The 72,089-nt window shown below is 36.1% G+C and overlaps 4 protein-coding genes across 5 annotated transcripts; all 4 read right to left on the bottom strand.

The window, feature by feature from the left end:
* Nucleotides 1–22,178: 22,178 nt before the first annotated feature.
* Nucleotides 22,179–34,684, bottom strand: LOC141826729 (type II inositol polyphosphate 5-phosphatase 15-like). Of its 2 annotated transcripts, none has more exons than XM_074714019.1 (11): nucleotides 33,707–34,684; nucleotides 31,292–31,544; nucleotides 30,389–31,199; nucleotides 29,437–29,561; nucleotides 29,200–29,284; nucleotides 24,927–25,089; nucleotides 24,779–24,816; nucleotides 24,416–24,683; nucleotides 23,927–24,050; nucleotides 23,453–23,813; nucleotides 22,179–22,853 (listed from the first exon to the last, which is right to left on the bottom strand). In XM_074714019.1, exons 1-11 carry the CDS (start codon nucleotides 34,545–34,547, stop codon nucleotides 22,503–22,505), a joined length of 3,420 nt encoding a protein of 1,139 aa, XP_074570120.1. In that variant the 5' UTR covers nucleotides 34,548–34,684; the 3' UTR covers nucleotides 22,179–22,502. The 2 variants fall into 2 exon arrangements, with proteins under 2 accessions (XP_074570120.1, XP_074570119.1); XM_074714018.1 differs by having other exon boundaries at nucleotides 23,927–24,068.
* A 660-nt stretch (nucleotides 34,685–35,344) lies between these two features.
* On the bottom strand, nucleotides 35,345–37,105 carry LOC141825998 (uncharacterized). Its single transcript, XM_074713258.1, has 4 exons — nucleotides 36,836–37,105; nucleotides 36,572–36,692; nucleotides 35,678–35,933; nucleotides 35,345–35,562 (listed from the first exon to the last, which is right to left on the bottom strand). Exons 1-4 carry the CDS (start codon nucleotides 36,997–36,999, stop codon nucleotides 35,441–35,443), a joined length of 663 nt encoding a protein of 220 aa, XP_074569359.1. The 5' UTR covers nucleotides 37,000–37,105; the 3' UTR covers nucleotides 35,345–35,440.
* Nucleotides 37,106–37,177: 72 nt separating this feature from the next.
* LOC141826307 (replication protein A 70 kDa DNA-binding subunit B-like) lies at nucleotides 37,178–39,270 on the bottom strand. Its single transcript, XM_074713550.1, has 4 exons — nucleotides 38,039–39,270; nucleotides 37,578–37,851; nucleotides 37,406–37,502; nucleotides 37,178–37,256 (listed from the first exon to the last, which is right to left on the bottom strand). Exons 1-4 carry the CDS (start codon nucleotides 38,177–38,179, stop codon nucleotides 37,178–37,180), a joined length of 591 nt encoding a protein of 196 aa, XP_074569651.1. The 5' UTR covers nucleotides 38,180–39,270.
* On the bottom strand, nucleotides 39,258–41,906 carry LOC141826308 (uncharacterized). The gene is made up of 3 exons (XM_074713551.1): nucleotides 41,849–41,906; nucleotides 39,372–41,745; nucleotides 39,258–39,291 (listed from the first exon to the last, which is right to left on the bottom strand). Exons 1-3 carry the CDS (start codon nucleotides 41,904–41,906, stop codon nucleotides 39,258–39,260), a joined length of 2,466 nt encoding a protein of 821 aa, XP_074569652.1.
* Nucleotides 41,907–72,089: the final 30,183 nt, after the last annotated feature.

Below are 72,089 nucleotides of genomic sequence, written 5' to 3' on the forward strand. Positions count from 1 at the left end.
CTTAAACAAATTTTCAAATTTATTTTTTTAACTTAAATAAATTTTTAAAAAATTAATTTTTTACTTAAATAAATTTTTAAAATTAATTTTTCACTCAAATAAAATTTCAAATTAATTTTTTTAAACAAATTTTCAATTTTTTTAGTTAAACAAAATTTCAAATTAAATTTGTTTTACTTAAACAAAATTTTAAATTAATTTTTTACTTAAATAAAATTATTTTAAATTATTTTTTTTAAACAAATTTTTTAAATTAAATTTTTATTCAAATAAAATTTCAAATTAAATCCTAAGTTCAGTTAATCAAAATCTAAATTTTAATTTAAATTAATTAAAATTTAAAATTAATCGAAATTAACCTTAAGAAGGCAATTCAGACGACTCAAGTCGACTGGAATCAATATTTCTGTCGACCTAAATAAATCCTAAAATCAATTATAGATTTTTTCGTGAAAACATCGTTTTCTGACTCAAGTCGACTTGAATAAACCTCCAGTCGACTTGCACCTCCATATTTAGTCAATCGGAATTTCTATTTCAGTCGATCGAAATGCCTTTATAAAAGAACACCACTTGCCCACACGGTAAAACACACTTTTCACCTTTCTACCTGCTTTTTCTACCTTTCTCGCAACGCGAAAAGCTTCTTAGGTCGTCAGTCTTTTGCTATATTATGAAAATGTCTAGGTAACCTCCTAAAATTTTTTAAATTAGTTAATTTCTAGTTTTCTTTTATTAAAATGTCAATTTTTTTATGTTTTAGACGGTTAAAAAGAGGATGTGAGGCTGGGATTTCTAGGACCCCTAGTACTGATCTTAGATTTCCCACAGATGAGTATAGACGTAGGTTTGAGGAGTTAGCATATATTCCACTGCATTCTAGATATCTTGATAGAGCATTTTTTACACGATCTTACATTCCTTCAGTAGAGGTTATAGACCATTACCACTTGCATTGACTGGTTTATTGTACGACTCCGGTTAACACGACTTTGTATGCCAAATTGTGTAATAATCTAGTCTAGGTAGACGACCTGACCTTCTCTACTCGAGTTGGAGAAAGGGATATTACCATTACATCATTCATTATTAATACATTCGTAGGATTCCGCCCCTTTCAATGCAGTTTTTTGTGCTATCCACCTAGGGATCTACTCTTTGGAGATCCCTACTCCCATATCACCTTAGATATCATGCATACATACTTCTATCAAGAGGATCGAGCTTCTGGTACAATTCTGTTTCCTTCTAGCAGACTTAGGATACAGGACTATGTCCTGTATAGAGTGTTGGGATCGTCCCGATGCAATGCGCGTGCTTACACGTTTCACAGACGTACACAGCGGAAATAAAAAAATAATTAAACTAATTATTATCATAACATACGTATGCATAATAAGAAATAACATGTACACGGTATGACAGGAATTTAAATTTTTTGAATAATAAATTATTTTAAACGCGTACCTCGCGGATGCCGTTTGAGCAGTGTTGGCATCAATCGAGCGGTCTTCGTCGAAGTCCTGCCTCTACTGGTGATCCACGCCAAGCTTCTGTCCGTACGGCTTCGGAAGCCACGAGTCGTGTTATCGTCTTCGGTACTAGTCGATGATCGATGACGATCGAATCGAGAGAAGTTTTATTTCGGAAATCATGCAACAACGTTTGTCGCGATCGATTTCCAGGGCTTTCTAACTATCACCAAGAATTGTATTTTCGATGTAGTTTTCAGTGGTCAACCGTTGACTGCCGATAACAAACAAAAGACCAAAAACTCTTTCCAATTATGATGGAATAATCTCCGAAAACTTCATAAGCTTCCGAGAAGATGATGAGGTTGCTCGCCAGCGGTTGGACAACGATCGGTTTTCTTCTCCGTTGATCAAAAACAATCAAGTGTGAAAACCAACAGTCCAATCACCTCTGTTCTCATGTGGTCAACCACCTTTGGACACAGTCAAAACCCAATCACAACATAAACCCAATGCTAATCTCCATCTCTGTCTCACACGGCAGAAACAGGAGAAACATAGGGTTCGGGTTTGGTTTGGATGAAGAACAATTTCTTTCCCCATCCCTCGCAGTCGAAAACAGAAGAAGCGCTTGATTCCGACGATCACCTACGCGAAGATGCAACGATGCTCGGGTTTCTTTGGCCGGCGACGCCATTCCGAAAGGGCAGAGGCCGGTGGACGCCCAACCCTCTACTTCCGGCTGACGAAGCTTGCGAAGAGAAACAGCTCCCAAGAAGCCATGGATGGTTACCGTCGCGATAGGGTTGCGCTACCCACGTCACCAGGTCTAGCTCCCTTGTTCTCATGCGGTCGGCACTTAGGTGAAACTGCGGCCGGCGATTGTTGTGATTCTTCTCTGCGGTTGGCATGAATAGCAAAACGCCGAACAGGGGAGAAAAGCAACGCGGGGAGAAGATCTCGCGGAGGAGGAGCTCGCAGCGCGGCGGGCGGCGACACTCGCACGGGCGGCGACACTTGGCGGGCGGGCGAGCAGCGCGGAGGAGGAAGAAGAAGCAGAGAGAATTAGATTTTGGCGGCGTCTTCAACCGGGAAGATGAATAGGGGCCACCTTCAAAATCTGAATCATGATTCTATGTTTTAAAGAGGATGCTACAGACTACAGTACCACATTAGCGAATATGTTTAAACCGACTTAAACCCGATTAGGGTTTTTGGCTGAACCAGATTCTAACCCCAAACACTGTAGCAAACTGGATTGACCTTTGGTTCGCTTAGTTCACTAACCAAACGAACTTCGATTTGATACAAACTAATTTTGTTTGATTCGTCTTCACAAGACGAAATTTCTCATCGCATCCCTTTTGCTAGAATCTCTTCCATCGTGAACCAAACCAAGTTGGTTCAATATTAATTCAAAATCGAAACATTTGGTTCACTAACCAAACAAACTCTGATTTAAACGAAATTAATTTTATTCGTTTCGTCTTCGTAAGACGGATTCCATCATATTGTCCTTGGTCTGGTCCAACCAGATTTTATTTTTCTCGTTCTGAGAATCCAATTCTTAAACTCATTTTAAGTCCTTCGGAGAACTTGTAGTGCGTGTGACTCAATAGGTTCTCGGTTATGTTGGCCGTTCATAATTAACCATTAATTACAGAACGATCATGAGTGACACCTAGTAGTATATCATGATCACCAATTGATCGAAAAATCAACGATTGATTCCAGAACAATTCTAAACCTTTCAGCAGCTACACTGAATCGTGTCTCGTTCCTTTTACTGTCTTATACTCGCTTGGTTCAGGACATGATCTATGTGTCGATATTCACTAGGCTGACTACGTCACATCTAGCCCAAGCTGCTTTCTTGTCCTATGAATTCAAGTTATTTGTACATATGTCCAAGAGTACCGTACTCTTAACATGTATACTTTGGCGAAAGACAAGCGGCTGCAAGGTATACGTCTCTTTTTTCAAGGAGCGGTGAATCATCTGTGGGCTATTCAAACACTTTCGGTCACTTTGACTTATACCCAATCATCTCGGGTCCACACTTCCTCGGATGTACTTACTTAAGATGTCAAAATATAAGCTTCCATGACCAAGGTGACTTGAATATCGCAAGTCAAAGGAAACTCACACTATTGTACTGAGATCTTCATTGACATATATATATATATATATTTGTTAGATTTGAAAGGTGTCCTAAGGCAATCGTCTTACGGTTATACTATTTATTGGATAAATAGCAATTCACTGTTTGAGTATACATTTCATATGTGTTAGATTGGATCTTAAACTCAAATATTGAATGCCCGCAATATGATTTATAGCGTGAGAGAATTTGTGATTGGATCACAACTAGTGAGCATCTCTACATGTGTAATTATGAATGTATTGGAATTATCCATAGTCGAGGAATTGATGAGCACGAACGTCATCGATTCTGTCGAGACTAGCACGTTTTGAACTCCTTGGTTAGTTAAGCAGTTGATCTCACTGCTGTCAACATTAGATGTTGAGAGTTAAACGTGGATGCTGTTTAAAGGTAACTAGTTCATTGGAGTAACCTGCTTTGAGACTTCATATGGTTCGATATCGTATGTCAATGAAGATCTCAGTGCAGCTTAAGTGCGAGTTTCCTTTGACTTACGGTATTCAAGTCATCTTGGTCATGAAGACTTATACTTTGATATCTTAAGCAAACATCTTCGAGGAGGTGTAGACCCGAGATGATTGGGTATAAGTTAAAGTGTCCGAAGGTGTTTGAATAGCCCATAGAGGATTCACCGCTCCTTGGAAAAGGAGACGTATACCTTGCGGGCGCTTGTCAGGATTGTTACTAGAAGTCTTAGGTCAAAGCATTACATGTTAAGAGTTCGGTACTCTTGGATACGTGTACGAGTAACTTGAATCCACAGGACAAGAAAGTAGCTTGAGCTAAGTGTGACGTAGTCAGCCTAGTGGGGACCGACACATAGACCATGTCCTGAACCAAGCGGATATAAGACAGTGAAAGGAACGAGTCATGATTCAGTGTAGCTGTTGAAGGGTTTAGAAGATGTTCTGAAATCAATTGTTGATTTTTCGGTCAATTGGGAATCATGATGTACTACTAGGTACCACTCATAATCGTTTCGTAATTAATGGTCAATTACGGACGATCAATATAACCGAGAACCTATTGGGTCACACGCACAACAAATTCCTCGAAGGACTTAAAATGAGTTTAAGAATTGGATTCTCAAAACGAGAGAAATAAAGTCTGGTTGGACCAGACCAAGGACAATATGATGGAATCCGTCTTACGAAGACGAAACGAACGAAATTAATTTCGTTTTAATTAGAGTTTGTTTGGTTAGTGAACCAAATGTTTCGATTTTGAACCAATATTGAACCAACTTGGTTTGGTTCACCATGGAAGAGATTCTGGCAAAAGGGATGCAATGAGAAATTTCATCTTGTATATAACCAACATAGATAAAATATGACATCTCTAAATGAAAACATACAATCACGAATGTAAATCCAGAAAGTCTGATACTCACAACAAGTTTATAAGTCCACAACTACAACCATATCGAATGCAACTAAAATCAGTATAAACCAAGACATACTAAAACTCTCTGAAGTGAGATGGATACAGTCGGTCGGATCTCCAAACTCTAAGTAAAATTCTCCTAGCCACTTCCTGGGGAGAAAACAAAGCAACCCCAAGGTCTGGGTAGTGAGCATTAGATACTCAGTGGATACAAAATAGAAGTGCATGTAAAGGTAAATCAGCAGAAATAATAAAAGTGTACAGTCCAGAATGAATATGTATAGAATCAGTAAATAATAATCAACAGGTGATGGAAATCAGCAGATAACATGAATTATGATAATAGAAATCATGTAAATGTAATCATGTATGTAATGTCACACAGTGCAACAATCATAGCAAGTAAATGCAACAACCATAACTATATGAATAAAATAAACTATGTATAACCTACCAACAAATGCATGTAAATATGCGACAAACATCGCAATCAAATCCAAGTCACTGTCTGTACTCGCTACCCCTAATCACCCCCTAGGGAAGTGAACTAAGGCGTCAAACAGGACATATTGCACATGCTCCAACAACTATCCACTGTTGGTGCAATCTTTGCCCCAAGTGCATTGAGTTTCAATGTTTGGCTAAACCATGTTTAAAGTTAGGCAATACTTGTGATCTAACATGTGTGATGCAAGTTTGCAAGTCTTGCAGGCAAAAAAGTCCAAAGGAAAGTCCAAGTGGTCTTGGCAAAGGAAAAGTCCAAGTGGGAAGTCTTGGCAAAGGAAAAGTCCAAGTGGGAAGTCTTGGCAAAGGAAAAGTCCAAGTGGGAAGTCTTGGCAAAAGTCCAAGTGGGTAGTCTTGGCAAGGAAAAGTCCAAGTGGGTAGTCTTGGCAAGGACTTGACATGACGAAGCTGATGGAAGCATCTCAAGCTAGTGCAAGGATGATGGAGCATCCAGGGAAGGCATGAGGCTATGGGAGGTGTTTGAAGGCCGAGGTCTAGGTCAAGAGAAGCTGAAATGGGATTTTTCAGCTTCACCAGTCGACTGGCCCTGCCAGCAGTCGACTGCTCATAAATCAGACGCACACAGAAAAATCAGTCGAGCCAGAGGAAGACAGGAGTCGACTGGGCAGTCGACTGGTGTTATGGTGAGTCGACTGATGCCAGTCGACTGGTCTTGGAACAGTCGACTGCTATTTGAACGTTGCAGAAAATTGGCAAGCATTTAATGCGCTTTAATGCGAGATTTTGTTGCCGATTGAAGGCATCAGTCGACTGGCCCTGCCAGCAGTCGACTGATGTTGAAGAATTATAAAAGAAGCCTGCTCGAGATCAACTCAAGAATTCTGCTATTCTTTTATTCTTTGTGCTTCTTTTGAGAACGTGTTTGTTCTCTATTCTTTGCTTTCTTCCTCTCCTCCTAAACATTATTTCATATCATTTTGAGGAGATCGAAAAGAGTTGTAAAGGTTTCTCCGCCTTCGAGGTTTTCGAGAAGGAGAAGATTCATAGTGCATCGGGTGTGTGCGTGCGTGTGGATCCTTGGATTAGTCACCTCTGCGGAGGTGGATACCAAGTAAACAAACCGGGTTAGCGTTGATCTATTGTTTTCTCTTTTATATTTTGCTTCCGCTAACACTCTTGCAGAGAAACAATCAAGAAGAATCGAAAAACGCTATTCACCCCCCCTCTAGCGAACCAACCGATCCTAACAAGTGGTATCAGAGCCGGTTACGTTTCGGAGGATCTAACAATCAACCGGAGCAACTCATGGCGTTCCAAGAGGGTTATAGCACCGCACGACCACCATTCTTCGACGGAAACGATTTCGCATACTGGAAAGGTAGAATGGAATTTTATTTAATGAATGACTTTGAAAACTGGATTATTGTTGTAGAAGGCTTCGAAAAACCTAAGGATGCAACTGGAACAACCCTACCTATCAAGAACTGGTCAAAGGACATATGTAAGAAGGCGCAAGCGAATGCGAAAGCCATAACGACCTTGCAGTGCGGACTCTCTAAAGAGCAATTGAGCAAGGTTGGTCCTTTCGACTCGGCCAAAGAATTATGGGAAAAGCTCATTGAACTGAATGAAGGATCAAGCGAATCTCGACGAGCCAAGAAGGATCTCTTGGTAAGCCAACTACAATCCTTTTCAATGAGATCTAATGAAAATGTAAGTCAGATGCATGGGAGGTTCAAGGAGATCGTAAACGGTCTCCATGTAATCGGTGAAAAGATCGATAACCGCGATCTTGTAAGGTATGTGTTACAAGCCTTTCCCCGAACTACTTTATGGGCATCTATGGTTGATGCGTATAAAGTATCAAGGGATCTATCCGCTGTTAAGCTTGATGAATTATTCTGTGAATTTCAACTACATGAGCAAGCTAATATGGCAACAAAAGAGAAAGGTATAGCCTTGATTGCAGATAAAAAGAAGAAGAAGAAAAAGGAGGAGGAGTCTTCATCCGAATCTGAGCAGGAATCCTCTGATAGCGACGAAGAGATGTCAATCAGAGAAGCAGCGCACTATATTAAACAGTTGACTGGGAAGTCGAGAGGGTTCACTAAGAGAGATGCCAAAAGGATGATCAAATCACATCAAGGTAAATCAAAAAGGGTCAATTCTAATTCTAACGTAATTTGCTATGAATGCAATAAAAAGGGACACGTCAAGACAAACTGTCCAAAGTGGAAGAAGAAAGAAATGAAGAAAGAGGATAAAAAGAAGAAGGAAGTCATGGTGGCCCAAGCCACATGGGATGATACATCAAGTAGTGACTCTTCAGATGATGAAGAGACATGTCACATCACAAGGCACATGGCGCTCATGGCACGTGGAAGGGACCGGGAGACTTCAAGTGACGAGGAATCAAGTAGCGACGAATCGTCATCAAGTGGTAATGAATCCTCCTCAAGTGAGGATGAGGTAATGGATAGAAAGAAACAAAAGTTTATTTTTCGTACTATGGCTTATCTTAGAAATGCTTTAATTGAATCAAAATCTAAGGTTAAGGCATTAAGGGAGGAACTTAGAACTATTAGGAACAATGCATGTGAACTTAGTAAATTCAATGAAATTAGTGAAGAAAATGTGAAACTGAAAGAGGAAACTGTTAACTTAAAGAAATGTTTAGAGAAGTTCACATTAGGGTCCAAGAACCTTGACTTGATCTTAAATAGCCAAAGGGCAGTATATAACAAGGCGGGACTAGGATATAAACCCAAGGAGTTTGCCTACATTTCTCTAGTGGGAAGACAAGGGTCATTCAACAAACCAATCACCAAGGGTAAAATAAGACAAGCATGGGTACCCAAGAAATATTTAGAAAATGTGAGTGAATCAAACTTTTGGATACCAAAGAAGGATGTATTTCATGTTATTTAGGTAAGAACTCATGTTTACCAAACCAAATATGCTAATGAAAGTATCAAAAATATTGGTTTGGAAAATACTATAGAACAAATGAGAACTTAGATAGTAGAGAATTTGATATGAATTTTGATTGGTTATGAACTTAGCATTGCATGATCCCATATCAAACTATTATACCTCACAAGACACTAGGATGACTTTGATTGTGTTTGTGTTTGCTTGAATGGTAATTGGATATTTAAAATGTTTGGAAAACATATAACAAATGCAATCACAATGCTAGACAGTCACAAACCTATAGGAATCACAACAATGCATCATAGTGATACTTAACAATGCACACTTAAGCACATTCTTGAAGTTTGTGCCAATCCATGAAACTATGAAGAATTTTCATGAAACATAATTTTTCCCTGATAGATATCACTAAAACAAATGTGCTCGCAAAATTTCAGATTTTTCTGAATTTTGTGGAATTTCTATGGAATTAATGAAATTCGACTGATAAGAACATGTTCAGAATATCAGTCGACTGATAACTCCATCAGTCGACTGATCAGTCGACTCAGGACCAAAATGACTCGACTGATCTTTCTGTGAGTTTCAGAATTTAAGGGCAGTCGACTGCTAGACCGATCAGTCGACTCGACCAATCTTTCTGTAAGATTTGAAATTTCGATGGCAGTCGACTGAACCACCAGTCACAGTCGACTCACAGCACTCGACCAATCTTTCTGTGATGTTCAAAATATGAGAACAGTCGACTGTTATTACATCAGTCGACTGACATCAGTCGACTCACTTATCATCAGTCGACTGATGAGCGAAAAACCTTATATACGCGCCCGACAGCAGGCGACTGAAAACCTAGTTTTCAGTCGCCGGCGCCGTCGTTTCTCCTTCTCCAGCCCTCCTCCGGCCATTTCAAAGCTTCCAAACTCTTCCTAAGCCTAAACCTAGGTCTCCACTACATTTTCCTCACTCATTTCAAACCCTAGGGTTTCCTATTTCTCAATGGAGCAACAAAGGAGGTATATTCCTTTTCCAACATTCATTTCCTCTCAAAATCCATGATTTTACTCCTAAACTAACTTGTTTCTATCTTGTTTATGTGTTTTTATCATTGCATTCATTGCATGCATCATATACATGTCATATACTTCATTTGGTGCATATAGTGGACCTAGAATAAAACGTGCCGTAGCCAAACGTCCTAGGAGTGAAGGGCCTTCTCGTAGGAACCCTACACCACCTAGGGAACCTACACCTCCTCCTGCACCCATAGTACCACGATTCCATTCGGCCGAAGCCGAAAATCTTTTCTCTACTCTTGACTTCCAAATCATGGGGTGTCGCTATTTAAACACTGCCTATTTCACTGCAAGGACCCCACAACTCATGGAACTGATAACCTTTCTACAACCTAGGAATTCTTATGTCTTGCACCCATGACATCAACCTTGACCTTTGCAAAGAATTCTATGTTAATCTTCGACAAGTAGGAGGGGACAACCATAGGTACGAGTCTACTGTGGGGGGAACCATCATTGAGTTCAACCCAGACATTCTTCAAGCCTTTCTTCAATGTCGTCAATCTCAAAATCCTTTTGTAACTTATCCCAATCCACATGGTATCATTTCTGGATCCTTCCGTCATATTTCTGCTGATACCATACATCGATTTTACTTTGGTACTCCTAGACCCCCACTACAAAATATTTTTGATCATTCTGGTATGTCTGCAATCCATTATGTCTGGTATCGCATCATTCTAGATTGCATTCTACCTATAGTCACTCGAGGGCGATCTGTTATTCGCTGGCCACATCTCATTATGATGTACGCCCTCGAGCATCACCTTGACATCGATATAGCTTTGAACGTCTTTGCTTCCATCATATACTATTCTGCTCCTAGTCAAGGAAAGCTATATATGCCCTTTTGCCACATTCTGACTGCATTCTTTGCATCTAAGGGCATAGATGTCACTAAGGGTCAAATCAAGAAACTTAGAAAGGCATATGATTGTATAGGGTCCCTCCAGCTTAAGCTAGCAAAGATAGAGTATCATGATGGTGCCATGAGATGGGCACAAGACATACAGGACCCTGTTGCACCTGCTGACCCTGCTGCTCCTGCTGTTGCTGCTGAGGAGGGTGCACCTGATGCTCCAGAGGGAGCTGCAGCACCTGATGTCCCTGCTCCTGCTCCAGCTCCTGCTCCAGCACCATCTGAGGATCGCCTCACACGCATGGAGCAGAGACTTGGAGAGTTTTATGGAGAGTTCCTGTCATTCAGACAGGACATTCGTGTGGAGCTCCAGACCATGAGGCAGGACTTGACTACAGGTCAAGGTCAGATCCTTGACTTGTTGCGAGGACTGCAGGCTCCTCAGGCTCCACCACCTCCTCCTCCTCCAGCAGCTGACGAGTAGATGATAGGATTTTTTTGTGATGTCAAGATGTGTTTTATGTCTTATCACATGTATCTTGAACATCTAGTTTTTTTTGATTGTTATGTATGTTATGATGTTTGAACTTGGATGTTTTGTGCTAAACTATGACTTGTTTGTAATTATTGTTTGAAATCTTTACCTTGATTAAAATGTTTAATATTTATGAATTAATGCTATCTATATTCTCTTGATTTTGATTATCAGTGTTAATGCATAAATTTCAATTTTATTATGGGGGAGAAAAGGTTGAAATATTTATAAATGAAGATGCAAAATTTCAAATCTTAAGGGGGAGAAAAGGTTGAAATATTTAGAAGAAGTTCAAATTTCAACTTTAAAGGGGGAGCTTAAGTTTTTTTTTCTAAGAAGTTGTAATTTTGAGTGATTAAAGGAGAAGTAGATTTTGAATTATTGAAAAGAAAAGAGTTGTGATGTCAAACCTTAAGGGGGAGTTTAATTTACTCAAGGAGTTGTGATTTGAAACCTTAAGGGGGAGCTTATGTGTTTTTAAAATTTCATGGAGTTATGATTAAGGGGGAGCATTTGATTTAAAAAGTGTTTGAAAGAAGTACATGATGTTTAGGGGGAGCCTTGTGGTTAAATCCTAAACTAACATAATCAAACACATTTTAAAATCCCTCAGGAATTTAAAGATAGTCTCCAAATCAGAAAATTCAAATTCATTAGAAAAGTTGATACAAACTTGGACATATATTGACTTTATTCAATCACTTTTGGATTTTGTATCAAACTACCATATTTGAGACCAAAATTTTTCAAAAATATTTTTCTCAAATATGGTTAGTCATAAGTAATGTACGTGTGAAATTTCATGAATTTTTGAAACTCGTACAATTACTTATGCATTTTTCAAATTCGTCTCTGATAACTGAAATACAGTTTATCAGTCGACTGTTTCAGACTGCAGTCGACTGCTGAGTCGACTGATATACTATGAGTCGACTGATACTTCTGTTTTCAGCATATTTTGAGAATTTAAGTTATTTTTTCCCTCCGAAACGATTGTTGGTGCAATATTAAAGGGGGATAAACATTTTTAAGGAGAATTTTACCCTACTTAGTCTATGGAATACTTTTTGATCTTTGACAAAAAGGGGGAGAAATATGAATGTTTAAGTTAAGGAGAAAAATGAAGTTTTTCATGCCTATTCATATTTAATCATGCTCAATCATGCTATTCATGTTATCATATTTTATGATACTCTCTGTTAATACTCTGATATCATGTGATTCATGCTTTATTTATCATGTTTTCAATCACATGCTATGCTTTACATGATTTAAAGACCTAACTTAAACAAGGTTTTGCCAAACATCAAAAAGGGGGAGATTGTTGGTGCAATCTTTGCCCCAAGTGCATTGAGTTTCAATGTTTGGCTAAACCATGTTTAAAGTTAGGCAATACTTGTGATCTAACATGTGTGATGCAAGTTTGCAGTCTTGGGAAAGTCCAAGCGTAGTCTTGGCAAAGAAAAGTCCAAGTGGGTAGTCTTGGCAAAGGAAAAGTCCAAGTGGGAAGTCTTGGCAAGGAAAAGTCCAAGTGGGAAGTCTTGGCAAGGAAAAGTCCAAGTGGGAAGTCTTGGCAAGGAAAAGTCCAAGTGAAAAGGTAGTCTTGGCAAGGAAAAGTCCAAGTGGGTAGTCTTGGCAAAGACTTGACATGACGAAGCTGATGGAAGCATCTCAAGCTAGTGCAAGGATGATGGAGCATCCAGGGAAGGCATGAGGCTGTGGGAGATGTTTGAAGGCCGAGGTCTAGGTCAAGAGAAGCTGAAATGTGATTTTTCAGCTTCACCAGTCGACTGGCCCTGCCAGCAGTCGACTGCTCATAAATCAGACGCACACAGAAAAATCAGTCGAGCCAGAGGAAGACAGGAGTCGACTGGGCAGTCGACTGGTGTTATGGTGAGTCGACTGTTGCCAGTCGACTGGTCTTGGACAGTCGACTGCTATTTGAACGTTGCAGAAAATTGGCAAGCATTTAATGCACTTTAATGCGAGATTTTGTTGCCGATTGAAGGCATCAGTCGACTGGCCCTGCCAGCAGTCGACTGATGTTGCAGAGTTATAAAAGAAGCCTGCTCGAGATCAACTCAAGAATCTTCTGCTATTTTTTTATTCTTTGCGCTTCTTTTGAGAACGTGTTTGTTCTCTATTCTCTGCTTTCTTCCTCTCCTCCTAAACATTATTTCATATCATTTTGAGGAGATCGAAAGAGTTGTAAAGGTTTCTCCGCCTTCGAGGTTTTCGAGAAGGAGAAGATTCATAGTGCATCGGGTGTGTGCGTGCGTGTGGATCCTTGGATTAGTCACCTCTGCGGAGGTGGATACCAAGTAAACAAACCGGGTTAGCGTTGATCTCTTGTTTTCTCTTTTATATTTTTGCTTCCGCTACATCTCTGTGCAGAGAAACAATCAAGAAAAATCGAGAAACGCTATTCACCCCCCCTCTAGCGAACCAACCGATCCTAACATTCAATATCCTAACAGTTACAACCAACAAAATCAGATCATCCATATAGATCTACCAAAACTACAATCCATTGCTAATTAAGAACACCTAACCATAATTTAGAACTTACCTCAAATCTCAGATCCAATCGTGCCCAGTTCTGATTCCTCCTTCTCTGTTCAAAAGTCAAAGATCCTATCGAACATATCCACATTCATCAACCAACCAGCTTACAATCAATCACTATCAAAACCAATTGTATTAAAGATCTTACCTCCAAAATCCGTCTCAATCAAGCCCTAGAATCCAAGCTTCGGTTTCCCTTCTTCACCCTTGGGGCCAACACCGAAAGCAACAACCACAACCTGAGGAGAAGGAAATCGATCATCAAACCCAACAAGATTTAACGCTATCTACCGAGATCCAACTCAAAAATCAATAACAACCCGAAACTCAGTTCAGATTCCCACTTACCGATCACTTCCTCTTCCAGATCTCCACCGCTAGCACAACCACCACACGTGATGATCCCGGTCGTCGGTGTTCCTCAGCTCTGGCACCGCGTTGGCAACTCCACACTCAGTGTCGGCGGCGAGGAGAAGCGCGAACAGAGCTCGTGATCGGGAGAAACAAAGAAGCCAGATCGCGATTCAAGATGCACTATAGCGATCTTAAAAGCTTCTTAACGGGTTACCGATTCTAATCCATTAACCCCTTTAACCCATTAATACCATTATCCACTAACCCTTTAACTTAATTGGATTATTAGATGAGTTAGGATTTAAATAAACCAAATCAACATTAGGATTAATTTAATTAACTTTCCTCTTCTTCTATTAAACCCTAAAATTAAGGTTAATTTTATTTATAATTTACCCCCTTAGTTTTTCGGTATTTTACACTTAGTCCTATGTGAATCAAATAGGTCTAAGTGAAGGAGTTCAAGGATTGAATTTATTTAATTTAGTTTAGTTACTTTGTGAGTTAATTTGGTTTATTTTCCTTGTTGACAAGCATTACAAATTGTGTTTTCTAGGTTGATTAATTTGGGTAGACCTTTGATTAAACCATTTTGACTCATTTTTTAGATGAGTTTTACATGAGTGTGACTCAGTTTCCTGTGCCACGACTTAGTTTTCTCTTGCTGTGTCAATAGACATTTTGTTGAGGAGCTTGTTAGGTCAAATTTGTAAATGTTATTTTTTCTAATTCCCTTAAGTGTTATAGTAGAGTTTTTAATGTTTTCAATTAGACACTTAGATTTTGAAAATCTTATTAAGTAACTAGTATCACACAATTGACTAATACTTAGAAAATTAAAATCAAATTAATCTACAAGTAACACTTTATAAATAACAAAATTGGAATTCAGTTCAATATTACTTGTTTCAATTATTTTCAGTTTTTCATTCCTGAACGCAATGGATCCTAGGTTCTTGAATTTTAGCTTTGTGAATTTCAATCTGTCTTCAATCATGTGTTTGGAGCATCCACTATCTAACATCCATTGGTTCAAATCTTTATATCCCTACACATAAGATATTTGATTTGGATTCAATTTGAAGTTCAAGGTAGATTGATTTTCACTTACTATTTTCCATCACACTTGTACTAGATTATCAAATAGTTAATACTCTTAGTTGTGTGAGATGGTTGTCAATTTTATCTTTAATTAATTTGAAATATGAGATTCTATGACTTGATTATCCTTGAGTTAGATTTAAGTTTAATCGTCGATCAATTAAGCATGCATTTCAAATTTTAATTTCTAGGCAATGACAAGGCACAAAGGCCTTCTTGGTTATCGGAGCAATGATCACTTTTTAAGATAAAATTAATTTGTGAAATTACATACTTAGTTAATCTAGTGTAAAATTTTAGTCTAACTAGTTTAGGGTTTGGCGAGGTAGCTTTGGTTAATTTCACTCAGCTAAGCAGACCAAGTAAGGTACTTCTTATCCCATTTGACTATCTAGATTGAGTTTCTCTAGCGTATTATCATCTCGCCTCACCTTGGTACTAGGTCGGGCAAGTATCAATCAGACTTTTATCCTTATCTAGCCTAGGGTCAGTCTAAATTCAAGAAATAAAAAAAACAAAAAAGTTTATCTAGCTAAAATAGTTTTTATTTTGATTCCCCCTAGATCATGACCTTTGTTGGATGTGGTCAGATAATGAATCTGATTCTTAGGGACCCAATATTGGTTCAGTCCAACTTGATTGATCAAGATAGACTTGGGAACTCATGCTTGGACTTGTGGTTTGTGGGTTCGATTAACTAAAGGCAGATAAGATCTATGTTTTAATTTGTGTCTAAGTTCAGATCGGTTGTACACGACCCTTTGAGTCCCAAGCATCATGTTAAGATACTTGGAGCCTAAAGTGAACCTTTTCAGTGATCTTTTTAGATCCTCAACTTGAATTTTCAGAATAAAATTTTCTTTCTCAAGTTGTTGGACTTAAGTTGAAGTTCTACTCTGAACTTTTTCAATTGCGGAGCTAGGGTTAGATTTCTTCTTAAGGAGTGTAATCTTCTTTTGGAGAGACTTAACTTGGACGGTAAACTTAGCAAGTTTATGAGGCACACAATAGATTATAGAATATAATTTTTCAACTAAATTATTGCTTACATTGGGGTTAGACCATTCTGAACCAGATACAGATCCGTGGCTTGACTCGGACTCAACTTTGGATTTGGTGTTAAGTTCGGATTCAGTCTCAGCTAGTTGCTTTCGTGCTGGTAGAGCCAGGAAACTTGTGTTTTCTTCCTCGTCTGAGTTTTTTGAGGAAGACTCATCTCACGTTGCTTTTAGTGCTTTCTTCTTCGATTTCTTTTCCTTCTTCTGTTTAGGACATTCCATCTTGAAGTGCCATTTTTCGTTGTAGTCGTAGCACGTTACTTTGGCTTTGTTGATTGCATTTCGACTTAATCCAGCTTGCTTGTTCTAGATCACCTTTCTTAAATCTGATTTTTTGAAGCCCTTCTTTTTCTTGAGCATCATCCAACTAGGTTGACTAGTTCGGTGGCGACTTTGTCATTATTGTTTGAATTCGACTCGTCTTCGGATTTGGGTTCAGGTTCGGGTCCGTGCTTTACTTTTTGCTCCTTTTTCTTCATTTGACCTACAAGAAGTGCAATACCTCTCTCGACCGGATTAGCATTAGTCTGTTCACGGAGTTCAAACTTAGAAAATAGTTCATCTAATTTTATTTTTGACTCTAGAAATCTTGTAAGCATAAACCATTGATAGCCATAAAGTGTTTCGTGGGAACGCTTTTAAAGTGTATCTTATTATATCGCGATTTTTCATTGGTTGTCCTATGACATGTAAATCATTTAGTAGGTCTTAGATCCGCATGTAGCCCACTTGCAGTTTCTCCCTCTTGCATTTTTATATTATAAAGTTTATTAAGTAGTAAGTCACGCTTACTTGCCTTAGTGTCAGATGCTCCTTCATATAACTTAATGAGCTTGTCCCATAAGTCCTTTGCGCTTAGGAATGGACCTACTCTATTGAGCACTTTCTTGGTAAGACCGCATTACAATGTTTACGTAGCTTTGACGTCTGTTTCGATCTTGCATTTTGTGGCGTTGTACCACTTCTCGCATGGTTGTAAGATATCGTTTGCGTCGGTCGGGAGGATGAAGTCGGTTTGGTCACTATCAACATCTTTACTTGATTTTTCAAGTGGTATTCCATTCTTTCCTTCCAATACATGAAATCCTCACTAGAGAATAGGAGAGGTCTGGCGGTGCTGTGGCCTTCTTGATGGGTCATTGACAAAAAATCTCGCGCAACAATAAACGACAAGAATTTTCCAAGACTTGATCTTGAATTAGTAATGCGGGAAGAGATTAAATTTTAAAAAATAAAGCGACGAAAAACTTGCTTGATTAGTAGTTGCATTAATTTCAAGTGTCTCTCGCTCTGATACCAATTGTAGGATCGAAAGTGAGCGTTAGAGGAGGTGAATAGTGTATTTGTTGCTTTTTTATGTATTCATAAAACTTCATAAATTAAGTATTTAAAACACAGTGAAATATTTAATAATACACAAAAATAGATAACGTTGTTTTTACTTGATTCATAGCTACTGATCGTTACTTTAAGGTCCATAGTCCTTGACCGTTTATGTTGGGCAATCCATTATAAAACTCTTTCTCTTTTGAGAAAGAGTCTTGTCTTTACGCAATGATGTAGGATCGGTAAACCTTTAACATGTTAGTAATTTAAGTATAGAAATAAATAAGAATAATAGTAAATTTTACCAACAATATAAGTAGGAAGTTCGTGTAGTTGTTGGTGTAATTTTTCGACGTTACAACGATGTTTTGGGTGTTTCGGTTGCACGCAGAATGGACGTTGAGGTAGCGTGAATGGATGATTTAGGGTTTCCCCTCACAGTATAAGTTAAAGTATAAGTCTCCATGACCAAGGTAACTTCAATACCGCAAGTTAAAGAAACTCGCACTTAAGTTGTATTGAGATCTTCATTGACATATGTATAGAACCATATGAAGTCTCATGGCATGTCACTCCAATGAACTGTTTACTTTTAACCAACATCTACGTTTAACTCTCAACATCTAATATCTCCAGCTAGTGAGATTAGCTACTTAGCTAACCAAGGAGTTCAAAACGTGTTAGTCTCAACAGAATCGATGATGTCTGTGCTCATCAATATTAGTAATAGGCTTAGAGCCAATTATGTGATGATTGACTAGAGACTTTGTATCATATTCTATTATTAATAAAGCTAAGGGTTTTTTATTATTATACTTACTTTATGTTTGTGCCAAATAACTAAGTATAATAATATTCTTGGGTAGCTAGTTCTAATCTATATCATATCGATTGTTTGAATCGATAGTGAGATGATGTAGAGAACATTACTCTTAATTATTCATAGTTAAGCATTAATATTCAAGGACGATATTAATGCGTTGAGACTAGCATATAGGTCAACTGGATGACTTGATCTCACAAGTCATGGATATGGGATATCGAGTTGACACATAAGTATACATTAGAGAATATATACTGAATGATTTACCATGAGAAAGTTTCATGGATCGTTATATGAATGTCATAAACTTTCTCATGTGACTATTGGTATAATAGTCCTTAGACCTAAAGTCACTACGGTTACCTACATAATGAATTATATATTTTGGTATCGTCAAACGTCACCCGTAATAGGGTGGACTATAAAGGCGATCACTGGGTATGTAACAAATTATGTGGAGGGATGTGAGTGATATAGATGAGATCTATCCCTCCCATATAACGGGAGTGATATCTTGCGGCCTCTTGATAGAGTAGGACCACGAAATGCATGATCATGCTCAAATGAGTTAATATGAGATATTGAGCTCATTTGCTTGAGTGAGTCTACTTAGGGATCAAAAAACATAAAGATTGATAAGGGGATGACACAGTCTATGCCTCATTGATTAATCTAGATATCAAGGATAGAAGGACATGATCATACATTATCATAGTCACTAAGGTTATGTTGGATTTCGACATTCTTGTCACTTGGATAATAATGATGCATTGCTAGATGTCATTCATTGCTTATGTTTCTAAAATGAGTTTTAAAGACATTACCAACATTACGAGAATCTATTAGGTCACACACAAATAACACTCTATTTGGAGATGAGTTCATTTTTGTTTGACTAAAGGAACAATTAAGTTCATTGGATGACCTAGACTTGAGTTAGATTCAAGTTAGTTGAATTTGAGTTAGACTCAAATTAAACCAAGTTGATGAATGCATTGCTAGATGTCACTCATTACTTATGTTTCTAAAATGATTTTAAAGACATTGCCAATGTTACGAGAACCTATTGGGTCAAACACATTAATCATGCATTGAAGAAGAGGAAGTTATCATGTATGATTAATAGGATTAATTATGCATTGATAAGAGAATACCAAAAATCTAAAAACCTTTGGTATTCATGGCTTGGGTATAAAAAGAGTTTTTCTACCCTAAAGTGAGGTTGGATGAATATTATCTTCTCTTCTCTTCTTTTTGGGCGTGAGTCACATGAAAGAGTTGCTAGCACAATTAACTTTTTCTAAAATGTGAGTGTTAGTGTGGATACGCATAGAGGCACAAACATTTGAACGTGCTAGAGATCCGACAACCTTTGAACGAGCGGGATAAGCGAAGGACACACATCAAAGGTATATCCTATTAAATAAGATTTCATAGATATAAATTTATACAAATTTATAGCATGGATCATGGAAGGGATCCTATTTTTCGCTGTGAATTTTGATTTTTATCGCATATGATTCTCTACAATCAATTCCTCGATTAAGAATAGTTTTAATACATTCATAATTGTACATGTAGAGATGTTCACTAGTTATGATCCAATCACAAATTCTCTCATGCTATGAATCGTATTGCGGACATTCAGTAAATAAGTTTAAAATCCAATCAAACACATATAAAATGTACACTCAAATAGAGAATTACTATTTATTCAATAAATAGTATAACCGTAAGACGATTGCCTTAAGACACCTCTCAAATATAACAAATACCCTATAGTTTGCATAATTTTATATGTCTTCCTTATTCTTATATAAAGAAACTAGAGTACTTATTCTTCATTGATCAAATATTTTTTTATTTTCAATATCATAGTAAATAATTTTGTAAGTCATTCAATATTTTGTTTCCTTATACACTTCCATACCTTTATCGGAGTATCATTTGATCCAACGAATTTTTCATTTTGCATCTCATTTAAAATTTGTTCTATTTTGAAGTTTGATTTCTATGATAAAATTTAAATTTCTATACTTATTTGACATACTTAAATTACCTAAGTTAAGTTGGTCACCTAAATCTTTATTAAAAAATTGATGAAAATACCTCTTCCACCACTCTTTTATTTCTTCATCATTTACTAGTACCCTATTGCATTTATCTTTAATGCATCTTATTTGAATAGGTTTTTCTTGTCTTCCTCTATCTCACTTTGGCTATTCTATAAATGTCTCTTTTCTCTTCTTTTGTATTTAATTTTCTATATAGCCATTCAAAAATTTCATTCACTGCTTTCTTAGCCTCTTTCTTGGCTATTGTATATTTGTTTAAGTTTTTTTCTCATTCTTACAATTATATAATTTTTTATAGATTACTCGTTTTTCCTTCACTTTGTTTTGTACTTTCTCATTCTACCACCAAGATTCCTTAGGTAATGGTGCATGCTCCTTTAACTCACCTAGTAGTTTCTTGATTACTATTTTCAACTATGATATCATCTTATCCAATGTCGTATTAAAATCTTGTATATTTCACCTAATGTTTGTACTCCTACCTTCTCCTTAAATATATTTTACTTTCCATCCTTTAACTTCCACTACTTAATTTTATGATTCATGTATATTTTTTTTCTATTAACATTATGCTTAAGGCGTATGTCTAACAGTACTTACATATGTTGGGTAGTTAAGTTTTTTCCAAAGGATGATCTTGCAATCTTTATAAATCTTTTTATCCCTCTTCTTAATAATAAGAAAGTTAATTTGTGATTTATTATTCTCACTTTTGAACGTGATACAAGTGTTTTTCTCTTTTCTTAAAAAAAAATGTATTAGCTAATATAAGGTCATAAGCTATCACAAAATCCAATATAATTTTTCCTTTTCATTTCTTGTTCCAAATCCATAACCACCATGCACCCTCTTATATTCTTCATTTTTCATTCTGATATGCTCATTTAGATTGTCTCCTATTAAAATCATTTCATTTGGTAGAATATTTTATAATACTTCATCTAGGTCATCCCAAAAACTTAATTTAATATATTTATCTAATCCTATTTTGAGGTGCATGTATGCTAATTACATTCATAGTTTTTTTCCAGTACTATTTTGAGAGCTATAATTCTATTCCACTTTTTAACTACTTCTATAACTTCATTCTTTAACTAACTATCTACAACAACACCCACTTTATTTCTTGTTTTATTTTTTCCTGTGTATCATAACTTAAACCCCAAATTCTCTATCATCTTTGCCTTCTCACTTATCTATTTTGTATCTTATACAAATAAAATATTAATTCTTCTCTTAATCATCGTATCTACTGCCTTTATTGTTTTACCAATGAGGATTCCTATGTTCCATACTTCAAATCTTAGACTATTAGTTTTTTTATAATATTTATTCTTATCCAACTTATGGTGTAAGAACTCTTGCCTATTTAACATTATACCCAAATTCTTATAGAGATGTAGTGATTCTTGTCAATAAATTATAGTCGAATCCTGCAACACAAACTCTTACATATTCATTACTACACTCGAGTTCTGAAGATGTAGCAATTCTTGCCGAGACGTTACAATCGAACCTTGCAACACGTTCCTTTCAGATAACAATCTAACATTAGCACAATAATTTAATGAACTCATTCATTAAATATTTGTATTAGTTTAACGTTAACTGACAACCTAACACAATCCTCCTCTTCTATTTGAGTTTAGAACCGATCACAACGAAGTTAATTCATCTTGGACAGGGTTAAAGAATCCAAACAACATATTATCTTTAAAATTGACAAATTTAGTTTCATATAATAATTAAAGAATGAGGACAAAACAAACCAAAGGTAAAAAGATTCTATTGCAAACTAAGATATCCAATAATTAAACATACAGAGAAGTGAAGTAGAACCAGAAACCTACTCACAGCGCCAAAAAAAATTAATACATAAAAAGCCACAAACAAACTAACTTGTGCACGGATCAAAATATAAAGTGTCAATGTCTTGAGTTTCCAAACAGAGCAATTTTTTTTAAAAAAAAATCAGCATAATTAGAATTGGCTTCTGTTCCATTTGTCATTCCAGTGCTTGGCTCTTTAATATGTTTTCAGTACATGGTATGCGTTCCACATAATTTCAGTCTAACATTGGTTTGTTGTCAGAAGATTTGGCCCAAAACTATAATTTCAACCCTATCCAAAAATCTAATTCTCACTCTGCATAATACTATACAACAACATAAAAGATTCCTCAGTCAACTGATCAGTTACACCCCCTAAGAACTTTTGCTCCTGGAAAGAATTAATTTGGTTTATGCTTACGAATTATATACAAGGAATTTTTATGTCGATTGCACTGGCTCTGTTTTGTATAGACTTGTGCAACCTTATGGACGACGCGTGTTTGATAAATTGGGAACTCCCGTGGATGAACTGCCAAAGTCCCCAACATCTGACCTGTGTAGATGACTTGATTGGTTCCTTCTTCTTAGTTCTTTTCTATCACCGCACTCAGCTCCAGGAGAGGAATGACGTACTGCAACCTTATGTGATTTGCTGTCCGTGGAGCCGGTTCCGGTGACTTGTATTAGCAATAGTACTTCTTTGTCCCTATTATCTTCACACCAACAGTTCTGTGCAACTCCATCAACATATTCTTCTTTAGTGGAGTAATCATCATGAAGCACGGAAACTTCTATTGTTTGTCCAGGCTTGATTATGCCACTGGCAGGATAAACCTTACAAATTGAAATAATCAGTGAGAGAAAGCTGAAGCATGGCTGGGTTTAGCATAAGTTCTGTAAGGGATAATACAACTAATATACATGCTTTAAGTATTTAACAGACACTGTGTATTTCAGTAAATTCGTACCTATGATTATCAAACTTTGAAACGTATTTGCTAAATTAATCAAATTGAAAGGCTATAATCAAGATGATACAAGCAAAATGAGTATGAGAAAATCATTGATCCAGAATTGAAGACGAAGTTACTCTAAAATCATAGAACCATATAACTTAAAATGCAAAATAAATATTTTATTGGAGAGTATCAAGGCTTTCAGATCCAAATCTCAGATACCAGTTCTACTGGAAGTAGTTTTTTTGAAAACCAGATCAGGATAGAATAGGTTAAGCCCCTGGGCCACAATTTTTGTCTGGTAGATTAACAATCCGCATTAGTCAGATGTTTTCTACTGTTTGAATCGAATCAAATTGGACTTTGGTTCCTGAGTCAACTGATTGAACTGGTTGGCCTTGTTTGATCCAGTGGTTGTAATGAAGATGCACAATAATTTATATAAATAAATATAAATTATAAAACCAGGAAATTTACCTCTAGCCAGAGAGGAAAACCAAAGGCGAATCTAGCAGAAAATTCAGATGCATTTCCATCCTCCCCAATTGTGGCCTGGCCTTCGCAAATGATCTGAAAGACAGCTTTGTACTTTTCACACTTATTTGTGATACGAAGAATGGAAGCATCTTGGTTTTGCAGGATTATGTTGTTAGTGCTAACAACAGTTTCTGGAACAGCACAGAATTCTTCAAGCAAGGATCTTATCTTCTCATTTGTAGTTATTATTCGTCCATACTCTTGCCTCCTTATCAACTCATCTCTATGTGCAATTTCCGCACAAAATATGCACCTAACTGGTTTGTGATCACTGTCAGTAACATCCATACATGCTTCATACCTAGCAAATGAAGATGCTGTATCCATTAGTGAACCATTAAAAAATTTAGTGTTGTATCCATTAGTGAACCATTAAAAAATTATCTAAGAAAAGCATCATCTAAAAGAACTTACAGTGTGATTGATGAGACTACAGGACACCGTAGTGAGCATTCATCCACTGTAATTGAACGACTGTCACGATACAATATTCTATCACACCATGCAGGGATACGTTTTTTCTCACTTGAATCATATCCTGAGAATGCAAATGATTCTGTTTCAGAATTGAGACTACACTAGTCAAAGACTTCAACAATCTCATTGTCAAGCAAAGTCTTCGCAACGAATTATAAACTGCTAAACTAGTTGCATGCTTTTAGCCATTAACTTCTGCAGAAGCAAAAGTACTGTTACTAAAACTTCAATCCAGTAAAACTGAGCTTCAAAAATTAAGAAATCGATCATGTTACAAATGCATCTGCTAGAACTATTGGAACTGATAAACTACCATGTTATTCATAGAATATTATTTACTTCTGCCAGAGAATCAAAACTATTAACCTTAAAATTTTCATCCAGGAGAAATAATCTATCATAATTTAATTTTTGTTAAAAGCATACCTGCTAGACCTACTTGATGTCTTTCAAACTTGTATGTTGGAGGAAATTTAATTTGCCCTTCACGCATTCCTTGGAAGACTTTCCCTGCTTTCATTTCTGCCCGGAGTTGATCCTTCTCTCTAAGCCAATCAAAGCATCTTTGAGACACCATGTCCCTAGCTTCATCATAAGATATACTATGAAGCCGATAATTAAAATCACCCAGAAAAACCACCATATCAGCTTCTGATAAGTCAGGTCTCCCATCATCAGGCTGAACTGTTGCAACCTGTCAATGCCACAAGTATTGATGTTGGAAAAATATGTAGTATTTACATGGAAAAATGCTCATCACAATTGATTGAAAAATTCTTTTTTACATACATTCACAGAACGATGCAATTGGACAGATGTAGCAGCACCTGCATAAAAGATGCAACGTTGCTATTAGAATGATGTTACAAGGATTAAACATGGGGAAGATGAATGTGTTTCATGTTCCTGAAAACTTATACAGGGGTAAGTGCCAAACCTGCTGCACCAAGTCCAGTTGTTGACCGGCTGAAAGCCATTGTTCGATAAACATGATCAAAGTCAGCATTCCTCCTGCTCACTGCCTCCAGGTGAGCAGCAAAATGACAGTTTACAAAGCATATTATTCTGCCATAGGTTCTCATCCTCAAGCCCACAGCTCCCTGTATGGCAAATAGAGTAATTTCAATGGAAATTAGAATAATTGGTAAGCAGATAATTTTAGTACAATTCACAACTTCCCCATAGATCCCTCCATGGCTGATGTCTCAAATATGGCTATGTAATATTTTATCAGGCAACAACTAACCATGAATGATCTGATGCAACAAAATTCCTAGTTGTTCACATTAAATTGGTCTGGGTGAAGAATCAAAAAGGAGATTTTAAAACACTTCTTGAGAAATCAAGGTCTACAAGTGGAGCAAGTGTTATTACTCAATCTACAAGTAATTATTTATGTAGATTTAGCATGGCACAGATGGAACAAATTCTTAGGTAATAATCAGTAGTCTTAGAAATCACTGTTCTTCTAAGATTGGTATGGCAATGAAAAGATACTGAGGATCTAAAAATATTGGAATACACACAAGATTTATTTTTTCTTTTATATTAGTTAAATTAACTAAAAAATTCCCATACACAATACGCTATGTTTAATTACTCATCTATCTAATAATATAGCATTGTATTTTATTTTGATTATCAAAATTTAATGAGAAATTGGATTTTGAATGTAGGAAAACTGATTTGACATTTGTTAATGCTTAATTTTCAGTTTTATAGGGTGACTAATGTCACACATCATTTTCAGTACTGCAAGTCTCCATATTTTCATCTTCAGATAAGATGCTAACAAACTTATATACAAAAACAAAAGATAAACTAAACCAATTCCATAACTAATACTTGGTTGGCATATGCAATCAACCAATATCTGAAACCATGGTTAGCATACTATTTTATCGACAATTGATGAACAATAAATCTAAAATATTAGAATGTTGTGCAATTGTTATTAACTGTTAAAGAATAAATAATACCTTTATTTGCCTACGCACAAAATTTCCTTTAAATATTTGGGAACTAAACTATAAGTTCAATTAATATTTACAGTCCTATATATTGTGGAGACATAATTAGAATATCTTTTACACCTAATTCATTACACTAACTTCATTGCAAGGTCTGGAAAAACATATGTAAGCAGTATGTGGTCAACCCATTACATAACATGTGGTATATGGAGTTAAATGAGAAGGCATACATGGTCAATATTAAAATTAGTAAAAAATATTTATATTAATATCTACAAGGTTTGAAATCTCAAACCATACCCAAGTTTTGATTTTGACTAGAATGGTACAGTTTGAATATCATATTGGAGTGTTGACACACGGCGTTGATAGCAAACTAAAGGTGAAAGGAGGAAGGAGATGAAGTCAAGACAATTGCATACCTACCGGTATTATTTAAAGTATTATTTATCTTAGGTTTACAGCTAGAATGCTACAATTTTAACATTGTGTTATGTTAACACTCAGACATAGTTTGGTGTACATTGAATAATACCAAGATGAATTTAGATGAGTTTTATTCTTTAATATCCTTATGCTGGGACAGTGGTTCCTTCTTGTGCTAAGGTTTAACTATGATGTTTTGATTGTTTGAAAATGAATTTAAGTTAGCTCTTTGTATTTTATCATGCATATTGTAAAAGATTGTTATGGATTTGAAGATTAAAGTGGTCTATCTTGGATGAAAGACTATGGATGCGGAACCATAAGGAGCTTCAAACTGGTGGATAGTCATCAAGCTTGGAAATGGATCCAAAGATACACGTGTTATTTTAGATTGCAACACTAGGATTTAGTTTCTAGGTAGAGTTTGTTATTTAGAGAGCTTTATCTTAGGTCAGAGAATGTTTGAACGGTTATCTTAGAATTTAAGGTTGATTGGATGATCAACCAAACTTTATTATTTTGGTTGACCAATATTTGGCCAAAGTAAATGTTGTCTCAATGGTCATATTATAAATGTTGGTCAACCTAGGTGATTTTTTGGTCAACCAAAGTCCCTAGAAATTACAATTGAAGCTACGTTTATAAGCTATTGTATTGGATATTTTGGCACTAATGCTTGCAAGAAAACATCTTGTCATCCTCTATATTAATCAAGTGCTAAAAGGAACATCAAGAGATTTTGAAAGAAACAAAATTTCATCCTTAGATTTGAAGCTATGCCAGATTAAACTCTACTCACCTTGGTTTAGATCTTTATCTATAAGGTGAGATTGAGATTTTTTTCTCATTGTTTATCTTCTTAAAATTGTGTTTGCTTTAAGAGGGCATCTAGATGCATTCCACACAGATTGTATCATTCAATAGAAAGTAATCAACAATAAGAGGAACTTGCTTGAGATGAGAAAGGTGGGTCAGATGGAGTGAGCAAGAACTAGTTTGCTCAGGTAGAAGGTATCTAGCTTGATGTAGGATGAGCTCTAGATCAAGAAGTGACTCGACTAGGGAGAGTCTAGTCAAGTATCTCACCAAGTGCTATGTAACTCGTCATTAAATGGTAAAAATAAAACTTAGCAACCTTTTCATGAAGTTAATGAACTCTATGTTAGTGCAGGGACCACCAGATAATCGAGCATATGCTTTAATATTGGCAAAGGTTTAAAGTTAAGCTATTGTAGATCTAACAATCGTGTTAAGTGCAAAGACTTAGGTCAGATGAACTAGATACTAGGCAATGGAAGCCCTACTAGGCTAAGTGGATCGAATTCTAGACAATGGAAGACTTTGCAGATCAAGAGGACTCGACATCAAGTACGTAGAGGAAGTCCAGATGGGTTAGTGGAACTGAACATCTGACAGGACAAACTCGATGGGTCAAAGAGGATCGGACATTGAAAAAAGACCTAGTGGATCGAATGATCAGACCCTAAGCAGAAGAAGTCCAACAGGTCAGCTATACCGGATGTTTAACAAAGGGTAAGTAAAGGTAAGCTCCTGGAGTGGAGAGGTCCTTCTGAAAATAAGGACAACAAGGACGTGTCCTCTTTAAGGAGACAAAACTTATGCGTCGATCCAACTAACAGTCCTACTCGGATTTCGAAGTCGAGATCGAACAACTACTAATTAACTGTCATACTTAAATCATTCATAACTTATATTTTGCTATGCTCTGTGATAACATGGTTTTGCAGGGTTTAAACGACCAAAAGGTAAGATCGATCGACTGAAAGGTAAGATCGGTCGACCGGAAGCCTAGGTGTGCACAGTGTTGTGACATGGCAGCTGATGTGGACGAGGATAAACTTCAGAATGTTGACGTGGCACAAATAAGTCTCGAAGTGATGACATGGCAGTCGAGGTGTCAATGGATAGGCTTTGGAGAAGATGACGTGCTTGGAGATAATCTTCGGGATGCTGACATGACGGTTACGTGGTCAATGATAGATGATGTGGCTAATGATAAACCTCAAGCTGCTAACATGTCAGAAGATAAGCTGTGATGATCCTACGTGGATAGGGTTTGGTCGACCAAACCTACGCACCAGTAAACCCGAAAAAGTAGATTTGGATTTGGTTGACCGAAGATAAGACTGTTGGTCAGTCAACTGAAGATAAGACTGTTGGTCAGTCGACTAAACCATGGGATCGGTCGACCAAAGAACACATATAAAAGGACTTTGAGTAGAGGGTTCAGATCATCAACTCACATCAATTCCTAAGCTCTCAAGCCCTTGTCTCGTGAAAAAACGACATCTCTGCACTGTTGTGCTGTTCGACAACCAACCCTTTACTCCGTTCCTTTCTTGTTGCAATAAATTTTAGTTATTGTTTTCCATTTGTGCTTTCATTTCTAAAAAGGGTGGTAAAGTGTTACTGCACCTTTTACATTTTGTAAGAGACTTTCTCCGCCTCCGAAAAGATTTTGAAAAGGAGAAATTTAGTGATTTATCACTTGTAAATAATCCAAGATCAGATTACGGATCTTGGAGTAGCAGTCCTACGGGCTGTGAACCAAGTATAAAAACTTGTATTTGTATGTTGTGCTTTCATGTTTTGTTTGTTTTTATTTCTGCTGTAACTCTTAAAATAAAAGAAAGGTTTTAAAAGTTAAGTTTTTGCGAGCGATATTCACTCCCCGCTTCTATCACGCTTTCAATGGTCCTACACTCTATACATATACTCAAGATTTCTCTAACTTGGACCGAAAAATGAACTAAACCAAGAAGTGTTAGTTACAAGAATTGAAAATGTCACCTTGTTGCCTATTGTACGTCCAAATCCGCATGGAACAGCCGCAGCGTCAACATCACCAATATGTGACTGAAGGTCCTTCCGTGCCCTAGGAAAATAATAAAATAAGATTATATATAATTGATAGTGAAGGAAAAATACAAATTTTGATTCATAGATGCACTTGAAAAGGTTAATAGTGTATTGAAAACATAGCATGTGTTGAATTTTCATTTATTTCTTGTTTAGATGAATGCTCACCATGCAGCAATGAGTAATCCTGCCAGCTGCCTAGAACCAATCCGTTGAAAGGATGTTCTTTCATCTAGAGTATTGCCTATAGTATCTAACCACCACTGGCCATTAGCACTTCCCTCAATTCCTACCTAAGATCATTAAAAAGAAAATTAATAATGTAAGAAAAGCACCAAAATATGACTTAATATTCACAAATCTTCTAGCTATAAGACAAATACATTAAACACAATAGATCTACTTGCACTTTTCATCTTAATAATAGTTTATTGTTGTTTTTATCTTAATAATAGTAAACATGAAAAGTCAACAACTTATAAGCTAGAATTATGGCTTGAAGCATTTCACAATATCCAATCTCTGATTGGTAAGATACATCAGGGTCCTCATCTTATGGCTTGACTTTTTATGCCCTAAACCCTAAATCTTGGATTCTCAAAAGTGAACAAATATTCTGTATTAGATATGCTTTTGGTTCATAGTTTGTCTTCTTATTCAGAAGCTAATCCCTTACAACTTGAATATTTTTCTTAAGCTAAGATTGTGTTGCTTGTCTTCTTATATTAGTAAGTTCATCTTTGTGGCCTCACTTCAATCCTAAGCCCTATCTCAATTATGAACACTCAAGACCTCAATATCTTATGGCTTGCCTTGTAGCTTAACTTTCTCAACTAGAAAAGAAAAATATTTATCATATTGTATGTACACTCATACAGCTCATTTTTTAGTTGGCTTGGTATTGTGCATCGACTTTCAATATAATAAAATCCATCTGGTGTGAAGACCTTCCTCCTTTGGATTAAACTTGGTCAGTTTATCCTTTTCTTGATAGGACAACAATAACAAGAAACCAAATATTCAAGTTAAGAATATCCTGTAGGAGCATAAACCAACTTTCATACAGCAGTTAGAATCCATAAGAGTAATATCATAATTAACATGTGCGTAGATATCTTACACTTTCTTTAGCAGCAGACATTGCCAGGAATCCAGCCCCCATTTCTACCTCTTGCAACCCAACTACAACTAAACCAACTTCTGATGCTGCAGTACCCAACCAGGACATGAGGGACTCTGGAGATGCTCTTTCTTGTCCAACATTCCAGGTACCAGCTAAGATCTTAAGATTTTCAAATTTCGTATATGATTGCTCCTTTTGGGCAAGTTCTATTCGCAATAAATCATCAAAAGGTCCAGGAGATCTTATATTCCACCCACGTATCCCACCATGTTGTGCCAGTGTGAACATAAATGAGCCTCCAACAGCCATCTTTATGACTGGACTGCTATGTGCAACCCATTCTCCAATCAGATTGCCATCAAGATCAATGACCTGAATATTGCCACTAGCATAACCCACCCATAACCGTGGCCCATGTGTACAAATGCACTGAACAGAAGAAAAATGATGCAGAACCTCTTGCAATCGATTCCCATTTCCGTCCCACTGAACTAGTGATCCATTTGTACATCCAGTCCAAACCATTCCATCCATTGATGTAGTTATTGCTTCTGTTCGCCGATTATCATCTCCAAATGGTCCCTTTGATGCAACTCTGCGAACAACACCAGCTGCTCCTAGAAGGGCATTACGAGAACGTTGGAAAAAGCCAACCGAACCCTGGGACTTTTCCTTCTTTGACGAGGAACCAATCTTTGTCTTCATTTCATCCTCCAGAGATGGATCTTGTGAAGATGTAATATCAACTCGATTCTCTACCTGGCCATCTATACCAAACACCTTAAGAAGATCCCTTGTGCGAGAATCCCTGCAGAATAATAAAATAGCCATACCAATTGACAATTAGGATCGCACCAACAAAAAGATAATTTGATGTATACTGTAAACAAGAAATTATACCATAGTGCAAAGGATAAGCTAGTGACAGTCCATACTTTGGATCTACAATTATCAGATGCCATGAATTTCACATCCATTGTAGGCAAGTTCCAAACGCCATTTGTCATAGCTTGGCTCCTCAAGTCAACAAACGACCTCTCAATTAGTACTCCAGCCACATGTCTTTCCTCGAAAGTGAAAGAAAGGGCTTTTTTAATGGAATCACAAGGCCAAGCCTTTATAACTCCCCCCTCAGAACCTGACCATATTTCACCTGGAATTTCAAATGTAATTCTATGAATTAATTGGGCATAGAAATCAATGAAGAAAACCAGATAATGGAGCAGTCATCTCCACATTTTAGAAAAGAATGTCAAACATAATCCGATGAAGAAGATAAAGGTTAAATCCAGAAAATAGATTTGAATTATTTCCAATAACCAATAAAGTCAAAATTCCTGGTATGGGAACTGTGGCTGTTTGAACTTCTTCTATAATTCAAAGAGAATTGAATGATTGATGGCTATTAAGGAGACTTTGATTCCCCATTTGTCTGATTCTGTTGAATGATTAGGGTGGTATGTAAAGCATCAATACTCAGTAAGGTCTTAGTCATGGATATAGGCAGATCCAGTGATGATGTTGCAGATTAAATAGACTATTATATAAGACGGTGATGTGGTGGCTAGGTTTATTATGGAGAGGGGTATGTTTTTGTGTGGTGTCATGAACCATAATACTTTTTCATGGTTCAGTGAAATAGTTGCTCACTCGTTTACAAATAAATAGTTAGTCCTAGAAAACACAAAAGACTCCTTTCTTTTCGGAGGTGCTCATAGATTCTATTCCTAAATTATAATTGTTTAGATGTTTTTTAGGAACCAAAATTCTTAGGGCAATTGAGAATAATGCAGCAAATTGTGCTGATTTCTATAGAGAAGAAAGATAAGCCAAGTTATATCACATAAGACAATGGTTACCACAACATGAGCTGAGACAAGTATTGAGCAAACAAAAGATATGACATGGCATATTCCATACTAAGGGCAAAGTATTTGTATTATAATCTCTCTGCTTTACAATAAAAACCCAAATAGTCGAGTCTGACAACTAGACACTAGCTCTTGGAAAACCGTAACTAGAGGCCAATACCTAACTGAATCATCAGGTTGTTTTTTCTTTTAATTATTACTCTTAAAAGCATTCGAATCCCATGAGTAAACTGAAAAATGTCCTTCAATTGAATTTTGTAATCAATTGAACCTTTCATAATCCTTTCAGATTAAACATTAGAAGAGATTTCATAGCATAGTCAAATTTTTCAATAAAAAATTTTGGAATGTGATTAAAACTCATCTTTTTACATGATTAACCTTTGTTTTTAAATCTTTCTCCAAGACCACAAACCAACCTTTTTACATGGTTCACAGGTGGAGATTCATGTAAAATGAAAGAGGAGCATTTCTTTTATTATGTAGCATAAAAATAAAAGAAATAACTCTAATCTAAGACCAATAATTAGATATCATGCAAAAATTGGACATAATAAAATAAAATAAATGCAAAATAAGAAGTGATCCAGTGACTGTCCTAAGGTGAGATATCATCTTTCCACACAAGGTGGCACGAATCTATTCCTCAAAGATACAACAAGGAATTGCAGCACAAGGTGGCACGATATAAGTAGCAAAAGGTGTTCAAAAGAGAGAATACAGAAAAATTTTCATTTCCTCCAGTGGTCTACTCTTTTAAAAATGGAGCCACCCAAATTCAACTCAGTAAACTTGGATCTAGATAAGATCTAACGGAGTGTTGATCGCAACAACTGAGCCTGTATAATAAGATAAGCGCGCTCAATCTCTTCAATCAATGGTTTATCCTCAAAATTCATCTCAACCGTTGATCACATTACATAAATAAATATAGAAGTTGTAGACTTAATCAAAGCGTATTCATTATGTTTTTCTATTATATGATAGCTAAAATAATTAATTAACATAATTAGTAGTCTCATTGAAAAAAACAAACATTAATAAAAAATATTTTGAGATCAATCTTGATTATAATTATGTAGGTATATTAATAAGTCCACCTTGTAAAAAAAACAGAACTGGCATGACTCTTGAAAGCTTTTCAAGGAATAAAGAAACAACAGATAAAATATAGGAAGCATGAAAACCTAGAAGTGGATCGAAAAAACATTAATAAAAACATTTTGAGATCAATCTTGATTATAATTATGTAGGTATATTAATAAGTCCACCTAAAAAAACAGAACTGACATGGCTCTTGACAGATTTTCAAGGAATAAAGAAACAACAGATAAAATATTAGAAAAATGAAAAACCTAGAGGTGGATCGAACCTAGACGTTTCCTCTACTCTTAACATTTCTTTTGGATATAACAAAACCACAGCTTAGTTCAGTGCTACTTACCATAAGATGTGATGACCATCGACAGCACGGGAGAGCGGTTATGCGCTTGCCACGAGAGGCCTTCTCTAATCGGAGAAACTCTACCAGCATCTCCAGCAGAATTCGTTGTGGTTGGCTGGTCCATCTTCCATGAACGGATCTTTCCATCCTTGTGCCCGCTCCATATCAAGCCATTGGCGGCATCAACCTCGACGCACAGGGTCGGCGACGTGCGGCATGACTCCCTGAAGGGAGCGCTGTATTCGTCGCCCTTTTTAGCTAGTCCGCTGGCCTCCCATTCTCCGAAGACGTCTTTGAGGTTCCACACGCGCATCCCGGACTCCTGGCCCGCCCAAAGCTGGGATTGGATGCAAACGATGGTGCGGAGGAAGGAGCCGGCCTGGGTGTCCCGGAGCGGATGAGGCCGCAGCTCGAGGGCGGGCGGTCGGTCGGGGTGCATCGCGGTGCGCAGGGGCACTCGAAAGATGCCGGCACCACCTCCGCTGCCCATGAATTCGGGGATCTTCCCGGGGGCTCCGCCGTACTCCGACATGGCGCGCTCGAGGGTGAGCGCCCCATCGGAGTCAGAGATGGAGGACCCTCTTCCGCGGCTGTCTAGAGAGAAGGTGTGGGTGAAAGAGGCGAGGTATTCGGCGCCCAGCTGGCGGGAGGAGGAGGTGCAGGTGCGGGCATCATCGTCGAGGCTGTGCTGGCGGAGAGCGCTGCGGCGGGCGGAGCTGCTGAGGACAGCGGCATCCCGGCCAAGGGGCTGGCTGTAAGAGATGGGCTTCCGCTGGGACGTGTTGGACCGCACGGCCGCTGCCGTGGCGTCTGGGTCATCCTCCTCCTTCTTCTCATCCATCCAATTCCCAACCTGAAGGAGATGAATTCAACAATCAATCACTCTGCTCAATTTCTTGTTCTTGGTCGGGATCGGAAGAGAGCGAGAGATGAGATGATGTGGTCAAAACAGAAAAAAGGAAGACGGAGGAGCAGGGCGACAGGTACGCGGGGGATTACAGGCGTCAGGCGGCACCGTCCCTGTCCACCCGTTTAGTTTCTTTGCATTCAAGACTCGATCACAAGGGAAAACCGAATGGACGTCACCTATGGCTTACTTACTTACCTATTTAATTATTTTTAATTATTTATGATAAAGACTAGCAGGTGGTACATGCACCGCGCGATGCGCGGTGTGTGCCATAAGTATTGGTATTCGTAATTGGTAGTTTAAATATAAGTATAAATACAAGCATGTTCACGTAAAAAGAAAGGCTTGCATATGCTAAAATTGAATTAAATATATAGAATTGACATATAATATTTTACTAATGAAAATAAATTTGAAACCAAATTAAGTTTCAGACCAACAAAACGTTTAGAGGAAGGGCAATAAGCTAATCCCTAGAAAAGATAATGAACATAAAAACTAAAATAAACAGAATAATTACATATATAAGCACAATTTCGCTTCGCTCTAAAATTCCCAACACCTTTGGGCAGCAAGCAAAAGCAAATGCTTCATGCACCAAGGATGCACCAAGGATGCATCATACAAAAGAGTATACAAAAGTTTTTTTCATGAATATTGTATCAAACAAAAGTTTCTTAGTTTCTTCAGTCATGAAGAACTGATTACATCTAAACACATTCTTCATGTATGAAGAATCCATCAGAAGCACTCAAAATCAGCCTGATAAAAAGATTAACTTAACAAAAGTTTCTTCATAAACCTTAGAAAAGCGATGCTATGCTTTAGGCTTTGCGTCTTTTGGGGTTTCTTTCTTCACTATCGTCATCGGAAGCAGCTGGATCTTCAAATCTAAATTTTTCAGTAAGAGATGTGCGCACGTCTAAGCTTGTAGCTTTCTCAGTGTCTAGAACATTCAATAATATTTAAGAATGTATGTGTCACAAATCTCTTAAATTTTAAAGACAAGCATAGTGTTTACCTAAACTAATTATACAGTACAACAATGTTAGTAATGTTACCTGGAGAGAGCAATGGCAGAGTAACATCGGTTGCATACTCTTCAATATTTAGGTTTTCTTCTTTGGAATTTAACACTCCTGAGCTTTCACAAATTGGATGAGTCAGTAGATTTGATGACTTTTCCACATGCTTGTATTCGACATAATATACAATGGAGTATTTGTGCTGCGATTCTTTATCCTTTTGTTTTGAAGGTTTGATCTGGATTATATATTCTTTTGTTTCCAAAGATGAATGGACACTATCAATATGCATCTGCCAAAAACATAAGGAAACTAATTATATTTCTTACTGACCGGTAAATGAATGCATTGATTGGTTTGCTACAATATGAAAGTGAAATATGATCCATTCTGATTATAAGTTTTATAGTTAATATTATAAATACAAAGCTATGTATATAAAGACTTGTCTACATTTGAATAATTTTGTTAATATGAACATGTGACAATTAAAATTGTGCACCATAATTTAATCATAATATAATCACATGATAACCAAGATATCAAGTCTTAACAACACACTTTAGTTGTTAAAAGGCCAAAAGACATAGAAATATAAATGGGGCCAATAGTTGGTTAGCCTCATGATAAAATGGGTAGAAAGACACAAAATTTCCCAAGTATTTCTTACAAGCTTGCCACAAACAAAGTTTTCATAAAATTTGCCACAAGTGAAGACTGTCTTGTTTCTTTAAAATAGAGATAACACTAAACCAAAAGGCATTTTCTAGTTGAAGAAGAAAGATTTCAAAATAAACTTTGAACATTGATTATAAAGAAAAAATTTTTATCTCAAAGTATAGATAAATCAATTCACATAGATAACTGAAAGGAAAAAAAACCTTGGAAAAAAGCATTTAAAGAAGAATAAGATATAAAAATATAACCAACTTTTGAAGGTGTCTTCATAGCTTCTGTTGCAGTTAAGCCTAAGATTTGCTCAGCCATTTCTCCAAAAAGAGTTGCTGTAATGGCACCACTTTCATCACTTAGATTAATCTCAAACCGACACCTATAAATATTTCAAAACATGATGGCAGAAAATTAGAGCAATATATAAGAAATTAACCTCAAACTGACATCTATAAATATTTGAAAACATGATCGTAGAAAATTAGAATAATATATAGGAAAAAGAAAATGCTATCGAATTACCTTGGTTCAGCTAATTGTTTTTCATTGCAGAAATTGCATGTGTATTCATAATGATAGGCAGCTGTGGTTGCGTGGAAGCATTTTTTGCATGCCATATAGTAATATTTTTGGATGATTTCCTTGAAGTTTATTTTGGCCTTGATAAGAGCTACCTGATCATGCATGAACAAACAATAGAATAGGAATTTCCTTGAAGCTTAATTTTTCCATATAGCAATTATCTTTAAGCAAACAATTATGTTACTCATGCATAAAAACTTTAGATTACTCTAAAAGTGGATGGATAAGTGAATAATTACCTTTTGAAATGGAGCAAAAGAAGCAAGTTAATAAGAAAAGGTGTTACCATTGAAATAGGACACCCGAAGTCGCCGTGCTATCAAAATAGGAAATTTTTTCACTTCGTTCAAGAGAATTGTCCCTTCATTAACAAGAAAGTCTTTCGAAATTGATAACATTATGGAATGTATGCTTTACAGAAAGGAAAAAGAATAAAACAGTTAATATGGAGAAAATAAAAGTGCGCAAAATTAATAAAACAATGGTAAATCAAAACTTGTCTCAACATACCTATCATCAATTAGAAGAAACTTTTGGACATTAGTGGGGCCATGTTTTGTTGATACAGCTTTGACAGGAAATGCTTCAACCACAATTCCGATGATATCTACAATGTGTATACCAAATATTGTAAGAAAGACTAAATTCTAAAGTAATGGGATAAAAGTTAATTATTGCTCACCAACAACAGCATCTTTTTTGTCGACATGTTGGCCAAGATCTTGAAATGGAGTGAAGTCATACTTGATTGGAAGAACAATGATATCATCATCGATTTCTTCAATAACTGTATCAACACCTATTACCCATTGCATCAGAACATTAGCTGGTCTATATTTTGGATCTTTGATCTCTCTAATTTGAGCATTGCTGATGCGATACTTTTTATAAGGTTGGAGTTTCGAGGCCATTGTTTCAATTGCTCTATTAAACATGATTCCTTCAACCTTAGCTCCCTGTGCAGCGTTAATTTTGAAAGTTACAATTAGGAAAAATTTGTATGTAGACACATCTGATAAAACATAACTACATCTAACAGAGCATATATAACAAAACGAGGTATATGATTTGCTAAATAAAAAAAATTCAATCTAATAAGGAATATGAATTTTGCTAAAGAAGAAATTGAATACTAAATTTTACCTGAGTATCAGAAAAAATAAATTTTTGAAATTTCGTAGGGCTTTTCATAGACTGAATAAGGTTCAGTTTTTCTTCAACAGTAATAGTAGCCACCCAAGGTTGATCATCATTTGTCAACTTATCAATCGGAACAGTAGCCATGACACTAAAAAAAATTGGTGTAAAAATATATTAGAAAAATGAAATAGTAAATTTACTATCTTTAATTTTGAAGCATGAGCAAAAACATGATAATGTTATTGAAATGGTACAAACCTTAACACACAAAAAAAAAGAAGAGTTCTGAGTGCGTATCAATGTTGTGCCAGAGCAAACACTTCTTTATAAACTACATTACTTGTTTTTGTGTCATTTTTTTTTTCATCAAAAGTAGGAGGAATAATAAGAACCCTCACAGCTTCAGTAGTTTTAGCTCTTGAAAGAGCAACATATAATTGACCATGGGAGAAAACAGGTTCTTTTAGATACAAACCAACATAATCTAATGTTTGGCCTTGGGATTTGTTTATTGTCATGGCAAAACATAATTTAATTGGAAATTGCACTCTCTTGAATGAAACTCCACAGTTTTCGGTGTTAAGGCTATGAAGAGAAATTTTAGGTATGAAAACAATTTGCCCCTTGTGTTGACCAAAAGCTATTTCAGCAGTAATTATACTCTGTCCTAATTCTCTGCAAATTAACCTTGTTCCATTGCAAAGTCCATCAGTTGGATTTAAGTTTCTAAGAAGTATTATGGGACAATTATGTTTTAGCAGTAGTTTATGAGGAGGCAGTCCTCTTGGATTCAAGGAATTTAAAAAATCTTCAAAATCTCCTTGATGTCTCTCATCAAGAGTTTTATCAACACTTGTATAAATATGTAAAGAACCAGGAAATCGCTCAATCAGTAGATGGTTAATGTCATCAACAGCATTGTTTCTTGGAGCTAAAACACATCTATTGATCATTTGTATGGGATCTTGTGCATAGAAGTTTAAGTCTCTGAAAACACAGTTGATCAACCTGTCGAATATCTTTAATCCATTAAAAATGAAGAAAACTTGAATGCAAAAGAAATAAAGTAAAAAATGTAAATAAATAAATAAATAAACTGTTCAATGATTCTTCTTTTTCTGTGTAAGGAATACTTATCTCATGTGGTAAACTGATATCATCATTTTCATCAACCAGTTCTCTTCCTTCACCCACCCTTAATAAAAATTCAGAAAATATTGGATCAAGAATGGCTCTCATATTCATCTTTTGAATCCCTGACCATAAATGTGAGTTAACAATTGATGACTCAATCAATATTTGTTTTGATCCTTTTTCAATTACAGGTAATGTTTGCCTAAAGTCACCACCGAGAACAACAACTTTTCCACCAAACGGTCTATCAGAAGTCATTAAATCTTTCAATAGTGAATCAAATGATTCCAATGACTCTCGTCTGGCCATGGATGCCTCGTCCCATACAATTAATTTGGCCTGAATAATTAACTTAGCAACAGCACTTTGTTTGCTAAGTTGGCAAACTTGATTTTCTGATGAGTGTAGAGGTATTTTAAATCTTGAGTGAGCTGTTCTTCCACCTGGTAAAACTGATGCGGCAACCCCAGAAGTTGCCACTGCAATAGCAGTGAATCCTTGAGACCTTAAGGTTACTAAAAGTGCACGATACAAGAAGGTCTTTCCGGTGCCACCAGGACCATCTATGAAAAAGGCATGTCCATTAGCAGAAAATACCTTTTCAAGGATGATGTCATATGCATGCCGTTGTTCATGATTTAACTTTTCACTTAACAACATATCTTCAGCTGTAATAGGAATGTTTCGTTCACTTATAACTTCTCTAGTGAATTGTTCATCATCCTCAACATCATCTTCATTTGAGACCAAATTATAATCCTTAAGATTTTTACCCATTTGCATCAGATACGTGTTAATAGCTTGCAGCACTTTTCTTTGGATATAAAAAGAATTATGTCCTGATCGAGTATAAGTCCTTTGTATATCAGTAGATAAATCATTCTTGAATTTTTCCCAAAGGGTTTTGGGATTATTAGGAGAACAATAAACAAGAAGAATCGCAAAGAGAGACCTCAATGCATAGGGCATCTGGAATTGGGATGCTTCGTGGAGAGTTTGTTCTATGTAATTATCAGAATGTAAGAATCCAAGCTCTAATGCAGTTTGTCTGAATGAATTTAGTTTTTTGCCATCTACTGTCATCAAATCATCGTAAGAAGTTGGAGCCCTTACATGAGAAAGTAGAAGGCGAAGATAGTATCGTTCACCATCCTTTGGATCTATTGTAACCATTCTACCAATCACATCACCCCTCTTTCGCTCAAACCATGTCCTTGTCTTTCCACACCATACAAAGTATTTTGGAAATTCTTTGTACAAAAGTTTCAAGTCTTGAGCCTTTTTATTTTGCTTATTCATCCAAAAAAATTCTGTCAATGTTGTCCTACTAAAGTGAGAATTCTCAGCAAGCATAACCAAGTCAGAACTCTTACTAAATGACACAAACTGCTGACCATCAAGATGAACTTGAAGAGTATAAACAGTTGGATTGACTTGGTTCAATTTAAATGCAAAAATTCTCCACATAGCTTCTGATGGACCTACCCATCTTGCATCTTGAAATTCTTTGATTTCATCTATTTCAGTACAATCATCTATGGATATAAAGGAGTACTTAACAACATCATGACCCTTGTAGATGTACTTGTATAGATATTTGACCAATTTAATAGTAGAACATATCTCTACATTCATATGACAATCAAACAGGGCCAAAAGATATGGATTATATGGAACAGTCCACCTATTATCTAGTTCATGATTTCTAATCCTAACTCTTTGGCCGTCATTCCTCCTACGATAATGAGGATAACCATCATCTGCATGATAAGTATGGCTAGTAAAATTCTTAGGGTAATGGTTTTTGCAATTTCCCGATTTCATACAAGGGCTGTTTATATTCATCGAACCACATGGGCCATGCATCATGTGTTTTGTAACCAAAGAGTATAAATACGGATGTAACTTTGGATCCGGTATTTCAGCACAAACGATACGGTCATAGGCTGTGGGATTTAGAAGCTTTGAACCAAGTTTTAATATGAGCAAAAAATGGCAATGTGGCATGCCTCTTTTTTGGAATTCAATGACATATACGTATGCAGCTACTTGACCAAAAATCTGCTTCTTAAACAATTCTACCTTAAGTAGTTCTAACTTCGCCCTAAAAGCTCTCGCTAAAAGATCAGGTCTATCATTTGGAGTTTCATCATATTTTAAATTTTCTTGAATTTCAGGCCAATTCGGATTACAAGTTATTGTCAAAAAAATATCTGGCTTTCCATATTTTTGAACAAGTGCCATTGCATCTAAATACCTACGCCTCATATCTCTTGGGCCACCTATGAACGATGCAGGCAAAACAACTCTACGACCTATATTGATCCCATTTGTTTGTCCAAAAGACAAGCTATCAAGAACACCCTGCAACATTTCTGTTCTAATTTCATTCTGTTTTTTTCTATGGAAATCTAATCTGCAGGACTCAATCTTTATATAAGCATCAACGACAAATTGTTGAAATGCTCTTCCTGTATGCACAAGCATAGACTCATCATTCTCCCTCATTTGAAACTTATAACAATAATACTCCCTAGCGGTAACAGTGCTGCTACTGTTTTTGGCCTTGTCAGCACCTAGAAGTCATAGGAAAAAAGTATAAACATCGAGCAAGAAAAGAAGGGGAAAAAAAGTTTGCACTTAGTTTGACAATCTAAACATAACTACAAAAAAATTCACCTGAGCTTTCAAACTCTAATAATTCATCAACTGAGCTAAAACTGATTGGTTCAATCATATCGCCATCTTCTAACTGTTGATGTAGACTATTTCTTTTCCTTTTTTTGTCCCGTGGAATCCCAAGATGCCAACCAATTTCACCTCGTGGAAATAAAAGGGGATATTGCAAAGGGTCATAACAACCATAGTAATGTTTGATTCTATGACTTGTATTTGAGAGACTATAAATCTGAATGTGTATAGTTCTATCATAAGAATCGGCCTCTTGTTCAGAAAAAATAGCTGCTACTTGAGAGACCGAAGGAAGATTGTATCTTCGTTGGTTTAAACAAGGGTTTGCACTCGTAAATAGTTGATTTTTTTGACACATAATTATTATTGTGACTCACCAAAGCACCAATAGGTGGAACAGGTGTGGTATTTTCTGTACGGAGAATGCGGCTAAACACTTCTTGTAACGAAGAGACCTCAGAACTAGATAGAATTTGTGATTTAGCATATTCAAAGTCAGGTGATAAGCCAGCAAAGAAGCTCATGATAATCATCTGCTCCCGTTGACGTTGTTGAACCTTCACATCAAGACTAAAGGGTAGCAACATATTAAGCTCCTCATATGTCTTTTTGAAAGTTATAAAATAATTAATTAGAGGTTGATCTTGTTTTTCACACGGTAAAGAATTTTGCAAACCTCATACATACGGGTGAGATTTCCTTTTCCAAAGTACAAAAAGTCTAGATAATCTATCAATTTTTTAATGAATTCACAGTGATTAATTAAACCAATTACTTCATTATCAATACAATTTCAAATCTGAAGGAATAAATAAGTATCTTCTCTAATTTACATGTCTATTTTGAATCATCTTGTGACGGGTCATCAATCAAATGTCCATCTTTGTCAATACTTCGTAGATAAAGACGGACAGTTTTACTCCAATCCAAATAGTTTAAACCATTTAACTTATAATCCGTAATTTTAGACACCACAGATACCATATCCATCACGATAGAAAGTTTATTTTCAGCCATAAGATTTTGTTCACAAAAGAAACCAAATAACTCTGATCTTTACTGAAGGAAGTCCCAAGATACACAGCTCCCAAAGATCAAACAAACTCACAGAGGAAGAGATTTACCTTACTGCTGTGAGACAAATTCGAAGAAGAATTCCAAATTCGAAGAAGAATTCCAAAGAAAAAGCCTACTGTTGTGAGACGAAGCACAGCATAGGGAAGGGAAAAAAAGAGGCAACTGAGAGCTCCAGCGAAGGACGGCAGCGACGTCGTGAACCCTAAACCCGGACGAAGGATGGCGGCCGGGAGAGCTACCGGGCGGAGCACAGCGGCAGAACTAGGCACTAGGCAGAGCACAGCGATCAGCAACAACCTCTGTGATTCGGCCGCGTCCGATCGAAATCGCGATCCAAGCTGTCGAAATCTCGATCCAAGCGTCGCGGCCGAAAGGGGCAAGGGATGGCATGGAGTGTGGAGACGACCGGATTCCCTTTGTCTTTCTCGCGCCGGGCGGAGAAGGAAGACGAACAGGGCCGAACCCCTTTTGCACGTGATCAAGAAGTCGGGGCAAAGGTGCGACGCGCGATGGGAAGAAGAACCCTGTTCGCGTGCGGTGGAAGAAGCCTTAGGGTTTCGGGGCAGAGAGCTAAACAGGGAGCGCGATCAACAAACCCAGCCGCGTGCGCTCTTCCTTTTCTCTGGCGGACATCGCGAGGAAGAGGGGAGGATGCAATCAGGCCCGTGTTCGGTCGGAGGGGACAACGTGGGTAGGCGCAGCGGGCTGGTTTTGCTCGCATGAGGAACGAAGAGAAGTCGGCGCCGAACCCTAATTTCTTGGCTCTGATACCATGTAATCAAAATAACAAAAGAATTCTTCGCCCATTATAAGATATAAGGCTCTATTTATATACAGATTTAAGGTCCTATATTCTAGAAAATATATTTATAGCTAATATATACATTTATTTTAAAATAATTTGTATTAATATTTAATTGATATAGATGTTCACTATTGAGTTCATATTTCACGTGTTGATTATAGCAAATTTCTCAGTAATGAATAAATATAAAATTTATATTTTTATTATTATTACACATAATGAAATAGTCTTAATCATTTGAAATTTAATTATAGAGACATCGAGTCCAAGAACTTATATCTAGAAAGGTCATGGGCATTAGCAATTTCAATATCAAATATAGAGTGAATCTAAATCGACACAAGTTTGGAGTTCTTTAATGATCATAGGTATTGTTTATGTTACATTTATCTAGATGTTTCAACTTCTAATTATTCATGGAATTTAATGTAATTTTTTCATTTCGAGAATATCAAAAAGTGACAATTAAATTGGTTTAAGAATGGATGAGAGGATAATGAATTTGACTTATTGATATATTGCATGAATGTGTTGACTATATATGTTTTTAATTTTTTACTTAAAAAATAGCTTTTCTATTATATTTGATTTTATATTGACTTTATGTAAGTTTTCTGATGTTGAACAAATTAAGATTATTAGACAAAGAAAAATAAATAAATTTTTATTTCTAAAAAATTTATACAAAAATAATAACCAAGTCTATATCCTACTAAATGGGATCGGTTAAAAAAAACCAACACCCGTATTTAATACAACATTAACTCAAATTAAAAATTTACACAAATAATTAAGATAAATTTTCAGTAAAGCATGCATGTCACCTTGCTAATACCAAAAGGAGTGTCGTGTACCGAATAAAAGTATCTATTCTTAGAACATTCTTCTAATCTCAACCCATAGGTTTTCAACACCCTAATTAAATAATCACGTTGGTCATTGATATTATTTTTTCACGTCTATCAACACATCTCAATGCACTACAGGAGTTAGACTTGAATTGGCACAATCAAAATCAAAACTAAGATAAGTACAGGGTAACGATACGACATACACATATGACTCCAAGCTTAGAATGTAAAAAAAATAATTATTTAGAACAAAATGAATACGTTAATAAAACTATCACACTATGTACAACAAGTATACACAAATGCAATATTCATTAAATACAAAATCATTTAATTAATCCTTGAAATTATCTAACTAACAATTGGTTAATTAATTTTATAAATAATATATAAATATTAATTTATTATATTATATTATATTATATTATTATTTTATTTATTATATTAGTATTAATTATAAATGGCATATATATCACATATTATTATTAATTATACATACCTTAGATAACATCAATTTTAATTAACCTATTATATAAAAAATTCTCAATTCCCATTTCTCGCAATTTTGTCCGCTCCCATCACAATTTCTTGATCGCTATTCAATTGATGACCGTAATTCCCTCCTTCGATCACTCCCACTTCAAACCATTTCTTTCTACTTGATTTATCCTCACATCACCTCTCATTGCCACTCGTCACTGCTACTAGTAGCCCTCCTCTTGTCGATCAATGCTCGTGGCTGCTACCCGATGCTCATTTCTTAACCCCTCATTTTATAGCCATAAACTTCCTTGATTCCTTCCCTTGTGATCGACAAAAGGAATCAACTTAATTCCTTCTATCTCATCCTATGTCAACCATGAGCATGTGAGACCACTGGTAACTAACCATGGGAACATTCGTGTGGTACATGAAATAAGGGTAATTTACCTCATGTCAAAATGTCTCAATGCTAGTGTGGGGTAATGGTAAATTTTGATGATTTCAAGTGGCTTGACTCGGTATCAAAATCTTTGATGTCAAATACTAAATACTATAGTCTAACATTTTCATCAGATTTGTATTGATAATAAAGATAAAGATGAGTTCTAACAACTTGCTTAGTTTTGAACTCCTACAAGCAAGGTTTACTAGATAGAATCATCCAACTTACATCCTCTTACCCTTTTTGTTTTTTTGTGGAGCGATGAAAGTTAGGATTATCTATCACCAATTACTTCTACATCTGACCAATCATCGAAGCTCAATGAAGACCTGTCTTCTTAGTATCAACATCCACATTAATGGATTTCAGACCACATTGGCCACTAAAACTTTCCAAGTAGTTTAATCATTTGCAAAGGTTAATTGACTTCTAATGGTCTTTTCAGCTACCCACACCCCCCACCCCGCCCCCTTTGCCTATATCCTTCTTGCTTCTCATCCTTGGACCCATTTTAATCATCACGAGTGCCATTTATCTCAATGAAGAAATTTGGTCGGATAACCACATAGGAGGACAACTCTCAGCTCTTCGCAAGGCTTCACTACAAGTTTGCATGCCATGAAACAAAAAAAAAGTAGCAAAACTTTGCAGGTTAATGACCAATCAATTTATCAGTAAATGACCAGCTACCTTTGTTCCTCATTACTTCATTCAATGAAATGGAGTGGCATCTCCTTCATTGGTCATTGCCACCCAGCCTTGATTGATGCAGATGATCTCCTAATTTCCTGGCTGAACCTTCCACTATCTTTTTCTCTTGTCTACCTGTGTACTTAGTTCTCCCCCCTTCCCACTCTTGTTCCTCTTTCGCTCTCTGGTCCAACATCCATCAAGGTTGAAATAATATCCAAAACATAAAAAAATACTATAACTTTCTAATAAATAATCCTGCTAGATTATAATTCATTGTTCTATAACTCAAATTAATTTGAGGCAAATAAACAAACAATGGAATATGAACAATATGATTAAACAAAGAATGGTGTACTGATCCATAACCCAGGAGATAAATACCATCTGCAACAGAAAAAAAAAAAGAAAGAAAAAAGTCAAAAGTATCTAGAAAGACAATTTTTTGCTTTAGTACAGTATCACTTAGTTAATTAGCTTATTTAGCAGCCACAGAAACAAGGAAACATAAAGTGATGAATACCAAATATAAAAGAATTCATGAAGGTGCTTGCATCCATCATCAGTTATATGCAGCTTAAACATGAATGATGAATATAAAAAGGATGTAAGGCCTGCAGATTTCCTTAAGGACTAAAACGAGACTCAACTAATTATTAGTTTAAGAAAATGGTGTCCATCTTTCTCCATGCATGCAATACTGTAAGAATGCTATTGGTACTTTCTCAAAAACAATATCAGCTATTACACACATACCAGCTCAGAATAACCAAGATCATAAATGTCCTCAGCTACCCAGCCATCAAGATCCAAATCAGATGAACGGCTACCATTTGCATAAAGCCACCGACCTTTCTCAACTTTTCGACAATTTGGACATTGCATCGCTCCTTTTGAATTAAATGCAGATCCAATGCAATCTGGACATGATTATTAATCAATAAATAATAACAACAAAGCATTTGCAGTTTTGAATAACAACAAACACTAAAAAATATAAAAGAAAAAGAGATTAAAGACAAGGTTTCAAAAAGTGCATGCAGGTCATGATTTGAAATCTCGTACTATGTTGGGTGAATCCATCAAAACTTATTATTCTGGTAAATCACTAAAACTCAATACCACTTGGCACCAAGGTTAAAAATCATTATGCCATAGTTTCGATCTTTGACCGAAAAGATACTATTCCAGTATCGTGTCGACGTTTTGATACATGGTGTCGGTGATAGATCAGAGGTTGAAGGAGAAAGGAGATGAAGCACAAGGAGACATTGAGTTTATGTAATTATTGGAATGATATGTTTTGACCATTTCACTTGATTGTAGGGATTTTATTAAGTCTATATACTCTCTATGTATATGTATGAGATTGATAAATAAATTAATAATATATTTTTAATTCCTCTAAAATTTCTTAACATGATATAGGAGAAACCCTAGATGTCATTCCAAACCCTAGCCTCATCTTCTCTTCCATTATTGATCGATGTTGATAACTCGTCTCTTGCATTAGTCGTTGTTGGCCTAGGAGGAACCTTGTCAATCGCCGATTGGTCATTGTCCAGATTCCAATCATCAGAATCTCTGCATGTGAGCCACATGCATCGTTATGACTTTTCTGGTGATTGGAATCAACGCATGAAAGCGCGTTCGTTATCAAAAATCTCTTCGATTGTCACTATTCCATTCACATTGTTCCACACAACATCTTCGCATACCTAGTAGAGTTAGCATCTATTCAGGTGTGGGACTTGTTATGCAACAGATTCAAGTTTCTTTGGTATTTCAAATTTAGTTCTTTGTTTTCTTTTATTCTTGCTGCTCTTTAATGATATTGTTGAGAAGAAGTTTGTTCATGATCTTTGTTGATGAATATGTTAAATTCTCTCAGTATCAAGGATTGTTAAAATCTTCATCCATGACAATTACTTCTATTACCGAGTTAGGTAAACTAAATACATGTCTTGTTTTCTCATCCTCCAAATGGATCATTGATTCTGGTGTCACAGATCATATAACATGTAATTCTAATTTGTTCTCTACTTTTCAATCACATACCTCTATTTCTACTGTTACTTTAGCAGATGGGTCAACCTCTTATGTTCTCGAGTCTGGCATAATTACTTTAACTCCTTCAATTCCATTACACTGTCTTAAGCTTGCGTCTTTTGTCTTTTAATTTAATTTCTATAAACAAATTCATTGGTACTTTTAACTGTTGTGTCTCATTCTTTCCTAATTATTATCTTTTACAAGATTTTACAATGAAGAAAATTATTGATAAAGAATATGAGTCTGGGAGCCGCTATATCCTTGATGCACAAATACCCAAGTCCATCGCCTGTTTTGGAATAATTACTTAGTTTGAAGCACATTGTTGGTTGGATCATCTTTCTCTCCCAGTATTAAAGAAACTTTGTCCTCAATTTTATAGTCTATCCACATTAAATTGTGACTCATGTCAATTTGCTAAACACCATCATCTTAGTTCAAGTCCAAGAGTAAATAAACAAGCTCCTTTTGAATTAGTTTATTTAAATGTTTAGGGACCTTGCCCTATTATGTCTCAACCTTGATTTAGATATTTTGTTACTTTTGTTAAGATTATTCTTATATGACATGGTTATACTTGATGAAAAATCATTTTGAGTTATTCTTTCATTTCTCTACCTTTTTTTGCTGAGATTAAAACTCAATTTAATGTTCCAATATAAATATTGTGAAGTGATAATGTTAAGGAATATTTATTGGAATCTTTCAAACTTACATGACCCAATATGACATTCTTCATTAGACCTCTTATGTAGACACACCATCTCAAAATGTAGTTGTTGAGGGAAAGAATAGACACCTTCTTGAAACTGCAAAAACTTTATTATTTCAAATGCAAGTTCCTAAATGATTTTAGGTTAATGTAGTTTCCACAACTTGCTTTCTAATTAATCATATGCCATTGTTTATTCTTCATGGTGATACTACTTATCACGTTTTCTTTCCAAATACGTCATTATTTCCTATTGAATCTAGAATATTTGGTTGTACCTACTTTGTTCGAGATATTTGTCCTCAAATCACAAAATTTGATCCAAAATCTCTAAAGTGTATTTTTCTTGGGTATTCTCGGGTTCAAAAATATATAGATGTTTCCTATTGAACCTAGAATATTTAGTTGTACCTACTTTGTTCAAGATATTTGTCCTCAAATCACAAAACTTGATCCAAAATATCTAAAGTGTGTTTTTCTTGGATATTCTCAGGTTCAAAAAGATATAGATGTTATTGTCCTAATCTTAGCAAGAATTTGGTATCCACTAATGATTTATTATTCTATATTATCACATCTTCTATTTTTGATCCTACTCAATATGTTCTTGTTAAGCCTCTCATATAACAAGTTTATTCTCAGCGACATATTCCTCCCCTGCACCAACTTCTTCGTTAGCAGATCCAATTTCAAGTGATGATCTACCAATTGTTATTTGCAAAGGTAAAATACCAATGTACTTATCCGATGTCTTCTTTTGTGTCTTATAATCACATATCATCATCTACCTATTCCTTTATTGCATCTCATGATTCTATATCCCTTCCTAAATCTATTCATGAAACTCTATTTCACCCTAGTTGGCAAAATGTTGTGATCGAAGAGATGACTGCTCTAGATGGCAATAGTACTTGGATCCCAATCAAATTACATGTAGGGAAGAAGACAATTGGATACAATGGGTGTTTATATTTAAAGTAAATCTTAATGGGTCTGTGGCTCGACTGAGACCCATTTTGTTGTTAATTAAAGACTAATCTACAACTCACAAAAGATGGATAATTTGAGAATCCTGAGAGGTATAGAAGATTGATTGGAAGGTTAAATTATTTTGCTGTGACTTGTCTAAATATCGCATATTCAGTCAGTATTATGAGTCAGTATATAGTTTCTCCAACAATTGGCAACTGTAGTACAAATTTTATGCTATTTAAAAGGAGCATCAGACAAAGTATCTTGTATAGCAATCATGCTCATACTAAAGTTGAGTGTTTTTCATATGCTGATTGTGCAAGATCTAAGGATGATTGAAGCTCCACATCTAATATTTATTGCATCTTTGTTGGGGTAAATCTAATTCATGGAAAAGCAAAAAGAAAAATATTGTTTCACGTTGAGTACATAATCAGAATATAGAGAGCTATGACAAATGTTGTATGTGAGATAATGTGGATATATTAGTTTTTGACTCTTGAAACTTTAGTACCAATCAAATTGTAGTATGATAACCAAGTGGTTCTACATATTACTTCCAATCTCATATTTCATGAGTGAACTAAGCATATTAAAATTGATTGTCAATTTGTTCATGAAAGGATTCAGCAAAGTTTGATTTTTACAAAATATGTGAAGCCAGGCGAACAGTTGAGAAATATTTTCGCAAAAGATTTAAATAAGGTTCTAGTTGATTATTTTTGTAACAAGATGGGCATAATAAATATCCTCTTGCTTGAGGAGTGTTATAGATTATATAAATACAAAAATATAGGGATATGGTTTACTTTTATTATAGGGATTTGATTAAGTTAGATGTTCTCTCTCTCTACATGCATGTATAAGATCAATGAATAAAATTAGTAACATAGTTTTTAAATCCTCTAAAATTTCTTAACACTTTTAAAATAAAATTTAGATTAGAAATTACTCTACTAAGCTCTTCAATCACACTTCTATTCTACTAGGAGAAACACAAGTTGATTATTAAAACCTATAAAGTAAATGTTGATGAAACTCAAACACAGTACTATACATTCATATGCCTGAGTAATCCTATGATGGCTTTCATGTTAGCTCCACCATCTCTTACTATGAGAAATATTATTTCCAGTACTTGTTAGTTTAACTAATCAATCAACTTAACATTAGTCAAATATTCAATACTATATCGCCACTAGGGCTTTGGTGCAGTGATCAAGCACTTCAACGGTTAACCAAGCACCTAAAGTTCGAATCTCAACTACGGTGCATTACAAGGTATTTTCCTCCAATGGAATGACAAATCTAAGGACGTTGGCTACTTTGGACTACAATCGCGAGCACTTCCTGATTTACTTAGTGAGCAAAATGTGAGACAAGGCCATCCATCCCAGGATTAGTCAGCTCCATGAAATGGATACTCAATTATCAAAAAAAATTCAATACTATATCCATTTGTTATCTTACCGGGAGACATTTTAGTTCCAATGTTACACTTTTGAGTTCATAAGTTGCATTAATTCAATCTCTGTGCCAATACTTTCACTTTAAGCGCTGTTATTTCTAAATATGAAAGAGAGTTGTGATTCAAAGGCTCCTGAATCTTAGATTCAAGGAGATGATCAAGAGGTACATATCAGGCAAGTAATAGGTGTACATCATGAAATAAGTAGTAGACCAAGGTAAGGCACTTTCGACGACTTTAGAAGAAAACAAGGGCAATGACAAGATCTGGATTGCTTACTAGCAAAGGGTCTATCATCTTTTGAAGGTAGTTGCAATAGTATTATATATATGAGGGATGACTAGTGGAAATCCATATAAAAAGAATAGTATGTGTAATTCCTAGTTTAAGTTTCCAACAGTAGTTGGTGTACCCGGGCCACTTGTGTAGGATCGAGAAGTAGCGAGAGGAGATGAATAGCTGCAAATTTGAACATAAATTTTATTTGAGTGCAAAGATTAAATAAAAGAGTTATTATGCAACGGAAAAATAAAAAAAAATAAAGTACAACAATGTTATCACCAGTATTTAATATGGTTTGTCTCCCAAGTTCTACTTCACGGCCCATTGATTCGTAAGATGAGTTACTCCTCAGGAATTCTAGTACTTTGTTCACCTTCTAAAGGCGAAGAAACCTCATACAAAAAAATTTCTTTTCCAATAAAGACAACACAAGAAAAGTGAAAGAAAAACCTCTTGGATAATCTTCTCAGAATTGTTCTATTAATTCCTGTGGAATCAAATCCTTGGTAGTCGACTAAAACAATGATCACGAAAGTCTTATCTTTAAGTCATTATCTTCATTTGATTTAGCAATCAAATAAAATGATGATAAAAAAAGTGTTATCTACTAGTTGCTATCTTAATTCAATTCAATTGGATACGATCGCATGCTTATCTTTTGGCTGATTGTGATTCCAATAGACTCAAATCCAATTTAGTCAACTTAACACTTGTCAATTGATTTAGATGACTTTTGTTGTGATCTTATCCTCCAATAGATACTTTTCTCAATTGATTCAAGACCTCTACAATCAGCTCGAGACCCCTTCAATCAACTCAAGTCAAATAAAGAGTAAAATGCAGTTAATTATTGCCCAATCAACTCGAGTCACTTCAATCAATTGAATTACTATTCATCAAATCATATTGAAACAAAACTAGGTGTATGAGCAAACTACAATCGACCACTGAGTCAACTCAATTGTGCAGCCAACAGAACTTAACTTCAAGTTGATTGAATTTGTTCGTCAAGATTTAAATCATCAATTACAAATTAGAAACAATTGTTTTTGCTGCTGTTGTTAAATACATGCCTAGGTAAAATTTTACACAAAAGTCATGAATCTTTTATAATCTTTCACATTTCATTGTCAAGAGACCTAGCTTTTGGATTTCCTTTTGTTTGTTAAGAGGTCTTGTCGTATGAACTTTTCTACAGCCACGGCGCCACATCTCTAAGTTTCCTCATTGGCTCTTACCTTGCTCGAACATTCTACCAGCTCTTGTTGGTCTTCTCCATTGTCAAAGACTTCTTAGAGTTCTCTATTGTTGGTAAGTATCAAGTCAACTTTGACCTATCTAAACTTCTCTATCTGTCAATTCTTGTTGGACTTCCTATCAACCAACACATATAAAACTTCTTCATCTATCACCTATTTAGTCAACCTTAATCTACTTGAATTTTTTCAACCATTGCATCTACAATTCCATGTCAAGATTTCTACACTTGCATACTTGACAAAACCTGTCAATGAACACAACATTAATCTAATTTGAACCTTTTGTCAAAAACATCACAACAACTTGGTCAATCTCGATCAATTGGGACATTATTGCACCAACAACTTGCTTATCTCTATAGCCTCCATATCCTTTGTTGATGACCTCCACAATTCCATGAGGTCTCCTGAACTATGGTTGAAACTGACAGTAACTAATGCGAGGCAATGAGAAGTAAAAGAAAAAAGGATTGTGGTTGAAATTAGTAGTAGATCAATGTGAGGAAACAAGACAGAAAAAAAATTCAAGATAGTGAAATTAAAGACTTTATATCTATCCTTTTGTTTAACAACCATCACTTCATGTTTTATATTCACTTCTTCACCTCTCTCTCTCCTTTTTTGTTATAAGAAAAATCTGCAACATATTTTTTCAGATTTACTTCCATTTTAGAACTCCTTTTTTCTTTTAAGGATAACTTATGGAGACAGTTCTATCAAACATACCAGAACACAAATGGTGATCTACTGGTACAAATGTTGCCAAAATCAATCTTACTTCATTCCACAATAACTGTTTACCAGACCATTCAGTGTTCTTATCTCTCAACTTTAGTAAACATGGAGGTTGCCACCCTATGTGTGATTTTTCTTGAAACAAGAGTTGAAGCAATATCTTGTATGTTATTTTATCCATCTTCATTTTTCATATTGAATTTAATTGTGTGGAAATATATACGAGTCCAAAATCGAAAGGAGACATTATTTCTCAAGTGTGTATACAATCTTCATCGAGAAACAATTAACCACACAGAAATGATATTTATCAACAGTGATGTAGAGGCGTTGATAAGGGTATTTAGCCAATCATATTACAAACTAGAAAAGCATTGATCTTAAACAAAGTTCCACTGCAAAAACCAAGAAAATTATCAAATAAAACTCTGTATCAACGGTACCCAAAATTAAACAGAGGCACTACCCAATCATATTACAAACTTTGGAAGCCTGTGAATGAAGCAGAAAACTCAACTTCATGTAAAAGATGTCCTTAACCTACAGTCACTTCATAGCACCATTAATGATGTTCCAAAGGAAAATGATTTCCAACAGTATTCACATATCATTTTAGAATGTAGAAACAAATTCATGCCAAGTTCATAACTAGGCAGGATTATCCACACAGAGGACTTCATATACCTGATTTCTACAATAACAATTGATCACTAGACAAGAAATATATCACGACTGCTAGGTTTTTTGTAGCACAATCATTCAGCCAACACAAAATTTCCATACATTAGCCCTCATCACAGGTTAAATAAAAAACAAGATCTCAAGGTCATATAACTCAAGTGTAATAATTGTTCCTTTAGACAAGACACAAGTGGAACCTCCAAACTGATGTAAATTTGATAAAGGTGGAATCTTTACTGAAGGATACATTTCTCAACGTCAAATTAACTCATCTTCAACAAGTCACCAGAGCACAACCAAGGACTAAAAAAACACAGATCTAGGCAAAATTGATGAACTGAACCACAGAAACAATTTTATCAACAGCGATGCAAAGGTTTGGGTAAGAGTATCTAGCATAATATGTCTTGACACTAAATTTGCATATATCTGTGGTCACCTATGGTGAATCATATCATAAAGAAATGGCCTTAACACAAAATTTCACTGCAATAACCAAGAAAATCTATTAAATAAAACTGTGTTAACACCAAATTTTAAAATTTAATTTAATTTACCCAAAACTAAAGAGAGGAATCACCTAATTATAACAGATGTTAACTTTGGAATGAAACAGAAAACCGAACTGCATATAAAAGAATGCCCTTAATGTACACCTCATCATTAAGGCTGTTCTAAAAGAAAATGAGTACTAACATGATATTTTAGAATGCAGAAAACAGTTTATGCCAAGTTCATAACTAGGTAGGAGGATTTTGTCTTATTTCAACAATACGAATTGATGTGCTAACAGGAAGTAGACCATGACTGCTATCTTTCTGTCAAAGCACAACCATTCAGACAACATAAAATTCCATACCAAAAACACTGATCACCGGCTAAATACATAAGTAGCTTGCAAGACCATCTAAGTCAAATGTGATTATTGCCCTTCAGTCGAGACACAAGTAGAACCTGAAACTGATGCTAAATTTGATAAAGGTGGAATCTTTACTAAAGGGTATTCTTCTAGATGTCAAATTAGTTATCCTCGACAGGTCACCAAATCACAACTGAGAACTCCAATAAAAACACAGATCTAGGCAAAATTGATGAATCCAACCACAGAAATTCGGTATTAGCAGATAGTAAGGGGTACAGGATGAGAGGTAAAAAAAAAAAAAAAAGTTTTCATTCAAGGAAGAGGAGAGAAATTGCTCACCTAAGTGGAACTCGTGACCGCATTGGAGCTTAGCTGTGGACCTCCTCCCGTGATCCAAGACTAGCTCAAGGCAAATCGAGCAGGCAGAGGCAGCTGCCGTCCTCTTCCCATCCGACGAGAAGTCCGTCTTTTCGATATCCATCGCCTTCGGATCGCTCATTAATTCAGTCTGCTGCTAATCGCAGATCTAATATCTTGGTTTAAAAGCACCCGACGTCCTCGATCGATGGTTCCCCTCGCTTCCACCGTCACAAAACAAAGACGACCAGAGAGAGAAAGAGACAGTGAGAAGAGAGGAGACGAAGGTCTTCGGAGAGAGGGAGGACGGGAGACGGTATTATTTTAGGCGTTCCAGGATTTATTTTCTGCAAATGATAAAGTTGGATACGGGTGTAAAGACCCAAGCCCAGCTTAGTTATTGGTTGTTCAAATTTTACCTAATTAAATTAACAATAATCTATTTAATATATAAAATTCATAAATTGTTATTTTTATATATTTAATAAAAATTTAAACAAATTTATAATTAAATTTTATATGAGTTAATAAATAAATTTATTTCTAAATTATTATAAAATAATCAAATTAATTATTATTAAGTTTATTTATTTTATTTTTTTCATAAACATTCAATTCATATGCTATCTCAAAGTCAAGGTTTGAGGCACCTTCAAATTATTCTATTTTTTAATTATTTTTTCTCATTTAATATTTCTAATTAGGTAATTTGAAAATATCTATAATATCATCTCTTCTAAAATACCTTTTAAATTTTAATTAATATTTAAATCTTTTTTTTAAAAATTATTTTATTATCAAAATACTTCTATGATATAAAGAAAGGAAAATGAATATTTATAAAATAGTAAAAGTGAAATAGAAAAAATAAAAAATTTAGTAAAAATATAAAATGAATAAAATAATACTCTATTGAATGATAAAGAAATAAAAAAATAATAGGAGAGGTATTTTCATAAATTTTTAATAAAGTTTAAATAACAAACTTAATTTAGATAATTTAAGTAGGTCAAAAGAGTACAAAAATTTAAATTTTATCGTAGAATTCAAAACGTAGTACCATGATATATGTTATTTACATGTGATATTATTTTTATAGATGAAACACATGAAAAATAAATACTAAACTCGAATCTTGATAAAAAAATTACTGAAAGTGAAAAGTTTTAGACTTAGTAGAATAAAGATAAAATATATGAAATTTAAATATAGTAATATTAGATATAACAAGACAATTGTTAAGATCAAAAATGACGAGTTATCTGTAACTAAAAACCTTAAGTTTTTAAGATCATTTTTGTAAAAGGGGAGGAATTAAGAGAGATATCTTACATAGAATACAAGTAAAATGGTTGAGCTGGAAGAGAGCATCAGATATTCTTTACAATTATAAAATACTTCTAAAAGTTAAAGGAAAGTTCTCTAAAATGACAGTTAAACCTACTATGTTATATGAAGATGAATATTGGACTATGAGTCAAGCACATGAGTAGAAAATGAGAATTACAAAGATGAGGATATTAAGATAAATGTTTAGACATATGTATATGGAAATGAGATTATTAGAGAGAAAATCGAATTTGCATCTATTAAGAAAAAACTCTAGAAGACACATTTAAAGTGGTATAAAATATACTTAGACGATCAATAAATGTTACAGCTAAGAGATATGAAACTATGACAACACATGCACATCAAATGAGGAAAAGGAGAATACTAAAAAAGACTTGGTTAGCAATGATAAAATAAGATCAAATTTATTTAAATATAGATGGTATATAGTAGAGGATAAAGTTTGATGATATATAAAGATCCATATAGTTGATCCCACCTAGTAAGATAAGACTTGGTTATTGTTGTTATCAAAATACTCCTTATTAAACTATCTATTCTATCATTCTAAATTACTATTTAAATTATTTATTTAATAACAAAGAGAACAATAGTAAGAAAATCTAGAAAAATATTTTAACATTAATCAAACCTTCAAGGGCATTTTAAAAAGTTGATAAGTTTTTTAGAATTGATATATCAATTATGATAGAGTTGTAGTGGATCATCCTAGAAGCACTCAAAGTGTGTTATATTTATAATAGAGAGCAAGGTGCAATGTTTATGGCATGAAATGATGCCCTCGAGGTTCTAGTGCTTAAGGCTTTTGATAAATATAATGCTCCTTCTTCCATTGAAGGGTCTTGAGTATACCTGGCCTCGGATCAGATCAGAATCGGACCTAATGATGTGTATATTTCATGCATATATTTTAGGTATTATTTAGCATATATTATTCAATTACATGAGCATATTTTATATAATTTCATAGCTTTTGTATTATTTTTATCTTTTTAGTTTGAAGAACTTCTCTTTGTGCTTTTCCATTGATAGGATATGAATTTGAAGCTAAATTGGAGACGAAAAGCTTTGAAAGCATGCATTCCAACATGGTGCACCATCTGGCTGTGTCCCCTGACACAGTCATACATCACCTGAGGAGCAAGATAAGCAATGAAGCAGTAATTGGACTTCTAGCACCAAACATGGGCAAGTCGTCTCCACTGACACACTTGTGATACGGTCTAGTCGTGTCCCCTAACATCGTTGTACTTGACAGACCATTGATGACTAAAAGCCAACACAGCTAGATCATGCTTCCTAATAGGCTATGGTACGATGCCAGCGCTGCGTTTGGGTAGATACACCGATATTGTCCAAGAGAAAATATCGAGTACCTCAGAATAAATCATCTTCATGCATATCGAACACAAAGGTAAAAGAGGGAGTTAAATAAGAGTGTTAATAATCATCACGGTGAAATCAAAGTCCTATAATTATTTCTAAAAATTGATTTTCTCTATAATTTTTCATTTGCGCTCTTTGTAAAAAGAGATGTATACCCAACAACCGCTTGTTAAGATTGTTACTAAAAGTCTTTGGTCAAAGTATCATATGTCAAGAGTATGGTACTCTTGGACATATGTACAAGTAACTTAATCCACAGGATAAGAAAGCAAGTTTGGGCTACATGTGACGTAGTCAACCTAGTGGGGGCTGACACATATAGACCATGTCCTGAACTAAGTGAGTACAAGATAGTGAAAGGAACGAGACACTTTTCATTATAACTACTGAAGGGTTTAGAAATTATTCTGGAATTAATCATTGATTTTTTGATCAATTGGGGATTATGATGTACTACTAAAAAAATGATAATTCCCAATTAGCTTCATTAACTATCCCTGAGGGTGATCGGCCCAGCCCCACGAAAGTTTCCCATCGGCCACCAGGGTAAATCGGGAAGTGCATGCAACGGTCAGCCCAGACGCCCAACATCCTTTGATTGCGCTCCCCATTTGGAGAAAAATTTTTACAAATACGCCGTAGCAGGGGATCGAACCGCAGGTGCCTGGGTGACAACCTGGATGTCCTACCGCGGCACCATGCCCCGGGGACATCATGATGTACTACTAGGTGTCACTCATGATCGTTTCGTAATTAATGGTTAATTATAGACAATCAATATAATCGAAAACCTATTGGGTCACATACACTACAAGTTTCTCTAAAGAACTTAAAACGAGTTTGAGAATTAGATTCTTATATTGAGAGAAATAAAGTTTGATTGGTCAAAATAAAAGGAAAAATAATAGACTTCATCTTATAAAGATGAATTGAACCAACTTAGTTTGATTCATGATGAAAGATATTTTATCAAAATAGAAGAGATGAGGGGCTTCTCTTATGAAGATAAAAATGAACAAAATTAATTTGGATCAAATCGGAAGTCGTTTGGTTATTGAACCAAATAATTTATGTTAGTGCAGGGAGCACCAGATGATCGAACCTTGATTTTGATGATGGCACGAGGTTCAAGTTAAGTATGTGTTGTGTACTGACAAACTTATTTAGTGTGCAGGGAGTACAGAAAAGTCTTAGTTGAGGCTAGACAAAGTAAATCCTGATTGCGACTAGGCAAAAGCAAGTCTTGGTTTGGATGATCAGGCAGAAGTCTTAGTAAGGTCAAGTGCATCAAGTGCAAGTCCAAGCAAGTCAGGAGGATTGAAAAGTATGGTAGAAATCCAAGCAGATTAGGAAGACCAAATGCTTGGTGGAAGTCTAGGTGGTTAGGAGGACCGGTAGCCTAGCAGCAAATCCTGGAGGTCGAGGATCATGACTAAGAGGAAAGTCCAATAAGTCTGGCAAATCAGGTAAATTCTCCTGAGTGAAGTGGGTAAGGGCGCGTTCTTGGAGTGGAACAGTAGGCATCGATCTTGTAACACCCATATTATTTTTCCCTATTTTTAGGATTTTTAATTAGATTTAAAATTTCAATAAAGGTCCTTTAGTTAAATGATAGAAGGGAGTCGATAAAATAAAATAGAAGGGAAAATTCGTCTTTGCAAAGACGAATTAAACAAAATTAGTTTAGGTCAAATCAGAGACCGTTTGATTAGTGAACCAAACGAACCAAGATTGAACCAAACTGAACCAAGTTGGTTTGGTTCATACTGGAAGAGGTTTTGATAAAATAAAATAGGTGAAAAGATTCGTCTTGCAAAGACGAATCTAACAAAATTAGTTTGGGTCAATTCGGAAGTCGTTTGATGGCCAAACCAAGCGAACCAAAATTTAATCTGGTTCGGTTTAAGAAATTAGACCCGATTTAATCGAAAATTCTTAATCTCGAATTTATAAGGTTACTGTGCACTCCTCGATAAACCGCCGCATTCTGCCCACGAGACCACGCCCGCGAGACCCGTCCACGCGACCGTGCCCGACCCCCCGCCGCCTGCGTCCGCCGGCGGAAAACTCGGAACGGAAGGGGGCTATAAGAAGGGAAACCCTAGCCACGATCCGGTTGTTTGTCGCCGCACAACCCTAACGCGCCGCCACCCCCTCTCTGCTCCGCCGCGCCCTCACTGCCGCCGCTCTCCGTCGCCGGAGAAGGAAGGAACTGTAGATGCCCAGTCACTCGCCGCCCGCCACCGCTGCCGTCTCCTCTCGGCTCTGCCTTCGCTGCCTCCGGAACGCCGGAGAGGAGTTGCTTCCTCTGCTCACTGCCGGCGCCTTTGCCCTCCTCTGCCAACGCCACTGCCGGTCGAGTAGGAAGAAGAGAAGGAGCCGGCCTAGCTTCCCTTTTTAGTTTTCTCGCTGTCCACCGCCTGATTACCTTGCCGAAGAAAGACTCAGTAAGGTAACATTAGCGTTAATGAAAAGATGATTAAGTGGTTAATCTCATTAATTAATTAGTTGGTCGATTAATTAATTAGTTAATTATTTAATGGTTGATTAACCTTAGTTAATGGATTAAGTTAGGTATTGGTTAATTAAAATGAGTTGATTTAGTACAAGGTTAACTCTTAAGCCGGTTAAGTCAAGTTAATTTAATAGTTATGGTTAAGTCATAGTTATGATTTTTGCTAGGTCGCACAGAGAAGGCGCTAAAGCACTTCGGAGAAGATCTTCGATTTCATTAACCCTAGCGTCGAAAACCTAGTGAGTAGAGAAGATAAGGTAAGTACATCTCTCACCTGCAGTATAAGTTGTTTTCGTATTGTTCTTTCGCATGGTTATGTTAAGCTTGTCATGACATGATTTCTGTTAAACATGAAGGTATTTATAAGTATGCTCTTTCCATGACATGATTTATGTTCGACATGAATGTATTTATGTGTTCTTCTCCTAGTATAATTCATGTTAAATCAGAATATATATACGTTCTTTCCATAGTATGATTTAGGATTTAATCATGAATAGGTAAATTATTCTTCCTACTTAGGATGGAAGTAAAGCATGATGAATGAATGATGAAAGGACAAGGATGTAATAAGTGAAAAGGACAAGGATGTAATAAGTGAAAGTATAAGAACTTTATGATATATGAAGAAATGTATTTTACTTTTAAGAGGCGGGTATTGGGCCAAAGGTTCGCCCATAATGAATTCCGGGCCAAAGGTTCGCCCATAAGGAAAGGAATTCCAGGCCAAAGGTCGCCTGATAAGATAAGTCCTCTGGTAGCATTCGGTGGCTAGCTACCCCGAGTTCTATCAGAGATGCGCGCATTAATACTCCGCCAGGGCCCATAAGTATGTTTAAGTATATATGTTTACTTATTTTCAAAGGTATGAATTTTCAAATATAAAGAAGTTTAGAAATTTTCTATGCAATACAAGTATTTCCATGTTCAGGTAGTTTCTGCTTAAGTACATGTCTTTATAATTACAAGTCCTTTCCTGTTTAGTTCCAAAAGAATGCATGCAATGATTTTCGTTGTTTTGTGAGATTAGGTATGTACTTACTAAGCTTTGCTTATAGTTGCATTCCTTATACTGCAGATAGAGGTAAAGAAAAGCTTTAAGCGACGGGAGGCAGCAGGAGCAGTGTTCGATGTGTGTGGCGGCGGAACCGCGGATTAGAATAAATAAATAAAAACCATGCTTAGTATTGATTATGTCTTTTATATTAATTTGCTTCCGCATCTTTTTTTTTGAACAATTTTTCTATTAATTAAGAATAGTAACTTAGTCTTTGAATACCCTTGGAAGTTTATGCAATTCTTCAGGATGTTTTAAATAAAATCATAGATAATAATTTCTATCATTAGATTAATAATGCTAAAGTAAGTAGCATCCCTCTATATGTAGGAAGGGGGGATGTTACAAATGGTATCAGAGCAGGTTCCGCCCTTCCGCCACACTCACATCAGCATCAATCCTGCCGCTTTCCAAGTAAGAGTATATGTATACTTAGACTTTACTTTCTTTTATGATTAGTATGATTTTAGGTTAAACATGCTTATGATTATTAGCCTAAAGAATGATTATTAAGTTATACATGTTAAATGGATGCAAGGTTTGGATAGAATATTCACCTTACCTTGGGTCTCATCCGTCCCTTATGCATAGTTAAAGAAGAATTCTCGACTTGGACATGTTCATATATATATGTAAGATAATGAAGTATTAATTGAATAAAAGTTTACTTTGACACTACTTGTCATGTATGAATAGAAAGAGATGGCTAGAAGACGTGCTAATACTGAGCAGAATGATGACCTCAGTCTTTGCGAGATGAGAGACCAGATAAGGGACCAGAATAGAAGAGATAGAGGTCAGGGAGCAAATGTAGAAGCACCGCCACCGGATTGGATGCAAGTCGTCACCCAGCTTCAACAACAGGTTGCAGAGCAGCAACGGATTATCAACTCCTTAACGGCTAATCGACAGGATAACCCTGCTACTCCACCAGTTGCACCTCCTGCTCCATCGGTTCTACCAACGACCTCGACGGTAGTAAGACAGGAGGCATACCTCATCTAGTGGCAAAAGTTGAAGTCAGAGAACTTTTCTGGTACTAGCGAACCGTGGGATGCGCAAGCATGGCTCAAAACTGTGGAAAGCATAATGGAACTGTTGGATTGGCCGGAGAATGAGAAAGTAAAGGTCATGCAATTGCTAATTGTCCGTTAATATTTAGACCTTCACATGTAGAATAAGTGGATACTAACTACAACTACAACCAGCGGCCGCAGAATAATCCATATGCGAACACCTATAACTCTGGTTAGAGAAATCCTCAAAAATTTCCTTATAGGTACAATCAAGATCAAGTTGGACAAGACTATTATGGACCATCATCAAGATTCCAATAAGCATCAAAATCCAACTTGAAAACTTTGCTAAAAAACTTCATCGCAACTTAAACTAAATAGAATGAAAAGTTTAAGTAACAAATGATAGTTTAGCAGATGCAATCAAATAGCTCAAAGGTAGGTTCGATAACTTAATTAGACATCTATGTTGGAAACTCAAATTGTGTAGGTTCCTAGTTCCTTTCCAAGGTCAAATCCCTATTTCCCTTCCTTAGTAAATTTTCTTTGTCATTAGATTCCTTTTATACATTGCGAACAATGTTTAGTTCAAGTCTAGGGCATTTTAATTAGGTTTGGTCAGGGTTAGTTAGTTTTGTTAGTTGCTTTAGTACTTTATTAGATTAGTTTTGCTTATTTCATCATTTTTTTCACATCATCACATTTTATTTAATAGGAGGTGATCTAAATGGACATGTCGGAATAAAAAATGAGGAATATGAGAGGGTGCAAGGGGATTATGGGTTTGAAACAAAAAATGAGCAAGGTAAAACTACTAATCAACCCTTTGAAGTTAAGGAAGTAAAGTATATTTGATGGAGGACCATGAGATAGTGACACCAAAGTTAAGAAATGTCTTGTTCCTTCATGAGTAAGGTTTAATAGATATGACAACCCTTTAAAGTTGAGCATATTTGATGAAAGGCCCAGGGATTATGACATAAAAGTTAGGAAGTATCGTATTCCTACACAAGCAAAGTTTAAGAGATACTTCCTTAATTGGGCAGTAAAATATGAAACTGTCACCTTAGCAGCCCCTCCAGGGCGGCCCCACTCTTCTTGAAAGGGGGTAAATCATGGGGGTTTCACCCATCAATAGTAGTGTCTGCAGGGGTGAGGCAACCAGTGAGGCATTCTGCACCCGCTAAAAATCGACCTTAGGTCTATTGATAGCAACACCCCTGTAAGAACCATCAACGCCAACCCATAGAGGCAAGAGATACTTCCTTAATGAACCTATTGATAGAGGAGATAAGCGCAACTGTTGGTTAAATATCTGTTAAATATCTGTTATTTTTTATATAGATATTTTCTAGAATAGGCCCTATATTCTAACTATAAATAGGGCCTTATATGTTGCAATTGGAATAAGATTCTTTTGCTATTTTAGATAATATGGTATCTTCTTATTTGGAATTCTTCTTCGAATTTGGTATTCTTCTTCGTCTCACAGCACTAAGAGTTATTTGGCTTCTTTTGTGAATAAAATTTTATGGCTGAAAATAAACCTTCTATCGTGATGGATATGGTGCCTGTGGTGTCTAAAATTACGGATTATAAGTTAAATGGTTCAAACTATTTGGATTGGAGTAAAACTGTCCGTCTTTATCTACGAAGTATTGACAAAGATGGACATTTGACTGATGACCCGCCACAAGATGATTCAAAACAGACATGGCTTAGAGAAGATGCTCGCTTATTCCTTCAGATTCGGAATTGTATTGATAATGAGGTAATTGGTTTGATTAATCACTGTGAATTCGTTAAAGAATTGATGGATTATCTAGACTTTTTGTATTCTGGAAAAGGAAATCTCACCCGTATGTATGAGGTTTGCAAAGCTTTTTACCGTGTGGAAAAACAAGATCAACCTCTGATTAATTATTTTATGGCTTTCAAAAAGACATATGAGGAGCTTAATATGTTGCTACCCTTTAGTCCTGATGTGAAGGTTCAACAACGTCAACGGGAGCAGATGGCTATCATGAGCTTCCTTGCTGGCTTATCACCTGACTTCGAATCTGCTAAATCACAAATTCTATCTAGTTCTGAGGTCTCCTCGTTACAAGAAGTGTTTAGCCGCATTCTCCGTACAGAAAATACCACACTTGTTCCATCTAGTGGTGCTTTGGTGAGTCGTAATAATAATTATGTGTCAAAGAAATCAACTATTCACAATAGAAACAAAGGAGGAGACTCGCAAGACGTTGAAACTCGGACATCAAATTCTAGTGGTATTATATGTAACTATTGTCGTAAGCCAGGTCATACAAAGTTTGAGTGCAGAAAGCTTCAGTACAAAAATCAGCAAAAACATCTGGCTCATATTGCATCCACTAAAGATCCTTCTGATAAATCGGTGCTTATCTCTGCAGATGAATTTGCCAAGTTTTCTCAATATCAGGAATCACTTAAGTCTTCATCTTCCTCTGTCACTGCTATTGCTGATTCAGGTAACCACAATACATGTCTTGTTTCCTCATCCTCTAAGTGGGTCATTGATTCTGGTGCCACGGATCATATGACAGGTAATTCTAGTCTCTTTTCTACTTTCACGCACAAATCTAACACTACTATTGTTACTTTAGCTGATGGGTCTTCATCTTGCGTTCGTGGGTCTGGCACTGTCAATCCCACTCCTTTGCTTTCTTTATCCTCTGTCTTACATTTACCTAATTTATCCTTCAATTTGCTCTCTGTTAGTCAATTAACTCGTACTCTTAACTGTTGCATCTCATTCTTTCCCAATCATTGTTTATTTCAGGATCTTTTGACGAAGAAGATTATTGGTAAAGGACATGAGTCTGGAGGCCTCTACATTCTTGACACATCTGTTCCAAGATCTCTTGCTTGCTCGAGTGTCACTTCTCTTTTTGAGGCTCATTGTAGGTTAGGGCATCCATCTCTTCCATTGCTCAAGAAACTTTGTCCACAATATAGTAGCGTGCCTTCATTAGATTGTGAGTCATGTCAGTTTGCAAAACATCACCGTCTGAGTTCAAGTCCAAGGATAAATAAACGTGCTATTAGTCCTTTTGAGTTAGTTCATTCTGATATTTGGGGTCCTTGTCCTATTTTGTCTGAACCTGGATTTAGGTATTTTGTCACTTTTGTGGATGATTATTCTCGTGTAACTTGGTTATATTTAATGAAAAATCATTCTGAGTTATTTTCTCTATTTTGTGCTTTTTGTGCGGAAATTAAAACTCAGTTCAATATGTCCATCCGTACTTTACGAAGTGATAATGCCAAGGAATATACGTCCAGTCTATTTCAATCTTATATGAGTCAGAATGGTATACTTCATGAAACCTCTTGTGTTGATACTCCATCCCAGAATGGTGTGGCTGAACGTAAGAATAGACATCTTCTTGAAACAGCACGAGCTCTTTTATTTCAAATGAATGTTCCCAAGTCTTTTTGGGCAGACGCGGTTTCTACTGCATGTTTTCTCATTAACCGTATGTCATCCTCTGTTCTTCATGGTGAGATTCCTTACAAAATTTTGTTTCCTAACAAGTCATTGTTTCCTGTTAACCCTAGGATATTTGGTAGCACTTGTTTTGTTCGGGATGTTCGTCCACATGTCACTAAACTAGATCCCAAATCTTTGAAATGTATTTTCCTTGGTTATTCTCGTCTTCAAAAAGGCTATAGGTGTTATTGTCCTAGTATTAATAAATATCTTGTTTCAATCGATGTTACTTTCATGGAAGACACACCTTATTTCTCATCCTCACATATCCCGACTTCTCAAAAGGAAGATGATGATTTATTGGTATATTCTGTTATATCCTCCACACCTGTCTCAAAACCGGCTCTTGTCAAGCCTCCTATTGTTGAAGTATACTCCAGGCGTCAACCTCGTGACTCATGTCCTGCACCTACTACTTCGTCATCAGATCCAACTCCGAATGATGATCTTCCTATTGCATTACGAAAAGGTAAACGCCAGTGTACTTATCCTATCTCTTCGTTTGTTTCTAATAATGGCTTGTCATCTTCTTCCTGCTCTTTTATTGCTTCACTTGACTCTGTTTCTGTTCCTAAAACTGTCCGTGAGGCCTTATCTCATCACGGTTGGAGAAATGCAATGATAGAGGAAATGAAAGCCTTAAATGACAATGATACTTGGGACTTGGTTGATCTACCTCCAGGAAAACAAGCTATTGGATGCAAATGGATATTCAATGTTAAAGTCAATCCAGATGGGTCAGTTGCCAGACTAAAAGCTCGTCTTGTTGCTAAGGGTTATGCTCAAACATATGGTGTGGATTATTCTGATACTTTTTCTCCTGTTGCAAAGTTGACATCTGTTCGATTATTTATTTCTCTTGCTGCTACTCATCATTGGCCTTTACATCAACTTGATATCAAGAATGCTTTTCTTCATGGTGATCTTCAAGAGGAGGTGTATATGGAGCAACCTCCTGGTTTCGTTGCTCAGGGGGAGATGGGGCGAGTTTGTCGTCTTCGAAAAACTTTGTATGGTTTGAAACAAAGTCCTCGTGCTTGGTTTGGAAAATTTAGTCAGGTTGTTGAAAAGTTTGGTATGAAGAAAAGCAAGTCTGATCATTCTGTGTTCTACAAGCAGTCAGGAGCTGGTGTTATTCTGTTAGTTGTGTATGTGGATGATATTGTGATTACTGGTAGTGATACTACGGGAATTTCATCTCTCAAATCTTTCATTCTCACTCAGTTTCATACAAAAGATTTAGGGGTGCTAAAGTATTTCTTAGGTGTTGAAGTTATGAGGAGTAAAAATGGTATATTTCTATCTCAGAGAAAATATGTTCTCGACTTATTAACTGAGACGGGAAAGTTAGGGGCAAAACCTTGTAGTACTCCAATGACTCAGAACGTGGATCTTACAGCAGATGGAGAATTATTTGAACATCCAGAGAGATATCGAAGGTTGGTTGGGAAGTTGAATTATCTTACCTTGACTCGTCCAGATATTGCATATTCAGTTAGTGTTGTTAGTCAGTATATGTCATCTCCAACGGTTCATCATTGGGCAGCATTAGAGCAAATTTTGTGTTACTTGAAGGGCGCACCCGGACGAGGTATTGTATATAAAGATCATGGGCACACTCATATCGAATGCTTTTCAGATGCAGATTGGGCAGGTTCTAAAATGGATAGGAGGTCTACTTCAGGTTATTGTATCTTCGTTGGAGGAAATTTAGTATCATGGAAGAGTAAAAAGCAAAAGGTTGTGTCGCGATCCAGTGCAGAATCAGAATATAGGGCTATGGCACAGTCTGTGTGTGAAATAATGTGGATATATCAACTGTTGACTGAAGTAGGACTCAAAATTTCAATACCAGCAAAACTATGGTGTGATAATCAAGCTGCTATTCACATTGCATCAAATCCCGTGTTCCATGAGCGGACTAAGCACATTGAAATTGATTGTCATTTTGTTCGTGAGAAAATTCAACAAGGCTTGATCACTACAGGATATGTAAAAACTGGAGAACAATTAGGGGATATCTTCACAAAAGCTTTAAATGGGATCCGAGTTGATTATCTTTGTAACAAGTTGGGCATGATTAATATCTATGCTCCAACTTGAGGGGGAGTATTAGCTATAAATATTTGTTATTTTTTATAAATACTTTTTCTAGAATAGGCCCTAAACTCTAACTATAAATAGGACCTTATATCTTGTAATTGGAATAAGATTTCTTTAAGTTATTTTGATAATAGGTGTTATGGTAAAATAACCAAAAGAATCTTATTCCAATTACAAGATATAAGGCCCTATTTATAGTTAGAGTTTAGGGCCTATTCTAGAAAAATCTATAAAAAATAACAGAATATTTATAACCAATACTCCCCCTCAAGTTGGAGCATAGATATTAATCATGCCCAACTTGTTACAAAGATAATCAACTCGGATCCCATTTAAAGCTTTTGTGAAGATGTCCCCTAATTGTTCTCCAGTTTTTACATATCCTGTAGTGATCAAGCCTTGTTGAATTTTCTCACGAACAAAATGACAATCAATTTCAATGTGCTTAGTCCGCTCATGGAACACGGGATTCGATGCAATGTGAATAGCAGCTTGATTATCACACCATAGTTTTGCTGGTATTGAAATTTTGAGTCCTACTTCAGTCAACAGTTGATATATCCACATTATTTCACACACAGACTGTGCCATAGCCCTATATTCTGATTCTGCACTGGATCGCGACACAACCTTTTGCTTTTTACTCTTCCATGATACTAAATTTCCTCCAACAAAGATACAATAACCTGAAGTAGACCTCCTATCCATTTTAGAACCTGCCCAATCTGCATCTGAAAAACATTCAATATGAGTGTGCCCATGATTTTTATATACAATACCTCGTCCGGGTGCGCCCTTCAAGTAACACAAAATTTGTTCTAATGCTGCCCAATGATGAACCGTTGGAGATGACATATACTGACTAACAACACTAACTGAATATGCAATATCTGGACGAGTCAAGGTAAGATAATTCAACTTCCCAACCAACCTTCGATATCTCTCTGGATGTTCAAATAATTCTCCATCTGCTGTAAGATCCACGTTCTGAGTTATTGGAGTACTACAAGGTTTTGCCCCTAACTTTCCCGTCTCAGTTAATAAGTCGAGAACATATTTCCTCTGAGATAGAAATATACCATTTTTACTCCTCATTACTTCAACACCTAAGAAATACTTTAGCATCCCTAAATCTTTTGTATGAAACTGAGTGAGAATGAAAGATTTGAGAGATGAAATTCCCGTAGTATCACTACCAGTAATCACAATATCATCCACATACACAACTAACAGAATAATACCAGCTCCTGACTGCTTGTAGAACACAGAATGATCAGACTTGCTTTTCTTCATACCAAACTTTTCAACAACCTGACTAAATTTTCCAAACCAAGCACGAGGACTTTGTTTCAAACCATACAAAGTTTTTCGAAGACGACAAACTCGCCCCATCTCCCCCTGAGCAACGAAACCAGGAGGTTGCTCCATATACACCTCCTCTTGAAGATCACCATGAAGAAAAGCATTCTTGATATCAAGTTGATGTAAAGGCCAATGATGAGTAGCAGCAAGAGAAATAAATAATCGAACAGATGTCAACTTTGCAACAGGAGAAAAAGTATCAGAATAATCCACACCATATGTTTGAGCATAACCCTTAGCAACAAGACGAGCTTTTAGTCTGGCAACTGACCCATCTGGATTGACTTTAACATTGAATATCCATTTGCATCCAATAGCTTGTTTTCCTTGAGGTAGATCAACCAAGTCCCAAGTATCATTGTCATTCAAGGCTTTCATTTCCTCTATCATTGCATTTCTCCAACCGTGATGAGATAAGGCCTCACGGACAGTTTTAGGAATAGAAACAGAGTCAAGTGAAGCAATAAAAGAGCAGGAAGAAGACGACAAGCCATTATTAGAAACAAACGAAGAGATAGGATAAGTACACTGGCGTTTACCTTTTCGTAATGCAATAGGAAGATCATCATTCGGAGTTGGATCTGATGACGAAGTAGTAGGTGCAGGACATGAGTCAAGAGGTTGACGTCTGGAGTATATTTCAACAATAGGAGGCTTGACAAAAGCCGGTTCTGAGACAGGTGTAGAGGATGTAACAGAATATACCAATAAATCATCATCTTCCTTTTGAGAAGTCGGGATATGTGAGGATGAGAAATAAGGTGTGTCTTCCATGAAAGTAACATCGATTGAAACAAGATATTTATTAATACTAGGACAATAACACCTATAACCCTTTTGAAGACGAGAATAACCAAGGAAAATACATTTCAAAGATTTGGGATCTAATTTAGTGATATGTGGACGAACATCCCGAACAAAACAAGTGCTACCAAATATCCTAGGGTTAACAGGAAACAATGACTTGTTAGGAAACAAAATTTTATAAGGAATCTCACCATGAAGAACAGAGGATGGCATACGGTTAATGAGAAAACATGCAGTAGAAACCGCGTCTGCCCAAAAAGACTTGGGAACATTCATTTGAAATAAAAGAGCTCGTGCTGTTTCAAGAAGATGTCTATTCTTACGTTCAGCCACACCATTCTGGGATGGAGTATCAACACAAGAGGTTTCATGAAGTATACCATTCTGACTCATATAAGATTGAAATAGACTGGACGTATATTCTTTGGCATTGTCACTTCGTAAAGTACGGATGGACATATTGAACTGAGTTTTAATTTCCGCACAAAAAGCACAAAATAGAGAAAATAACTCAGAACGATTTTTCATTAAATATAACCAAGTTACACGAGAATAATCATCCACAAAAGTGACAAAATACCTAAAACCAGGTTTAGACAGAATAGGACAAGGACCCCAAATATCAGAATGAACTAACTCAAAAGGACTAATAGCACGTTTATTTATCCTTGGACTTGAACTAAGACGGTGATGTTTTGCAAACTGACATGACTCACAATTTAATGAAGACACGCTACTATATTGTGGACAGAGTTTCTTGAGCAATGGAAGAGATGGATGTCCTAACCTACAATGAGCCTCAAAAGGAGAATTTACACCTGAACAAACGAGAGATCTTGGGGCAGATGAATCAAGAATGTAGAGACCTCCATTTTCATGTCCTTTACCAATAATCTTCTTCGTCAAAAGATCCTGAAATAAACAATGATCGGGAAAGAATGAGATGCAACAGTTAAGATTGCGAGTTAATTGACTAACAGAGAGCAAATTAAAAGATAAATTGGGTAAATGTAAGACAGAGGATAAGGAAAGCAAAGGAGTGGGATTGACAGTGCCAGACCCACGAACGCAAGATGAAGACCCATCAGCTAAGGTAACAATAGGAGTGTTGGATTTGTGCGTGAAAGTAGAAAAGAGACTAGAATTACCTGTCATATGATCCGTGGCACCAGAATCAATGACCCACTTAGAGGATGAGGAAACAAGACATGTATTGTGGTTACCTGAATCAGCAATAGCAGTGATAGAGGAAGATGAAGACTTAAGTGATTCCTGATATTGAGAGAACTTGGCAAATTCTTCTGCAGAGACAAGCACCGATTTATCAGAGGTATCATTAGTGGATGCAATATGAGCCCGATGTTTTTGCTGATTTTTGTACTGAAGCT

This window comes from Curcuma longa, chromosome 4 (assembly GCF_044706935.1).
Source record: "Curcuma longa cultivar G26 ecotype Majalengka, Jawa Barat chromosome 4, ITB_CL_G26_1.1, whole genome shotgun sequence".
Lineage (NCBI taxonomy): Eukaryota > Viridiplantae > Streptophyta > Magnoliopsida > Zingiberales > Zingiberaceae > Curcuma > Curcuma longa.

Bases quoted from the DNA above. Each gene is read 5' to 3' on its own strand.
- LOC141826729 (XM_074714018.1), bottom strand. From the start codon at position 34,547: ATGGATGAGAAGAAGGAGGAGGATGACCCAGACGCCACGGCAGCGGCC. The intron at 31,545-33,706 runs GTAAGTAGCACT...TTGAAATTCCAG, and splicing joins GATGGTCATCACATCTTATG to GTGAAATATGGTCAGGTTCT. The intron at 22,854-23,452 runs GTAAATTTCCTG...TCAATTTGTAAG, and splicing joins GTTTTCCTCTCTGGCTAGAG to GTTTATCCTGCCAGTGGCAT.
- LOC141825998 (XM_074713258.1), bottom strand. From the start codon at position 36,999: ATGCATGATCAGGTAGCTCTTATCAAGGCCAAAATAAACTTCAAGGAA. The intron at 36,693-36,835 runs GTAATTCGATAG...AAATATTTATAG, and splicing joins AAACAATTAGCTGAACCAAG to GTGTCGGTTTGAGATTAATC. The intron at 35,934-36,571 runs GTTGGTTATATT...TGTTTTTGGCAG, and splicing joins CTATGAAGACACCTTCAAAA to ATGCATATTGATAGTGTCCA.
- LOC141826307 (XM_074713550.1), bottom strand. From the start codon at position 38,179: ATGGCTACTGTTCCGATTGATAAGTTGACAAATGATGATCAACCTTGG. The intron at 37,852-38,038 runs GTAAAATTTAGT...AACGCTGCACAG, and splicing joins TTATTTTTTCTGATACTCAG to GGAGCTAAGGTTGAAGGAAT. The intron at 37,503-37,577 runs GTGAGCAATAAT...TACACATTGTAG, and splicing joins CAAAAAAGATGCTGTTGTTG to ATATCATCGGAATTGTGGTT.
- LOC141826308 (XM_074713551.1), bottom strand. From the start codon at position 41,906: ATGATTGAACCAATCAGTTTTAGCTCAGTTGATGAATTATTAGAGTTT. The intron at 41,746-41,848 runs GTGAATTTTTTT...TATGACTTCTAG, and splicing joins ATTAGAGTTTGAAAGCTCAG to GTGCTGACAAGGCCAAAAAC. The intron at 39,292-39,371 runs GCAAACATTACC...ATTTATGGTCAG, and splicing joins GTTCTCGGTGGTGACTTTAG to GGATTCAAAAGATGAATATG.